The 69,315-nt window shown below is 44.6% G+C and overlaps 3 protein-coding genes and 1 long non-coding RNA gene across 4 annotated transcripts; 2 read left to right on the top strand and 2 right to left on the bottom strand.

The window, feature by feature from the left end:
• The first annotated feature begins 11,723 nt into the window (after positions 1-11,723).
• On the top strand, positions 11,724-14,100 carry LOC121039619 (uncharacterized). The gene is made up of 2 exons (XR_005794885.1): positions 11,724-12,977; positions 13,936-14,100. It is a non-coding gene; the product is annotated as an uncharacterized LOC121039619 (long non-coding RNA).
• Positions 14,101-15,359: 1,259 nt separating this feature from the next.
• On the bottom strand, positions 15,360-22,562 carry LOC121040006 (beta-defensin 107A). Its single transcript, XM_040490417.1, is given in 2 exon segments — positions 15,360-15,553; positions 20,044-22,562. Coding segments are annotated over 2 exon segments (264 nt in total). The 5' UTR covers positions 20,114-22,562.
• A 2,763-nt stretch (positions 22,563-25,325) lies between these two features.
• LOC121039618 (beta-defensin 105) lies at positions 25,326-33,205 on the bottom strand. The gene is made up of 3 exons (XM_040489832.1): positions 29,707-33,205; positions 29,305-29,346; positions 25,326-26,562 (listed from the first exon to the last, which is right to left on the bottom strand). Exons 1-3 carry the CDS (start codon positions 29,774-29,776, stop codon positions 26,435-26,437), a joined length of 240 nt encoding a protein of 79 aa, XP_040345766.1. The 5' UTR covers positions 29,777-33,205; the 3' UTR covers positions 25,326-26,434.
• A 30,537-nt stretch (positions 33,206-63,742) lies between these two features.
• On the top strand, positions 63,743-66,376 carry LOC121039617 (sperm-associated antigen 11-like). The gene is made up of 2 exons (XM_040489831.1): positions 63,743-64,640; positions 66,090-66,376. The coding sequence occupies exons 1-2, from the start codon at positions 64,586-64,588 to the stop codon at positions 66,278-66,280; spliced, it is 246 nt and encodes an 81-aa protein (XP_040345765.1). The 5' UTR covers positions 63,743-64,585; the 3' UTR covers positions 66,281-66,376.
• The last annotated feature ends 2,939 nt before the right edge of the window (positions 66,377-69,315 follow it).

Raw genomic sequence — 69,315 nt, 5'->3', positions numbered from 1 at the left:
TGTGCAAAGTCAACGTCTTGGAAGCAGGTACCTTGTCGAGACAAGTAGGCATTTTCACCATCCAACTGTTCGGGCTTCACCAAGCATTGCAAAGCTTGGCTCACACTCTGAGCTGCCCTGATATCCAGGCTAATGTCCAGGTACGGGTCCAAAGTGCTGGAGACACCCTGGCAGTGGAGACACTGGATTTGAGACCTCCAGTACCCCCCAAAGATTTGCCGGATGAGGGTGACATCCTGAGCCTGAGGCTCTGAAGGCTAGTCCTCACGCAAACACGCTTGCTGCATAGCATCCAGAGTGAACATCAGGAACTCATGGGCATCTTCATGCTGTGTGTGTGGAAGACAGGAATTAAAACCCAAGCGAGGATAGTTTCCTAGGACGTTGGGTATAAAGGCTATATGTGCTGGACTGTCGCTTAAATCACGATAGATTTCTATCTTTATTGTTTCGGTCAATGTCCTCTACTAGCTACTTAAATTACATAGTCGGGTAATTGCCCCTTGTAAAACTTTTCCAGTATTTTTCATGGGTTAAAAACAGGGGTTTCTTGGCCTCCTAAGCAAGGCAAATTTGGTCCGTATGCTGGCATCCATTTGTAGCCAAGGTGCAGTGGGGAAGTGGGGACACATTAGCATCCCTCCGTCACAGACCCTTAGTTGGCTGGTTGGTGATATTAGCGATTTTGTTTGAGGTATGCCTTGGGTCGCTTTGACATGTCAGGAACCTCTGTCATATCCTGCGTGTGGGACACCACTCAGGATTCAGGGGGGGATCTTTGAGGTAATGGAAACATGGGAGGAGCATGGGAGCTTCTCTTTGATCCCCAATGACTCTCCCTTGGGATGCCTTTTAACCCACTGGAAAAAATTTGACTGCAAAATTTAGGAAAGGTCGGATCTTCTGTAACACTGCATGGCCTTAGCAGGATCTAGCAGTTAGATCTCTTCTGCAGGAAACAGGGCAAATGGGCTGAGGTACCATCAGGCACCATCAGTTCATCCTCCCACTCTCACGGTAAGGGAGCAAAGAGCACCCCCTTGGACTGCCTACTTCCTATTTCCCCACCAATGTTCCAGGTAAAAAAATTGACAATGGGGAAAATTTGTCTTCAGTGGACCCAAGGGAAACATATTTTGTATTTAAACTAATTTAAGTTTGTTGGTTTAATTAAGATAGACCTGTCTTTAGAGTTATGAGCATTAAATATGAAACTGTTATTCTACCTAGGTTTCCTGAAGGTCAAATAAGCTCATGTTATCTCTGTTCCAATTTTTTAGCAAAAAGATGACTTAAAGTAATGGTTGGAGTGTCTGGGTCGCTCAGTCAGTCAGGCGTCTGACTTTGGCTTAGGTCATGATCTCACGGTTCGTGGGTTTGAGCCCCATGTCAGGCTCTGTGCTGACAGCTCAGAGCCTGGAGCCTGCTTCAGATTCTGTGTCTCCCTCTCTCTCTGCCCCTCCCCCACTCATGCTCTATCTCTCTCTGTCTCAAAAATAAATAAATAAACATTAAAATAATGGTTAATTTTGTCTGTCTCAAACTTTTCATGGGTAATTGTTAAGATAGCTTTCAAAGTCTTTGGTAACCTGAAACTTTAAAGTTTTGTTTGGTTGATAAATTAGGATTAAATTCATTGGACATGTGGGTCTTTTCCAAACAGAATGGAATGCTAAAACATTAATTACTGAACGTAGGTTTGTGCTGTTGACTTACTGACAAGAAAGTAGGACTATTTGGGTCTGTTAGTAAACATGCTGTGTGCTTAAATGATTCATAAATTTGCCATCTAAAGAATTCTAGTAACAGTTCACAATTGGTTACTACTATGCTTTCACTGGAGACTCAGGTGTCTAAGAGTTAAAATTCTGCTAAACGTAGCTAAGACTGATGGAAATAAGGGAAACAGCTCTGTATGTAAAAAAGTAGGAGATGTGTAAGAAAGATATAAGGAATGGAAGTACATTTTTGTTGAAGGTAAAAGAAAGTAATTTTGTCCTAAATCAGACTGGTTGTTTGAAGAAAAATAGCTTGGGACAAAATCTGAAGGCAAAAGAAAGTTGTAGAAGGTTCATGACTGAAAATCTTTGGAAAGGAGTGTTATGTGTGGTCAGGATGGACAAAGGTTGCAATGAATGGGTTTTAAAAGTACACTGGTGTAAGATCTGCTTTTCTCTCTGTTCAAAATACAAAGTTTTCTTGGACTGTTGATCTGCTCTTGATACGAATAATGGAAACAAAGTTTTTTTTTCTTTTTTGTCTGCCAGGAACACCAAAGCTTTATGTTTCCTTTTTATCAGGTCTTTTATTGCTTCGTTAAAATTCCTCAATGGTAAAGGAACTAAGTTTTGCTAACAACTGTATAACCCTACATATTTGCTTTTGAGATTTTTTTTTTCCATCTTGGTTAAATAAATAATTTAAAGTTTTAAGATGTGTAATGATCTATGATCCTTTTTAGGATGTGTTTTATAACTTTCTAAGGTTTAACAAATTTCCCAGGATTCACAATGTAAATGAAGTCTTTGACCAATTAGGCCTCTTTTGGTATGCTAAGTTATTCTGGAAACACTGTCAAACAAATACTGGTATTGCTTGGGCAAATGCTGTAACTGCTCAGATTTAAATGCAGTTCCTAAAGTTTTAATATGCTTTGGTAACAAGGTCTTCACTTGATATTCTGATTATTGAAGGGTTATGTGTCACAGAAATAACCGAATTTCCTTATCGATTGCAACATAATGAACTCTCATCAGATTGTTAACCATCTCCATTTCTGAGATTTTGTCATTTATAATTATTCTGATGCTCTTACAAAATCACCTTCAAGATTTATAAAAAGGCCTTTTAGGACAAAGACAGGTATTTAACATCTTTAAAATACTAAAACTAAAATGGGTGAGAATTTCCAGAAGTAAACAGTTGCGTTGAAACTGAACAAGAATTAGTAACATGGGACTAAACAAACTGAAGAAGATGGTCTTAGTTTTGCAGCTCTTGTTTTGACGTATTGCTAGTTCTCTAATGTTTGCTCTTCTGGATTAAGGAAACTTTCTCTTAAGATACCCATGGTATACAAAAATAGGATAAAGTATTCATTTGTCAACAAACTAAAGCATCTAACTTTTCTCTCTACCTGAACCCTCTGAAATCCACAAACCCAATGAGTGTTCTTTCTTCCATGGCAATCATACTTATTTGCATAAGTTCAATAAGAATCTGTTCCTCTTGTAACAGGACACCATTAGAAATACTAGTTATTTTACCAAGGCTTTGACTGGAATGCCATGTTTGAAAGCTACATGCCTAGACTCAGATATGACTATACAGCTCTAAAGAACTGATACTGACCTTAGGAAACATGGAGCCATATAGACCCTCAGAAATGTTGGCCTGATAGCTTGTTTACAGAGTTCCCAGCAGCGTTACCGGCTGAGTAAAGAATGTCAATTCCTGGCAAGTGCAGGAACCTCAGCATATCTTGGGGACCTTGAAAAGAGGAATTCGCCCAAATCAAGAGGCATTGCGGGCATGCTTTATGGCAACTACTTGGCTTGGCTTCTGTCCTGGAGAACCTCTAATAGTTCAGTCTAGAGATTCCTTATAAAAAGTTCCAGCAAAGCAAATTTTAAAATATCTATATGACCAATCACTGTTCTTGCTGAACTTATGTAAATAATTAGGCCAAATTTATTAAACTGAACTTGTTTAACAAGCGAATTAGCCTTAATTTGGTTATCTCTGGAGATGAGGGTTCTTAGGTAGAAAAAGACTGCCTCAATAATTGCATCTTTATGGATGTTAAGTTCTAGTTCCAATTGTCTTTAAATGTTGTTTGCCTAAACTAGACAACTTGAGGTAAACTTCAGAAAAATTGTCACAAATAGCATAGGTATAGACAATCTTCTTGCAGGTTATTCTGTGGGGATAGTAACAGGACCCCATGGGTATATTACTTAAACAACTGGAGGGGCACCTGGGTGGTGCAGTCGGTTAAGTGTCCGACTTCAGCCAGGTCACGAGCTTGCGGTCCGTGAGTTCGAGCCTCGCTTCGGGCTCTGGGCTGATGGCTCGGAGCCTGGAGCCTGTTTCCGATTCTGTGTCTCCCTCTCTCTCTGCCCCTCCCCCATTCATGCTCTGTCTCTCTCTGTCCCAAAAATAAATAAAAACGTTGAAAAAAATTTAAACTGGAAAGGGGATGGATTCCCCCAACAATTGTATATAAAAAGACTTTTCTCACTGTAGACCTATCAATAGATAAAGACTATAGTGCTTTATTAAATCATTCACTTGAGGCTAGGTTAATTCATAAATCTCTAAATATGCAAACCATATCCTCCCTAAACCTGAACTGACAGTTCCTAGAACCCCACTCCATAAAAACCCAAAGACTTCGTTTATTTAAAAGAGTGACATTCTAATACAGAAGGGAACTAACTCCAAAATGGAAGGGCCCCTACCGGGTCGTATTAAATACTCCCATTGCGGTAAAGATAGAGGGGCGCTCTTCGGGGGTTCCTATATCTAAAATAAAACCTGTACCCCCTTCACAAAAAATCAATGAGCAGACAAATGTGCCTTCTCATTCTTGTGAGTGTCACACTTCTCTTATGATGGTGGTACCTTTCCTTTTCATTCTCCTTCCTCCAATTTATACTAACAATTCCTTTCTATAATGGACACAGAATTACGCCAAACTATAAAATCAGACAGCTTGCTGGAGATGTGCGGTTTTGCCCATGTCAAGCACATCTGAATTATCCTGGTGCGTTTCCCTTTTACAAGGTACTGATTGGCAACCTCTAGGTACTTATATGTCAAAAATAATATATAAAGATAACATGTTTGGGGATAAGTCTATCACTCATCAAAATGTTTCTTCTTGGCCCGTGATCAATAAGACTTGGCATTTACCAGGACATAACTGGACTTTTTCATACCCTCAAACTGTTAAGATAAGAACTGATTTTACAAATCCACAAGTTAATACCTGCCAGTGAGTGCCTAAGTTACAAAACCCTACTTATCACTGTACTGAGGATGGGATGTATCAAATTGGGGATGCATATTTATGGTTCACACCCACCATTGGTCGGCTCAGTCAAAAAGGCAATTTTAGGCTGGAAACAAAGAAATCATACATATGATACCCGGACATATATATGATACAATATCCAGGGTAGCTATAGAAACGTGCTCCCAAACGGGCATACTTCAGGCTACCGACTGGCTTGCTACTGATTGAATAAAGCAACCTGGAATCAGATGGCTAGCCCCAAACGGAACCCACTGGATATGTGAAACTAACCTATGGCCCTGGCTTTCTCTGGGATAGGTAGGTCACTGCCCCTTAGGATTTGCCTGGATTCATGGGTGCATTATTAAAACAATCACTGCCCCAGCTAACTTCCCAAATGTAAAACAAACATAGACACGATCTGTTTTCCAATGGTATGATCGTTTGGCATCCATTTTTGCTCCATCCGTGGGGTTAAAAAGTGTAATTTGGCATCTGAAAGCCCTTAACAAATACATCATAAGGGCACTCAGTGACTCACAAAATAGCATCTCCTTACTCAACACTGAAGTCGCACAGATGCGCAAAACAGTTCTACAAAATAGAATGGCATTAGATATTTTGGCTGCTGCACAAGGTGGCATTTGTGCTCTCATAAAAACAATGCTGTGCATACATTCCAGATTACCGTGAAAGTATTTCTGGATTTCTAACCGACATGAATACTCAAATTGGTGCTTTAAACAATCCCTCTCTTTCTTTTAGTGATTGGTTAAACTCTTGAGTGGAGGCTTTTGTCAACTACCAAAGACTTTCATTAGGGCTTCTTTCTAGTTATGCTAATTATGCTTTGCTGTTTTCTCCCATGTCTCTCTGCCTGGTGCAAAGACTCTATCACTACGATAACTTCAAGCCAACGGATGATCCTTTCTATTCAAGGAGGATCATGTATGTTGTCCACGTTGGATTCAGCTGCCTCCACTTTTTGTAACGCCCCTATATGTTCCCCAGCTGATCAGTATTGACCCGTAGGTAGGGACAACTCTACAGCCCTAGTCAGCAAGAAGAAGCTACAGAAGATGAGACCTTCCACCTTCAGCAACCTTAAAGATTTAAGGGTCAAAATTGTTCAGGGCGGAGATGATGACGGACCACCAGGCAAGCTGAGGGGGGAGCAAAAGTTAGCAACCCCCCCTAACCCAGGTGGGATGTGTGTGACATTCCTCAGGCACTCCTGGCTGCCCAAGGACAAAGGGAAGGAAAGAAAACAAGTGGCTAACTGAGAGAGATCACAGTCATGCACGACCTGAGTGTCCACCAGTTTACAAATGTCTTGGTAAATTACAACATCACCCCTCCATAGCGATATGGGGAACAAAGGCAAGAAGGAAATGGCAGGTAAAATTAAATTTCCTCATAACCCACAGCCCACTGACAAATACTTGAGACAAATGAAGAGTAGAACATTTCTCCAGGAACACCCTACTGGCCTGATGTTAATGCCTTACTAGAGAGAAGACAACCTTAGCTGGATACTAGCAAGGCCTCTGTTATCCTAGGAGTTCTCGTTAGCACATCAAAGTCTCACTGAAGGCCTCCTTTTGACTTTAACTTCCCAACTTCATAGTACCTAAGGAGCCACTCTTCCTGACCCCAGGGCGGCTCTTTCTGCCCATGGGGACTGTCTCTATGCTTTAATAAAATCACATTTTGCACCAAAGGCTTCTTCATGAGTTCTTTCATTGCCATCAGCTCTGAACCCCACAAACACCCTCCCATCACCCCCAAAACCTCATCACTATTACCTCTTCCATCAGACCCCTGGAGGTCCAGGTAACTTTATTTGCATGTCAAGACTCTGGGCTGTTGGGGGGCGCCTGGGTGGCGCAGTCGGTTAAGCGTCCGACTTCAGCCAGGTCACCATCTCGCGGTCGGTGAGTTCGAGCCCCGCATCAGGCTCTGGGCTGATGGCTCGGAGCCTGGAGCCTGTTTCTGATTCTGTGTCTCCCTCTCTCTCTGCCCCTCCCCCGTTCATGCTCTGTCTCTCTCTGTCCCAAAAATGAAAATAAAAAAACAAAACAAAACAAAACAAAACAAAAAACGTTGAAAGACTCTGGGCTGTTGGAATGCGAGCCTCTGTCAACCGACCAGCAGAGGGTGACAAAGGCCAGCATGGGAGCCTTACACTGCTTTTGGGAGGACCTAGAAAATGCTGAAGTTTCTGGAGTAGGGGGGCAGTCACCAGCCTGTGCCTTCCAGTGCTGCACCAGCCTTTTTCTGGAGCAAATAATGAGGGAGCATGAGGCAGGCTGAGGGGCAAAGTACAAGCTAGCACCCCCCACCCCCACCCCAGGCAGGATCTGTGTAATATTCCTGGGACATTCCCAGCTACCCAAGAACAAAAGGAAAGGGTTTGAGTGTTTGCCATGGTAATGTGGGAAACTAAGGCAAATGAAAAATTTAATTCCCTTACTGCCTACAGCCCATTGACAAGTCCTTGAAACTGGCAGAGTGACCTCCCTCTAGGAGCTCAGCTGCCTTGATGATGGCACTTTGCTGGGGCAAAAGAGAAGCTTAGCTTAACATTATCCCAATCTCAAAGATCCTGTAAGTCTACTTCCTTTATCTCAACTGCTCCAAGATATATGCTGGCAATCAGACTCCAAGCTTATTGCCCCCCCCCCCCCCGTAGACATCTGGAGGGTCTCATGAGTGAGGTTTTATTAAATGGTAGTAAGTGACATTTCCCTAGAACCAGCTAGCCCCTCAAGGCCCTGGAAACTTTGCTTCCAAAATGCCTTACAGACTTACTCTATCCCTGACCCCCTCTCAACCTGAGGATGTATAATGAGTTACCCATCACAACCCCATGCGGCTCTTCCTGCCCATGAGTCTTGTTCCCATGTTTAATAAAATCACCTTTTTGCACCAAAGATGTCTTCAAGAATTCTGTTTTGGCTGTCAGCTCCAGACCCCATGAACCCCCCATCACTCAAAAACTTAAATCAATGAGGGGGCTTCAAACATTTCCAGGGACTCAGGCTGGCTAAGATTGCCCAGTGGTGGTTCCCTGACTCTGAGTTGAGGTAGAAAAGTCTAAGGATACTCAGGCAAGCATCAACTCTTTCTCCAACCTCTCCAGGAAGGCAAGAGCTGTTCCTTGGCCCCCAAGTAGACTTAGAAAACATTTTGATGACTCTGACCATCCAAGAACAAAATCCCTATGTCTTCCAGCTCATCACAAGACTTATCTGGGCCTTTGGGAAATCGGTGGGGGGCGCGGGGGGGGGGGGGGCTCGTAAATTTTATTAGAGACTCCGCCAGGTAATGGGAATGCTGGTTGCATCTCAAGTTTTAGCACTGTCATTTCGCAGGGTCTGAACTGAAGTAGACAATTCTGAGAATACTTCAGCAGTGGGAAACTCTTAATCGTTTTCAGGAAGACAAGAGTCATCCCTGGGCTCCCAAATATTCTTAGAAAACTTTTGGTGGTTCTAGTAGACCAAGGATGCCTGGAAATTGCCCCAGCTTGCTATGTGGAGAGGGTTTCTAGGAAAAGGTTCAGAGGGAACACCAGGCCCAGCCCAATGTGAGAAAATGGAGCAGGAGCCTGGAGTAGATGAAAAGAGAAGATAGAGGTAGGTGGGGAGGAAACCTGAGATCCGTGCACAGGGCCAGTCAGTCCTGACTCTCAGGGTACACAAGGACAGCCCTGACCCTGTCCTTACACCCTCAGAGTTCTGGCACATCAGTAGTCAGTGCTTACTTTATGATGATCGTCACACTGTTCAGAAAGTGCTACGGAATTCCTTTCCTGCCCAACTTTATATTCTCCCCAGGGCTCATTATTTTCTCATTTTTCATGTATCTGATTTTAGATGCACTCCTTTCTAATTCAATCCTAACCTTTCTGCCCATTGCCTGAACCTCGTCTTTAAAAGTTTATTCTGATCAGGTATGTCTATCAATCTCATCATCTTGTAGAACTGTCTCCTGGAGATGTCTGAGGTGTCCCAATCAACGTTGTTGCCAGCTGTGTGTGTTGCTCACTGCCACCTTGAGGGGCCCTTCATTCTCTTCCTGGGACTCCCACAGGAGTGCTCTCCTGAGTCTCCTGTTCCCACGTTGTGTTGGTTCCCTATTGTCGCTGTCACAAATTACCATCAACTTAGTGTCTGAAAACAACAGAAATGTATTTCTTTTTTTACAGGTTTGGAGGCCTGAAGTCCAAAATGAGCCATTTTGATGGTTTCAGAGTGGCATCTCACAGGGGACACCCCTATTAAGGGATCTGTTTCTTACACACTCCTTTGTCTTATCTGATAAAAACACTTCCCTGCAGTGTTCACAGTTGGCCTTAGCCCTTTATAAATCCAATGACTTTGCTGAGTGAAATGATAAATGGAGAAAATAGAGAAGTGATTTGTCAGAGTTGTGTCATTGAAGATCTGGTAGGATCCTTGAGAACAGAGACTGTACCTCATTTGTCCATATGTTCTCAATGCCCGGTACATAATAAACATCACCAGCACCAGCCCCCTCTTCATCCTTATCCTCCCCTCCCCCCCCCCCCCTTTGGGGGTACTGCCCTTAGTAATTAGGCACTATTGTTACCTCTGTGTCCACTCCCTACCCTTCAGCAAATCCTAAGGTTCCTGTTCTTCAAAACAAACAAATATCCTACTTCAAGTGTAGTAATATTGCTTATTTCTCCTTGAATATACTTGGCCAGGAGTTTCAGGTACTGGCTCTTCTCTTTTATGCTTTTGGTCATTTCCTTGGCCAAAAGCTGGCGCAGGCCGCGGTAAGGCATGTCTGGGCAGGATGGTTAAGATCTCTAGTCCCTGTTTCTACCCTGAATGCAGAAGGGCACACTCTGTTTGGGAGTCAGCTGGAATCTCCGTGTGCAGGTTCTGTTCAAAGAGACCAGGGTTGAAAGGGAACAAGGAGAGCCAAGGGTGGAATAAAGCTCTAGGGACAGAGTTGAGCCCGAACGATCAGCAGTATGGAGCTAGTTTTCTTAGACTCAGTTATCCTTACAAGTAGGTCCCTATCACTCCCCTTTGCCTGCATCCAAGAGCTTTATCATGGCTCTGTCATGCCATTATCTTAGAATCCCTAACTCTTGGAGAACATAAGCAGAGGAGGCTTGGAGACAAAAAATGATTAGGAAAATGCCCCATTTTCTGTGACTCAGACCCTGTTCAGTTTCAGTGATGAGGCACAGATGGTTCTAGACACCGGGAAAGCCTTTGACCGCTCTTCATTTCTAAGTCGGTCTTTACACAACCTAGGATGTGGTGCACACAATCAGAAGAGGTTATTCAGAGGTGAGACGACCACGGTCCTCTCAGATATCCACTTTCCCACGGGGCCCCTTTTCGGTGTGCTCTGCATGTAGGTAGTGGGGCTTTTGTCCTGTGTGTAGGATTCTCTCAAGCACTCAGGTTCTCAAACTTATCAGGTCTTACATAAGTTTGTTTGATCCATGGGGAGACTTGGTTGGAAAAAGAAGAGAATGGCATAAGAAAATGACAGTAGTCCTCATGGGTGAAGGTGTCCATACAGACAGTGGAAAATGGCTTCATTTCAGTCAGCAGCTCACTAGGACCAGTAGGACAGATGAGTTTGGATAATGAGGACATTTCAATACCTCCATGAGGATACCTAGGGACATAGGTGGCCCTTGAGAGTAGAATGGCCTTCAGAGGAGGACAGAGGGTCCTTGTTATTTTGGATGCTCAGTTACCCAGAATGATGAAAATGGGAATTATTGAATGGGGGAAAAAAATGTCAAATGGGAACATAAGCTACCAATACATTGGCAACAGAATGGAACAAAAGTCCTTCAGTTCAGTCATAGTGATTTAGGCTAGACTGATGAAGCAATTGGTCTGAATAGTGACGACAGGGTATTTTGCCTGTGAACTTGTTCCAGACTCTACTAACTCAGGTCATACTCAATCATCCTACCCTGAGCTCCCCTCAGGCCTCCCATGAGGCACAGAAACTGCCATGTTGTATGTTACTTTGCTGGACATATATTCATCTTCCCATTAAAGTCTGACCTTCTGTTCCCCTAGTTGAGCAAGGAGGTGAAGATTTTGCTTAGTTCCTCTCAATGTCTCCTTTTCAAAAAGTGCATCACAGTGAAATACCACTGGCCCTGAAGGCAAGGCTTCTGGATTTGAGTTTTGAAGCTCCATCTTGGTTTCTAACTAGAGGTGTGGGACACAGAACAAGGGCCATCTTTGAATCTTGGATGCTCCTCTGGTCGATGATCTGTAGTTGCCAAACTTCACTACATAGCAGACTTGATTGGAAAAGTGATTTTAAAAATTCAAATTCTTAGCTTAAGAGTTCCCAATACGGGGGCACCTGGGTGGCTCAGTCAGTTAAGCGTCCAACTTCAGCTCAGGTCATGATCTCACAGTTTGTGAGTTCGAGCCCTGCATTGGGCTCTGTGCTGACAGCTCAGAGCCTAGAGCCTGCTTTGGATTCTGTGTCTCCCTCTCTGTCCCTTTCTCTCTCTCTCTCTCTCAAAAGTAAGTAAACATTAAAGAAAAAATTAAGAGTTCCCAATATGAAAGCATTAAAGTGAGGACAGACCTCTGAATATTCAAAAATATTCTAGGTAACTAGAATCAGTGTGGTTCTGGAAACATCGCCTTACATTATCTCCAAGGGCACTTCTAGCTGTAATTTTTTCATGCTCTCACAATTCGAGTGTGACGCTTACACTTAGTTTTATGGTTGAATGACACAGCTGGGGCATGCGTGTGCACGTGTCTGCATGCATGCACACATATGCAGCAGGAAACACGGAACTACTCCTCATCCCGTGCAAAACCCAATCCCCAAATTCTAGGTAACTGAGAACAATGTCAGTGAAAAGACAGGGGTGAAGAAACGTCACAACACATTTGCACATATTAGTGAGTAATCTATGTAGATTTACGTAATGAGTAAATTGGGTGATTTGTGAGGGAACCTAAGTGCTCCTGAGGAAGCTGTGTTTAGCCCGAGTGTCTGGGTAAATGGTAGCAATATTTACCAAGACCTAGAATAGTGAATGAAGATCAGTTTGGGGAAGAAAGTGATAAATTGCAACGAAAACAAGTTCCTTTCGGGTGCCTACCAGAAATCCAGTTGGGGAAGACCAATGCCCTAAAAAACTTTAGCAAGATGTTAGAGTTTGAAATATAGTGTAGGATTTTTGTCAGACAAGGCCCATTCGGGACAACAGAAATCATACTGGATATTCAAAACAGGGAATTTAATGCAGGAAATTGGTTACACAGGTGGTGGGTGGCTGAAAAGGCACAGAGATTAACAACTACAGGCCCAGAGGAGCAGAAGGGAAAGGGGTTATAAGGAGCAGGAGCTGGAAACCCTGCGGTAAGCAGCCTACAGCTGGAGACCAGATGTGTGAGTATGGGACACCTACATCTGAGCTGGTGCTCAGACCTCTTAAGTGGGGAGCAGCACGTGGGTGTGGCTTAAGACTTGAGGAAGGAGGGCTCCGCGATTGGGGCTCAGACAAACAGGGTGGAGGCAACCTGTAGCCAGGGTTCACACTTCTGAGAAGGAGACATAGCCAAACAGGGGCGTGGAGAGCCAGGGTACACGGCAAAGCCAGTCGTGGCTCAACTGGTCTTCTTAACTACCAAGGGGACAGCCCCTGGGTGCTGCTGGTCCTTTCAGGAGATCTTGCCGGGCTGCTGAGAAAGCCGAAAGAAGCGGGCACCTGGAGCCAACCATCTGCTGCTGTTGGGGTGCAGGTGGCTGGAGCAGGAAATGGAAGCAGGTGTCTTCACCTTTCGCCTTCATTTCCCGTCTACTGCCAATGCACTGACAGGAAGCCAGCTGGCCACGGGGTCTGGCAGATGCAGCGTGCAGGGTGTCCACACACTGCCCTAGAGTGCAACACAGAAGAGGGGCTTGGAGCCCGGAAATGCCGGTAAGCAGACGGTGCCGTGGCAGTAGGTGAGACCTTGAACCGCGGGAGCATGTGGGGTTATTTAGAGAGAACGTATAACAAGGTGGATGAAACCAGGGAGCGTGCAAGCCCAGCAAAGAGGGAACAAAGGAGAGCCAGGGACGAAGAGAAAGGAAATAGCCGAACGCTTAGGTCCTCATGGGCAGAGGAGACAGAAATGAAGGAGACAGACCTCATTGTGAAATGTTTGTGAAAGAACCCAGATTGAATGAATGCTGGCCGTGGGTCACTGGGGTTGGCCCTGGAATCTTTACTAAGAGGACAGTGGCCAGGACGTGTCTGAGAGGTCACTGGCTCCTTATTATGAGAAATCCCAGCGGCATGAAGATGGCAGAGGACATTCCTGTAAGTTGAGAAGCAAAGAGGGAGACCATATGCACACTACAGTTCATTTTGCAAGGAAAGGGAGCAAAAGGGAAGGAAAGGGGGAAGAGATCTAAGTACATTTAGGTTCCGAAAGGCAGTTAGTTTTGTTTTGTTTTTTTTTTTAATTTTTTTTTTAACGTTTATTTTTTGGGGACAGAGAGAGACAGAGCATGAACGGGGGAGGGGCAGAGAGAGAGGGAGACACAGAATCGGAAACAGGCTCCAGGCTCTGAGCCATCAGCCCAGAGCCCGACGCGGGGCTCGAACTCCCGGACCGCGAGATCGTGACCTGGCTGAAGTCGGACGCTTAACCGACTGCGCCACCCAGGCGCCCCTGAAAGGCAGTTAGTTTTATCTGAGACCGTGGGAAAGAATTTTGGGGAAAAGCCCAGGACCTGAGCAAGTTCCTCTGATTACAACAGACAGCTTTATCTGCCCGCTCGTCTCTTACGTAGCTTTCAGATCAAAAAAAATTCAGCCGATTAACCATAAAGGTATGTAGCAGCACCAGAACACTTTTTTTAAAAACACATTTTTATTTCTTATTTTACAGCTTTTTACAAATTGTCTTGTCCCAGGACATCGTGTTTTATTTTGCTCTCTTATTTGCGTCTCTGCAGGAAGCAGGCCTTCATCGAATAGGTAAGAAAACTCTCCAGAGCAGAGCTGAGGGGATTTGTTTCTTCTCTTCTGGAAGGGTGTGCTGTAAATCTGTGATGAAAACAGCCTGTGAACTGTATCTTTCTCTGCCCGAAAGCGGGGACTCCAAATTTTGGCAAATCAGGGCAGAGGCAAACCTCAGTTTACCATTACCATCAGCCCCAAAAGCAAAGATCTCAGGGTCACAGAAGGAATTTTGCAAAGTGTCTAATTTTTCTGCAGCTGATTTCAGCTGCTTCCTCCACCAGCTGCTCACTGAGCTGCTAAAAGGTGTTCCAGCCGGGGCGCCTGGGTAGCTCAGTGGGTTGAGCGTCCGACTTCAGCTCAGGTCATGATCTCACAGTTGGTGGGTTCGAGCGCCGCGTCAGGCTCTGTACTGACAGCTCAGAGCCTAGAGCCTGCTTCAGATTCTGTGTCTCCCTCTCTCTCTGACCCTCCTCTGCTCATGCATGCACATGTGCTCGCTCTCTCTCTCAAGAATAAACATTTTTAAAAAGTTAAAAAAAAAAAAAGATTTAAAAGCTGTTTCAGCCATAGGCTTCTGTCCTCATCTGGCACACCATTTTGTACACCTGCTAAGAACACAGGACCAAAAAGCCAAAGTCTAGATATGGCTATAACTAACCTAGTACCTGTGGGATCTTCCTGGGCCTTTACCTCCTCATCTGTAATAAGAGCGTTGAATTAGATTATCTCTAGGCACCTGGGACTTGAATAGGCCACGACGGGATCAATTCTCGCGGCAAGTGGCCAGAAGGAAGATGCTACCCAAACTTTGGCCAACCTGAACTTTGACACGGGCCAGTTTCTTTGGGTCACTTCATGTCCCAGATTGGACAGAGTGTGGAGGACATTCTAGCAACTCTTACTGTGAAGGAGACAGAGGGGTACTTGTCAGCAGTGCTGCGAAGGCAGCCATAAGTGGTGTCCAGCAGGTGGTCTATTCACTAGGTGGTTGACTCTTCTTATAGCACGGATCCCAGAGTCTGAACAGCAAAAGCCAGGGTCACACATGTGTCTGAAGCCAGGACTGTCACTTCAGAACCCATCTGAACCATGGTCCCACCTTTCCATTCTATCTGTTTTACCTGTTCATTCACTCCCTCACTGACTTCATCAGTCAATAAAATAGTGAATGGGCCCTATGCCAGCAAGTGGGGGTGCAAAGGTGAACAAGACTCAGTGCCTTCCCTCAGGAAGCTCAGGGCCTAGGGCGGGCATTTCCCTGCAGTGTCAGAAGCAGGACTGATGGCTTCATTCAAAGAATGCAAACTTTAGAGGGCAAGAGAGAAAACCCAGAGCTTTGCCGCACGGAGCTCACAGCCAGAGTATCTTCGCCTCTCTTTTTTTGCAGCTGCGGCTTGGCTTGTACTTGTTCTTCCTTTTTCTTCAACAGAGTGGTGTCAGTTCAGTTCTACAGCCCCCAATCTTAACCTCAAAGGAAAGGCACTCGGCTTCACGGTGACCGTCCGGTTTCAGACAACGTGGCTCTCTGTGCATCCCTCCGCTAGCTAAGTGAAGAAAGCAAGACTTCAGTTATCCAGGAATTTGTGACCAGAAAGCAACATGACATCACCTGGGCCTCACCCACAATTCCCCATTAGTGAATCTCCTGCAGACACAAAGTATAAATCTAGAGGTCAGCAAAAACAGATGCCTCCTGAACGGCTTCATTGGAGTTCAAACTCGCTGCACAATACACACAGGGTCCTTACTTGATATTCACTTCCCTCTGCCACAATCATTTCTAGGATATCTAGAAGCAGAGTATTTCTTCCGGGGAGGGAGACAGTACACTTTATAATCCCAATAAACAGTCCTTTCCAATAAATGATCTTTTTTCATGTCTCCAAAATCAATAGGCTCCGATATACAGTGAAAGGTAAAGACTGTGCTGTTTACACTGTAGGCAGACTGATGAGAGACCAAATGCAGTGTTGTGCGGTTGTGGACAATTTTAGGTGCAAAGTTAAAGAAACATGGTGCTGGTCCACACTGTAAAAAACATCAGTGGAATAATGGATTTAACTCTGGCAGGCAAATTTAGAGTGGCCTCAGCCGTGGCTTTTCCTTCGGAGCAAAGAGTAAGCTGAGGAGAGTAAAAATATTTTGAGAGGAATGAATGAAAAAATTTCTTGTGGTGTGGGTTCTCAGGAGAAGTGATAGAAGGAACTGGCAGTTGCTCTCAAAAGGAACTTATTCTTGGAAAGTACAGCATTGGGAGAGGGGGAACAGACTACACATTAGCTGCCATACAACTGAGATACTGCCATGCGGAAGAGACACTGACACCATGCCCAGTGAGGATGCAGACCAATGGAAAGGAATTGCACGGCCTTAGATTTCTGCTCACAGTTAGAGGAAATTTTTTCAATAGTCCCATGCTGAACCGGGAATAGTCTGAGTTACAGAACAACTGAAATTCATCACGCTTCTGGGCAATCAACTAACATGGAATACGTATCAGGGCAGATCATAAGAACAGGAATGATGATAAGAACAGTGACATCAAGGGGCGCCTGGGTGGCGCAGTCGGTTAAGCGTCCGACTTCAGCCAGGTCATGATCTCGCGGTCCGTGAGTTCGAGCCCTGCGTCAGGCTCTGGGCTGATGGCTCAGAGCCTGGAGCCTGTTTCCGATTCTGTGTCTCCCTCTCTCTCTGCCCCTCCCCCATTCATGCTCTGTCTCTCTCTGTCCCAAAAATAAATAAACGTTGAAAAAAAAATTTTTTTTTTAAATAATAAAAAGAACAGTGACATCAAAACAATAGCAACAGTGAACTTTCTCAGAGAACAGAGGGCGTGCCTGGCTTTGTTTAAGCGGTTTATACGGAGGGACTGTTAAACTTTCCTCAAGCAGTTAGTTTTCTCCTTCAGACAATGAGTAATGGATCCTCTGGTTTTTAGCCGGACACGTGGATACTTAGCATAAGGAGTCAGCTCCTGGCCCTGTGTCCCTGTATGGCCACATGGATGAGTTTGGACCAATGGCTGGTTCTGTGCAATGTCTTTGACCATGCTCTTGACTTGCTTTTCAGCCCTTTCCATTAGAACATCTTTAGAACCAGATAAAACAGTCCCATGTTTAGGATGCAAGGTTGACCTTCCTCTCTGGTCTCAAAATGACTTAATAGAGAAGAACCTTCCTTCTACCCATACTGGTCAACTTACCTATTTTTGGACTTTTACATGAGAAACAAATAAACTATCCTTTTTCATTTACTATCTTTTTAAGTTTCTTTGTTAAAACAAGTTAGCCTCTACTCGAATATAACAAATGTCTTAATATTTTATATATTTAAATATATTTTAAATGTTTATTTATTTATTGGGGGGGGGAGGACAGAGAGCAAGCAGGGAGGGGTTGAGAGAGAGGGAGGGAGAGAATCCCAAGCAGGCTCTGCACTGTCAGCGCAGAGCCTGACATAGGACTTAAACCTAAGAACCATGAGATCATTACCTGAGCCAAGACCAAGAGTTGGACACTCAACCAACTTAGCCACCCAGGTGCCTTGAAAAATGCCTTAATCTTTAAAACCATCCTATTGTTATTACCATTTATAGAAAGAAAATTGAAGCACAAGAGTTCATACAGTTTATAAGGATTGGAACTGAGATCCAACCTCCAATGTCTTGGCGTGATAGTCTGTTGTTACCTCTTGTATTGACCATTGAACTCACATCCAGCTCTAAGATTCTGTGTAGTTGTGATGGTGGTGGTGGTGGTCCCAACTGGAGCCCATCCGGTGCTTATTGTTAGGATTCAAATGTGTCTGAGCTGAATCTGAAGACAGGGAGCCTAACATGTGTTTTTCTACTTGGATCCATTGTCTGACCTCTGAAGAAAGAGAGTGGGGCAGAAGCTAAGTAAGTGATTTGATTGAGACTTTGAAACATGAGGGCATGTTTTTATGCCTGTTTTCAAAGTGCAATGTAAATACCACATCCCAGAAAGCCCCTCCTGTATCTCCAGTTAGAAAACCAAGCTTCTCTTTGTCATCTGTATCTCTTATGGCACTTATGAGAACTGTTTTGTACTATAGCTATTTGTGTATCTTCCTGTCTCATCCATTCACCTATTTACACATTTGAAATTTATCAAATCGCCTATTTATTATTCTGGACAACCTACTTTTGACCAACACAGAAATAATAAAATAATAAACTTCAAGCAAATTAAGGGTGAAGACCATGCTCTATTACATTTTTGATCTCCATTTTACTTACTTTTGATATAATGCCCAAACAATTTCTCATTAAGTGGTAGGAACACCTTTCATATCTATTGGTTTGGTAGGCTTACTGAGGCCTGATTGTGTAATAGTTAAGTGTAGAAATCCAGGAACCATGAAGAATAGTGTTTCACAATACATAGGGAGTCCCCATTAGAAATGACTTCATAACAGGAGGAATGAAAGACAGTTGAGAAAGGATGGATATAAACATTTTTTAGGGAGAGTCTTGGCTGTACGTGAGCAAAAAGAAACTATTTCAAAGGTGTCAAAGATTGAAAAGCAAACTAATCAAGATGCTACTTGTTTAAATGATATAATTTCTCACATCAGTATGTGAGAACTAGAAAGAAATTCTAAATAATCTAAGATTAGGAGATTTGGACCAACTAGTAAGACATAAAAAAACAGACTAAGAACCTTTTGAGTTTAGTTTCATTTAGGTTACAAAAGCTATACTTCTCTAAATTAACAAATGTGTTTGGACTTTGCCTCTGAAATTTCCTCTCATTTTAGAGCAATCACTTTGACATATGCTAAAGCTGTGCTGAATATTACAGAAGAAGGAAAGATCTAAACATAAAGAGAAGTCTGAAACCCCTTGGTGGAGCTTTTAGGGAAATTAACCAGATACTTCTCTGTTTGGAGTTAGTCTGGCTCTGTGTGGTCCCATTGTTTTTTGTCTAAACTCAAGAAAAGATTTCCAGGGGTGCCTGAATGGTTCAGTCAGTTAAGCGTCTGCCTCTAGATTTCGGCTCAGGTCGTAATCCCAGGGTCATATGATCGAGCCCCGCCTCAGGCTCCATGCCGAGCATGTAGCCTGCTTACACTGTTGGTGGGAAAGCAACCTGGTGCAGTCGCTCTGGAAAACAGTGTGGAGGTTCCTCAAAAAATTAAAAATAGACCTACCCTACGACCCAGCAATAGCACTGCTAGGAATTTACCCAAGGGATACAGGAGTACTGATGCATAGGGGCACTTGTACCCCAATGTTTATAGCAGTGCTTTCAACAATAGCCAAACTATGGAAAGAGCCTAAATGTCCATCAACTGATGAATGGATAAAGAAGATGTGGTTTATATACACAAGGGAATACTACTTGGCAATGAGAAAGAATGAAATCCTGTCATTTGCAGCAACGTGGATGGAACTGGAGGGTATTATGCGAAGTGAAATAAGTCAGTCTGAGAAACACAGATAACATATGTTTCCACTCATATGTGGAACTTGAGAAACGTAACAGAAGACCATTGGGGAAGGGAAGGGGAAAAAGTAGTTTCAAACAGAGAGGGAGGCAAACCATAAGAGACTCTTAAATACAGAGAACAAACTGAGGGTTGATGGGGGGGATGGAGGAGGGGGGAAGGGGAAAATGCATGATGGGCATTGAGGAAGGCACTTGTTGGGATGAGCACTGGGTGTTGTATGTAAGTAATGAATCACAGGAATCTACCCCCAAAGCCAAGAGCACACTGTATACATTGTATGCTAGCTAACTTGACAATAAATTATATTTAAAAGAAAAAAAAAAGATTCTCTCTCTCTCTCCCTCTGCCCCTCTCCCCTACACTCTCTCTCTCTCTCAAATAAAATAAAATAAAATAAAATAAAATAAAATAAAAATAAGAAATAAAATGAAAGATTTCCAATAACTGGTTTGTCCCGGGACCTTTTAAGAATACAGGAATGAGTCATACATATTTCTAAACCCTCAGCTTTCTTCTTAAAAGACGGATTGCCACCCTTACATCTATTAGGATTTCCTTTCACCTGAGAAAATGCCAGCAAGGAGAATGAGAGCAGCAAAAATTAAGAAAAAGATTCTCATGGCTCCAGACATCAGTGGAGAGAGGACAAAGGAGGGACAGTTGGTAAAATCCAGCTCTTTTACCAAGAGAAGTTGATTAAACCAGGTTCTACAGCTCCGAAAGGGCTGGAAGTCAACTTTGGTTTGTAATGTTCATTAGGAAGAAACTATTTTTCATGCTCTACTGAATAGCGTGTGGGCCTCTGGGTCAGGTATTACCTAAATGAGGTTTACAGGAGAGTAAAGCAAACAACCTGTCCTCCAGCCCGGATCCCTCCAGCCTATGTCTCTGCCTAGATGTCTCTTTTTTCCCTCAAGCCCCATCTCGGGGACCTTCCCTTCCAGAAGATCTATAGTCCCCATTCCTTTTCTTCTTCTCTAAGATATTACACACAACTTACTCTCTTATAAGAGGACCTAGCCGTTATTAATGGGTGCCTGGTATAATTGCTTTTCCAAAATTATAGTATATGAAAATTTTTTTATCTGGCCAATTCAACTATAAACTCCACAGATGAAAACCACTCTCCCTCCATCCTTTCCTTTCCATTCACTCTTCATGAGAGAGCTTTGTAGCAGTAGATATTCAAAATATATGTTCTTTGACTTATTAATAGCTGCCTAGTTAGAAGAACTCATGAATAGTCAACTAATTAATGTAGATATTATCAAATGTTCAAAGTTTTTCATCTTAAGATGATGATGATGATGATTTTAAGTAGGCCTCATACCCAACATGGAGCCCAACATGGGGCAGAAATCAAGACCTGAACTGAGATCAAGAGTCAGATACTTAACCAACTAAGCCACCCAGGGAACCCTGTAAGATATTATTAAGGATAAGGGCATTATGATTAAATATGACCATATCTCATATGTTATGGGAATAGCTTTCATTCAACAAATACGGGTTGGAGAACTACCAGGTGTATTTATATGTTACTAAAAAATTTGAACTTTATCCTAAAATCAAAGGAAAGTTATTGAAGGATTTTAGGTAGGGGAGTTACTTGAAAGATTAAAACTCGAATGAGTAATTCCATTTTGAATAAAGCAGAGTGAGCTTCTAACAGGTGGACCCTCCCACCGATAACAAGTAAAACTCGGGGGGAACAAAACAAAACGAAATAAACCCACAAAAAAACTACCCAAAGAATATGAAAGTTGAAATAAATACAGGCATATTTTGGATAAAAGTCAAAAGTTGGAAATATGAAACAGCCCAGAGTATGTTCTCTCTGACTGCAGGGTGGCATGGAGAGGCTAAAACAAAACAAACAAGATATCCACCCTCTTTCTAAACTTAGAACACAAAGATAGAGCTAAGGGAGAAGCACCACAGCTTCTGGAAATGAAAACCCAGAAAAGGGAGTTTAGGTTCTATATGTGAACTCTGCCCATAACTCTTGCTAACCCCTGAACCACGCATTCACCTTGTTAAGATAAAATGAAACAAACACGCAAACACCCCTGAGATTTGAGCCGCTGCCCATTACAGATGAGGTGATATTTGCAAATTGAGTTTAATAGAGTCGCTTTCCTGTCAAATCAAAACATCAGCATTCTTCAGAAGATGTACCAGTCTTCAGATCCTTTTCAGCACAACATTCACAGCGTCCTGGACATCAATCTTGTTGAAATAATCAGACAAGACCTTAATATATCCATTTTAACACACTCGAAGTAGTAAAGAAAACACACATGCAATCAATTTGAACTCAGGAAGTCTCATTAGAGAACAGAAAATATATTAAAAAATTTGATACTAAAAAATACAATATCTGAACAAAATTAACTGAATAGATTTGATAGCACCGAAAATATGACAGGATCAAGAGTCACTGAATCAATAAAAACTATGCAATCTGTAGATCAGAGAGAAAAAAAGATTGAGAGAAATAGGCCTTCAAGGGTCTGATGGATAACATCAAAATCTAAAGCAGACAGGTCATTGGAGTCCCAGAATGAGGAGAGAACCATAATGGGGTAAAACGTAGTTCAAGGAAATAATGGCTGAAAATCCCCAAATGCGGTGAAAGACACAAAATGACAAAACCAGGAAGCTCAGCGAATTGCAAGGAACATAAAAACCATGCTTAGGCACAACACAGTCAAACTTCTGAAATCCAAAAAAAGGGAGAGAATCGTGAAAGCATCCAGAGAAAAGTAACACGAGTTCAGGGAAACCGCAATTGAGTTACCATCAGCTTCTCCTCAGAAACGAAAGAGGTAAGTAAGGTGGGGGGGCGGGGGGCACACCCTGCTGTGCTGAAGGAAAACAAGCAGAAGCTGCCTGCCCCAAATTCCACCTGCAGGAAGAACTCCTTTAAAAGGGGAAGATAGAATAAACATATTTTCAGGGCGAAGAAAACTGAAAGTTTTCTCTACCAGAGATTCCCTAAAGGAAGTTCTTCAGGCTGAAGGTAAATGCAAGAAGGAAACTTGATTTCCAAGGAGAATAAAAAACATCAGAAATGATAAATATCAGAGGTGCCTGGGTGGTTCAGTCGGTGAAGCAGCTGACTCTTGATTCAGCTCAGGTCATGATTTCATGGTTTGTGAGTTCGAGCCCCGCGCTGAGCTCTGTGCTGACAGCTCGGAGCCTAGAGCCTGCTTTGGATTCTGTCTTCCTCTCTGTCTGCCCCTCCCCTGCTCACACTCTGTCTCTGTCTCTCTCTCTCTCTCAAAAATAAATAAACATTAAAAATTTTTTTTAATAAAAATAAATTGGAAGTTTATAACAATAACCCATTTAGGAAATTTCCTAATATTTGAAAATAAAAAAAAACATAATTCTAAATTATGTATGCATCAAAGAATAAATTAGAAAACATTTCACATTGCACATAAAGAAATACCAATATATCTGAGTGCCTGGGTGGCTCAGTTGGTTAAGTGTCTGGCTCTTGATTTCAGCTCAAATCATGATCTCATAGTTCGTGAGTTCCCCACCCACATCTGGCTCTGCACTGGCAGTGTGGAGCCTGCTTGGGATTCTCTCTCTCTCCCTCTCTCTCTGCCCTTCCTCCACTCATACACTCTCTCTCTCAAAATAAATAAACTAAAAGAAAAAAACCCAAAAAACAATATGTCAAGTTTTGTGGGACCCAGCAAAAGAATCACAGAAATTTGTGTCCAAATGCTTATTTTAAACAATGAAAAATGTCTACACTTATGACTTAAAATTTCATTTAAAAATTTTTAAAAATGGAGAACAAGGGGAGCCCAAGTACATAGAATGAATGAAAGAGCAAATCCTATAGACATTAAAATGTTTGGAACAGATCCAAGGGAACAGGGTACCCTTCGAGGGACTAGTCAGCTCTTGAAGTTTTAGCTTCCTAAATTGGAAGATTCGTTCACTGATTTGGGATCTTTCCTCTTTTTAAATGGAGACATTTGCAACTATAAATTTTCCTCTAAGCATTCCTTTAGCTGCATCCCCTAAGTCTTGTTTTGCTTTGTTTTCAATTTTCATTCACCTAATATTTTCTAATTTCTCTTTCGATTTCTTCTTTGACCCATTGCTGATCTAGGAGCATGTTGTTCATTTCCACATCTTTGTGACTTTCCCAAGTTTTCTCTTGTTATTCCTTTTTGGTCAGAGAGTATACTTGGTATGATTTCGATCCTTTGAAATCATTGAGGCTGGATTTTTGGCTTACCATATGGCCTATTCTGCAGATATTTTGGGAGAACGTCTACAGAACGTCTCATGGGACCTTGAGAAGAATGTGTATTTTGCTGTTGTTGGGTGGAGTGTGCCATAGATGTCCAACTGGTTCACAGTGTCTTCAGATCTATTTCCTTATTAAATATTAAAGTCCTCCAATATTTTTGTTGAATTATCGGTTTCTCCCTGCGATGTGTCAGTTCTCAGTTCGTGTATTTTGTGACTCCTGTGAGGTTTATATACACTTATAATTGTCATGTTGACTCATGAGGCTTTGACTCATCTACCATTGTACAAAGTTCTCTTGCCTTTGGCTATATCTTTTTCCATCCGTTTTGATCTCTTTAGTTCCTTGAATCTAAACTGTGTCTCTGGCACACAGCATAAAGTTGCATCTTCTTTACATACTCCATTCTGCTAGGTTCTAACTGGAGTGTTTAGCCCATTTGCATTTAATGCCATAATTGATGAGGTAAGATTTACATCTGCCATTTGCTATTTGTTTTCTAAACGTTATGCCTCTTTCCCCCTTCTGTTCCTGCATTACTGACTACTTTTGTGTTAAACAGATATTTCCTGAGGTACCATTTGAATTCCCTGTCATTTATCTTGCAATCCATGTTTGAGTAATCTTATAAATGACTTGGGGGTTGCAATTAATTTTAAACAATCTAGTTTGTTTACAACCACCCACCGCCTGGGTGGTTCAGTTGGTTAAGTGTCTGACTTCAGCTCAGGTCATGATCTCTGGGTTCATGGGTTGGAGTCCCACGTCGGGCTCTCTGCTCAGAGCCTGGAGCCTGCTTGGATTCTGTGTCTCCCTCTCTTCCCCTACCCTGCTCACTCTCTCTCTCTTTTAAACATAAATAAACTTTAAACAATCTAGTTTGGATCAATACTAATTTGATTCCAATGGTGAACAAAAACGTTATTCTGTGAAGCTTGGTTTTCTCCCCCTTTCTTTTGTTCTGATTAGAAAGAAATTGGAATTTTGAAGGATGAGAGCCTCTCACTGGCCTTGAAGGAGAAACTGCTGTTCTATGGGAAGAGCCATTGGGCAGGAAAAAGAAGGCAGCCTCGGCTCACTCAGGACAGCCCGATGCTGACAGCCTGCAAGACAACAGCCACCCACCCCAGGCCTAGGACCCCAAGTGACAGAATTTTCCCAGCAGCCCCAGGAGTGTGCGAGTAGATCTCTTGCCTTGGATTAGATCCAAATCTGGGCCAACACCATGCTGTCAGTCTTGTGAAACCCTGAGCAGGGAGTCTAGCTACCCCGTGCCCAGACTTTGGACCCATGGAAGCCTGAGAGATAACGTGTGCTATTTAAGCTGCTAACTTTTGTGGTGCTTTGTTGTACAGTGAAAGAAACGGATACCGCAATGTTCCAAGATAAATCTCCTTTTGGAAAGCATATTTCTGTGTTCTTTCAAGGCCCCCGTGTGGCCCACGGCATTCTACTGTGTCCTGAATGGTTGATATTGTTTCTGGTCCATCTTATGAACTTATCTTAAATCTAACCTCCCAGGTCTCTATCTTAAACCACTTACTACGGTTCCCTTGCTCTAGCATTCCCTGGGTCTGTGGAAGCCACGCCCCTTTGCCCTCCCTAATCTCGTGAGTGCAGTCCACTCCAGTGCTGACTTTTCTGTCCTGCCATGGTGCACAACTCCAGTCGGAGCTCTTTGCCTGTAGACACTTTGAAGTGTGGGCACCTGGGAGAGGCAGCCACTGCTGGAGAGGTGGGGGAGAGAACCCCTTCCTCCCATCCACCATTCTCCCACCAAGGAGAGACCAAAAGATGTACTGGAGTGCAAAATGACCAATCAAACGATGGTAGCTCAAACATGAAGCAAAATACTGTTCGTCTCACATGTAAAAACTGAGTGATCAAATTTGAGTAGCTGCTCATAAGGATGAATAATTTTGACCTTTATTGTATGAAGCTACAAATTTTATTTCATGAGGCAAAAAGTTATATAGTCAACCATCCATGCTTAGTCTAGGCTGAGCATTGTAAGTCAATCTCCGGCATTTTCATTTATAGGCAAGAAAAGAAGTGAGAAGTTGGTGCCACAGACATTAATTGAGTAAGTATGAGTTGCCTAAAAAATACACCATAAGTTCTAGAAGTAAAGAATGACAATGTATTGATATACCAAGAAATGACGTGGATAATTTCTTGTATTCTATACAATTATAAGTCCACTGACACAAATGCAATGCCCTTTCTGTTTCTCTATTTTGTTAAAATTGGTACACATAGATAGATACACAGAACATGACGGGGGTATACACGTCCGTTTCTGGCTCCCAGGCTATGACCTTGAGGAAGTGACAGCTTCTCTGGGTCTCAATTTCTTCAAATATAAATAGAGATAATAAAATCTACTTCATAAGGTTATATTGAGTTCTCTGAGGAAAGTATGGGGGAAATACTCACAAATGACAAGGTACTCCACAAGTTTGTAGTGGTAGTATCTGATTAGGCTCTTAGGCACCTTCGAATCTTGATTTTAAAATCAATAAAAAATAAGCAAAGAAACAAAACAAGGGGAGAAAGAAACCGGAATGATTCTGAGACTCGCTCACGGTGTTACTTGGGTAAAGCCACCCAATTTCTCTTGCCCTCCTTTGAAAGTCCAGGCCCGCTTCCAAGACTGGAGGAGGGCCCATCGGGTTCAGCTGACCTTCCGTCGGCAACAGAAAAAGTTCAGCCTGCAGTGTCCAACAGGCTTCTCATCCTCAGCACACATCTTCCTGCACTTGCCCCGGCCGAGCCTGCATGGCTCACAAGCAGCAAAGTCACCTACGCCAGAAAGATCTGCTGACACACCTGTCCAGGGACTCCCTGGACGTGGGGAGAACATCAAAGGCCACCCAAATAAGGGAGGGTTTATATGGTCATAAAGAGTGTTTTTAAGAGCCAGCCCTGATTTTTCAAAGAGCTCTGCTTTTCTCAGGATGGAGATGGGGAGACTTAATTTTGAAGCAAGAGGTTGGCACATTCTTTGTTCTTCATGTGTTTATAACCTGGCCTGTGTCACAAGTAAAGACAGTGGGGCCAAGTGTCGTGTATATTACAGAAGCATAAAAATACATACCTGATACTTCTGTAAAGGTTACAGGATAAAGATTAGAGGGTTATCTTGTGGTTTGAAAAGATCCTTGAAGGTAGAGGTGAAGTTCGGTGCGGTTTTTTTTTTGGGGGGGGGGGGTCTGGAAATGGTGTGTGTCCTCTGCAAACTGCCTGATCTCAACTTTCTCATTTGTCAAATGAACATTCTAGAAACACTTGTCTACACTGTAAATTCTTTTAGTGGTCAAATGGAGTAATTCATGTGAGAACATTTTGCCAAACACTATTTAGTCAATTAGCTGTTTTTTGCTGTTGTTACTTTAAGCAAAAGCTGTTTTACATGATCACAAAAAAAATTTTTCAGGATAACTTTCACGGACCAGGGAGGTAGTGCCTTCACCAGCCAAGAGTCCTTTATTTGCTGGTCTGGTTCTCCAGTGGCAACCTTTATGTTGCAACCCCTTATTTTCTTTCCTGTTAACTACCTTCTTGTCAGTAACCCAGAGCTACATGGAACCTTACAGGTTGGTCTCACTACGACAACCACTCACTGGGCTCCTTGACAGCTTATTTCCCCATCCTCAGTGGCTACTTAGGATTTTATGTTCCCTGTCTCATCAAAGAAGACATTTCCTCCCTCTCCTTCCCTCTCACATCATGGCTCAGTGACATGCCCAGAGTTGGTCCATTCCTGGACTGCGTTATATCACCTTGATGCTGGATCTCCTCAGGTTGCCCACCTAACTTCTGAACACCAACCCAAGAGCTGTTTGTGCTCATGCTAATTGCTGCTTGCTTTGTGCTGAAGCTTGCCAGGGGGCATGGGGATGGATGTGATTATCCAGTTGGTTCTACGAAGTCCACCATTAGAGTCAGATCTGTTCCTCAGGCTTCTCTCTAGTAAAGCCCAAGTCCGCATCACATGTCTCTTCTGCCAGACGTAGTGCACTCATCACAACTTGTGATAAGAATTCCTACTGGCTCTGAAACAAAGCCCCCGATGACTTTTATTCCAACCTGCTTTGATTGGGGGCAAGGGCAGACACAAGCTAACATTCTACTGAAGGCTTCCTGAGAACACTGAAAAACCAGTGCCCTGCTTCCTCGCCACACAACAATTCAACTCCTTGTTCATGTCTAGCTGCTGATTTTATCATTTTCTCCTTCTGAGTTCCAATCTTCTTCCTTACCTGGAAACTTCTGGGTGAGCAGCCATCCACCTTGTTTTCCCAGCTTATGTGAGTTCCACCCGTCTTCACTCAGATGATGCCCCAGCCCGTTTTACCTCCTGAGCCTTGCATTACCGAGGCAGGGAGGAATCAGCGTTTTCAGCCCTGGAACCAGGTAGGATATGGACTTATGTTGTGTTTCTAATCTGACCTACGCTTCGGAATGCCAGGGAGAGTCTCTAGATGCCCATTTGCTGCCAAATTAGAACACCCATTCTCCTGCTAACCCGCTCTGGCTGTGTTTATATGCAGCGCTTACGAGCAATGGGCGGAGTGATTATTTATGACAGCATCTGCTCTTTTCAGGCAGGGTGTGGTCTGACCATTCAGTGCCTTGCCGTCTGTTGAGGATTTTGTATGCCACCTCTGCTCAAGGCTATTGCTGGATGCTTTCCTACCTGGTTGGGAATCACAGAATTCAGACTTTGTGACTCTGGCATCCTGAGTTGGAAGCCTAGCTTACCACTTGTCATTCTGTCACCCAGGGACAATTATTTAACGTCTCATCCATGTCCCAGCTTCATCGTCTTGTATAAGACAGCAGTTACAATATCACCCACATCCTAGGGACGTTTTGAAGGTTAAATGACATAATTGACATAAAGTTAATAGACCGCCTGGTGCACGGGAACTGCTCAGTGATGAGTAGAACCTCAATTGTTTCTCACTCCAAAATGCTGTCTAAACACTTTTAAATTCTGTTTGCAATTCTCTGGAGATATTTCTTTCGGTTGTGTTTATAATACGCATTCTTCCTGCAGAAGATAAGTATGCAAAGAGATCAGGGGGTGCTTCAAGGGGCACAGCTCTTCTGTATTGGCGGTGAGATTTCACCACTCCTTTATTTGATCCTTCTGAGACCAGTAGCATAGGCTGGGACACCTCTTACTGGGTTTAGGGGCAGAGCCTGTAAGACGTGGGTGAGCATGTTCTCAGAGCAGTGCTTCTTGGCCGGTACAAGCCTGATCCTGTAACCTTGCTTTCATCAGCACCACAAGCTAATGACAATAGGTCATTACCAGGTGCAAATCTCTGTAGCCAAAATTCCAATTCAGTAACTAAGAGATTTCCCTGCGAGATAAAAAACCCAGATATGATGCTGGCTACAAGAGGCAGAAATCTGGGGTTTCAGGCAACTCGATTCTTCTGATTATTTCTATCACACCTTGCCTCCAGAAGTCAGAGGGAGCTGACAGGTCAGAGGTCTTAAAAGTAGAAATTACACACAGGGGATTCAACTTACCTCCTGGAAGTGGCTTGGAATACTCGAGTCCTGCCTGGCACCCTAAATTCAAAATAGCACATTTTGGATTTTAAAGTCAGTGCAGGACATAACACTGTACAAAACAACATTCCTGGCTCCACACATCTGCTGTCAAAGGTCAGCAGATCACAGAGGCTGTATCTTTATTCTATTTCTGAAGGCTAGCACTCTGGGTAACCAGTAAGAAGTTTAATAAAAAGGTCGGGGGTAGGTGGGAGAGGGAATTGTAGTTTGCTGAGAAAATGCCACTGTAGATTCAAGAAATTCTCGTGAGGACCTCAGTGGGGAGCTGACTGTTAATCTCGATTTTACGGTGGCCCACAGAAGAACCATCAGGCTTTAAGAGCTGCCCCCATCGCGATCCCATCCATTTGCAATTACCTGACGGAAACTGGGCGAAAATGAAGAAAAAGGCGAAGACAGCATAAGACATCTTCCCGGTCAGGGTCATTTCTGGGGAAGACTCTTCGGAGCAGAGGTCTGGGACCTGTGCGAGAGGACAGGAGGCTCACTTATATTTGAAAGTAATGGGGAATACACTTGGTCAATGAAGTGAATCAATAAAGAAAGCACATTGACATGCTCCGTTTCCTAGGATCAAGGACTGGCATGATGGGAGGACCTGGATTCTGGGAATTCTGGCTGGGGCAGTGGAAGGAACACGAGGCCAGGAGCTAGAAAACCAGGAGCCACGCACTGATCCTACTGATGCAGGATGTAGGAGCCTGCTAGCCCCCCTTCTCTCTCCCAGCTCCACTGTCTCTTCCATTGACTAAGGAGCAGCCATAGTGATTGCCAGACGCAACACGCCCAGAGCTGGTCCTTTCCTGAGCTGCGTTCCATCACCTGGAGGCTGGATCTTCACCTTGAGGCTGGATCTTCTCAGGTTGCCCACCTAACTTCTGAGCACCAACCCAAGAACTGTTTGTGTTCATGCTAATTGCTGCTTGCTTTGTGCTGAAGCTTGCTGGGCGGATGGGGATGGCTGTGCCTATCCACTTGGTTCTTTGAAGCCCACAGCTCCTCTGCCAGTCTCTTAGGGTTGTTGTCAAGCTGTAGGGATGAGGATATGGATGTGCTTGGAACATAGGGAAGTGCTTGGAAAGAAGCCTGGTGCCCTGTAAGAAAAGCCCAAGCCATGTGCACTGTTACTGCCCTGGTTTTCATTTGTACTACCTTCACACAAGAAAGGGGGGTGGTTAATCTCAATTTTATGGTGGTCTGGGAGAAAAGGGGGGGGTGGTAGTCATTTTACCAACTTAGCTCTGAATCCCCGAGCCTGTGACAATGTCAACTAGCAGCCCAAAGGCAGAATTTCCACATCCTTTTCATTCATCAAGAACACGGGTATCAAAATTACTACTTATATCCCTGCACCCCCAAATAAGTCCCATCCTGTTGTCCATGCTTCTGCAAGGCTCTGTTCTTCATCTTGGGAATGCAAAATAGGATAACTGAATGAGGAAGGCTGCGGTCAGACAGAGCGGGTTAGCAGATGTATGACCTCGGGCAGGTGGCTTACTTTGTTGAACTTGTCTCTTCATCTTACAATGGGGACGGAATAAAGGTACATACTTCATAGGATATTTAGAAGGACTCACTGAAATGAGTATTAAGTGGCTATCAGTGTGTCTGGCTATTATTACCAGCCTTACATTCACATGTCTGTCTATCCTGCTTTGCGTCCAACTTTTATGTAAATTCTTTTTCAAGTACACGTGTCACTCACAGTGAACTTTTTCTGGCCTGGAAAGTGCAGCCATGCTGATATCTGCACGTTTGTTTCTGTGGCCTTCAAACGAGGCAGCTTCATGAACATAAGGCAATACGTAGGTACTAGGGGATGAGAGCTGAGCCTAACAGCCTCAGCCTTCAGCTTCCAGGCATTTTTAATAACCTGGAGCCAGGCCAAGTATGAGGAGGGCAGCTGCACACCCCTGTTCTTACCTTGGGGTTTAATGCTCAGCACTCACTGTATTGCAATTCTTAATAATTTTATCTTTGAATATGTGCTCTGTAAATCAAATCTGGTCGGAATAGGAGCAAGTCTGGGACCTTAGAGCCTCAGTCCCCATATGATATGCCTTCCTTCCCCTTCTCACCTTCTTGGGGGTTCCTGGCCCCTGGCCCTGGGGGCCCCACCCAACCTCCTCCTTTCCTATCCCTCCCAGAAACACTGCCACCACCGACCCCCAGCTCGTACTGAGTGGAGATGTATCTAGAGATGGGATGGCAGTGTCTTAGGGCCCAGCATGCCATCAAACCCTCCCGTGCCATGACCGTGCCGTGGTGTAGGCGGGCAACCTGGCAGGAGCAGACCTCTCTCCAGCCCCCAATTCAATACGGATTGCTTGCAGAAGATATTGACATATCTTTGAGAGTTGCCCAGCCACCATGGATGGCAGTGGCAGGCTCATGGGGGAAACACCTGGCTTGACTCTCTCTGGAGCAAGACACGCCAGTCCAGCAGTGGCTGATGGTGGACCACACACGTATGCGCAGTGGCAGTGTGGGGATCCCCAGGCAGTGTGAGCATCTGCAAGTGTCCTTCAAGTATCTTTGTGCCTGGGAGATTGTGACATTAAATAGCAAAGAAGCATTACTATGACAGATGGAGAGAACTAGATACCTTTAATGGCGCCTTTTTCCTACTTCTTGAACATGGGCCCTTGCACGTTATGTAGCTGATCTTGACCTGGAGTGGACTTCTAGTCTTAGGAAAACAAGATGACTCTAGAAACTTTCAAATTAAAGGGCTAGTCCTTGTCATGGGGATTGCATGGCCTCCTTGCTCCATCATGAGGCCAGAGATGCCCCTATAGAGTGGTCCCTACCATGCTCACTTCTGTAGCTCAAAGCCTCCTGCTCCAAACTCAAATCCTTCCATATCCAATTGCTTTGAATATGGTACAAATCATCATTTGTTTAGCCATTTAGAGCCTACCTGCTTTGCACATCCCCCACAAAAGTGCCCCCAACATCTGCTAACATAGATAAGACAAATCCCAGAGCTGTAAGACTCCAAATTGCTGACAGCCTTCTAGGGCTTTGATCCTGAGACTTCTCACCTTACTGGTGAGAGGTATCATCTAGACTCATGAGCCCCTGTCTGGCACCCCTCTCCCCTGGGAGTTCCATGGCCCTTTGGGGTGCGCGCCTCATGCTACCTTCTCTGGGAGGCCCATCCCCTCATGCAGCCCTATCCACGTACCACCTGATTAACACCTCTCATGGTTCTACCTCTTCCCTGAGCAGCCCTCAAACCCTGGGACTCACCACACCCCATCCTTGGAATTCGCCCACTCAAAGTTATCTGCCCTCCTCACAGTGAGGTGTGAGTAGGACACATCTTAGCTCTTACAACGTTGCACATCCCTTGGGACAGTTAGTTGGCTATTTGTGAGTGCTCACACAAAATTACATATGCCATGCTCTGAATGTCTGTGTCCCCCTCAACATTCATGTTGAAACCTAATCCTCACGGTGATGATGTTTGGAGATGAGCCTTTGGGATGTGATTAGGTCATGAGAACAGAGCCCTCATGAATGGGATTAACACCTTTATAAAAGGGGCCCCTGAGAGCTCCCTGTCCCCATCCCTCAAAGGAGGACACAGTGAGAAGTTAGCCATCTGCAACCCAGAAGAGGGTCCTCACCAGCACCCGGCCATGCTGGTGCCCGGTCTTGTATTGCAGCTTCCAGAACTGTGATAAATGTTGTTTATAAGCTACTGAGTCTGGGGTGTTTGGCTATAGCAGCTCAAACAGACTGAGACACCATATGCTGAGAGGAAGACAAAGAATCCCAAGCAGGATCCGTGCTGCCAGCCCAGAGCCTGATGCAGGGCTCGATCTCACAAACCATGAGATCATGACCTGAGGAGAAATCAAGAGTCTGACACTTAACCAACTGAGCCACTCAGGCTCTCCTAAATTTTTTTAAGTGAGTATTGGAAGGGAATAGAAAAAAATTTGTATATTCAGCCTATCATTCTTTTTTTTTAATGTTTTATTTATTTTTCAGAGCAAGAGAGAGACAGAGTGTGAGCAGGGAGGGGTAGAGAGAGAGGGAGACACAGAATCCAAAGCAGACTCCAGGCTCTGAGCTGTCAGCACAGAGCCCAACGCGGGGCTCGAATCCACAAACTATGAGACCATGACCTGACCCCAAGTCTGACACTTAACCGACGAGCCACCCAGGTGACCCTCAACCTATCATTCTTCACTGGATTTTTCATATAAGAATATATAATCAACACACACACACACACACACACACACACACACACACGTACACATACATACACACACCTCACAAAAATCTCATGGTGATTGAGGCTAAGGATACATGGAACATTCCCGCATAGTTATTTTACGCAAATTGTTTAATTGAGAATAATTTAGAAAATCTGCACAGTGGAGAGTTCTCACATACCCCTCCCCCAGCTGCCCCTGATGTTAACATTCATGCTAATAATTATTAATAGTATGACCACGATGCGTTTGTCAAAACCAAGAAATTATCATTGGTATGTCATATTCCTACTGACTACCCTACAGATTTTGAGTTTGTCTGAGGTTTTCTCAACCAGACTGGGGTTTGGGGTCTGGGAGAAGAATAACACAGGGTTGAAGCTCCTCACCTTGTCCCTCGTGTCAGGGGAATGTGCTGGGGACATGCCTGGCCACCCCTGATGTTAAACCTGGCCACTCATTTAAGATGCCAGCTTTGTCCGCGCTAAAGGGACGCTCTTGCCTCCCCACATTCTTTGGAATTAATCGCCTTCATTCAAGTTGGAGGACTCAAGCCTCACCTCCTGGAGGGAGGTGTCTACTGGGACCATCTGCAATTCTTCTGTTAAAAATGTGTCCCTTTTATCACAGTTATTTGTGTGTTCAATCATTTATTGACATTACTATGGCAGGAGGAAGTAAATTGATGGTCTTATCCAGGTCACATTCACAAACCGTGTTTTCAGTTACACGGCAAGCATTTGGTTGCTTTTCGGGAGTTTGTGATTATTCTAATAATATTTTAAGATATTTCAATTTTCAGTAGCAATAATAATAGGGAGAATGATGATGAGTGAGGCTCATCTCCCTAATGTCACATTAAAGAGAAGTATTTCCCAACAGGGAAGAATTAGAGTGGGTAATTCAGGCCTTTCTCTCCATCCACTTAGCTGATTTACTTCAGATTAGGAAAAAGAGATAATCAAATTAGTGGCAGCCTGTGGTCAGAGTGTATGGATATTTGATGTATCTATAGTCTTAATCAAATATCAAATATCCCATATGCTCATAACTATCCAGGGAGCTGTTTGCAGATTAAATAAGATGATGTATATAGTATTTAAAGTATCAGCACTTTTTAAAAAATAAACAATAGGGGCGCCTGGGTGGCGCAGTCGGTTGAGCGTCCGACTTCAGCCATGTCACGATATCACGGTCCGTGAGTTCGAGCCCCGCGTCGGGCTCTGGGCTGATGGCTCGGAGCCTGGAGCCTGTTTCCGATGCTGTGTCTCCCTCTCTCTCTGCCCCTCCCCCGTTCATGCTCTGTCTCTCTCTGTCCCAAAAATAAATAAATGTTGAAAAAAAATTAAAAAAAAAATAAAAAATAAACAAAAAAACATATGTTTCAGTAAAGGCACTTGCCAAATGTACACAGCTCACAAATATTGGAGCTGGAATTCAGACTCCACTGACTCCATCATGATATTATGTAATTACTCTGATTTTACATACGAGTGAACCAAAGCTATTAAGGAGCACAGTCAGGATTAGAAATCCAAACTGCCAGATTCCAGATCTTTCTTCCTACTGGTGCATATATCTGCCCCTGATCACCAAGGCACCCTCTACTCTGTCTTCCCTTCTTCCCCATTGTCCTTCTTAGGAACTTTCCAGTATCAGAAAAGCAGTGAGCTGCGGACTGAGTGACACCCACTGAGATGTGGGCTCGGCTTGGCAAAGCATGGAAACGTCCTCATTTCTGGCATGCCTCGCTGATCAAGATGTTCTCTGGTCTAGAGAAATGTATAAATGTGGGTGTTTCCTGCTCTTTTATCATGGACGCTGTGCTGATCTCTCAAGACCCTTCGAGACATGAGGACATTCCTCTTTCTCTTTGCTGTTCTCTTCCTTCTGGCCCCAGGTAAAATGAACGTCTTTGTAGGGAAGGTTCTAGAGGTGGTGGCCCAGAGAAAGAGTCTGCTTCAGTGAGCACCTTGGTGTGGTCAGCCTGGTGGCCCTGCAGGGGAGCATTTACTATGGGAGGTGACCCCCCTAATGTCTCTTCTATAAATCCATTGCATTTTCCCTGATTGTCTAAGATGGGGAATCACGGGGTTGAGGAAATAAGGATATGCCAGGAAAGATGCCCTTTGGTCCCCAGCTCCATGCTCACTAACAAAAACAAAAAATTGGGGGAAAAACGTAAAAGCTAGGGTTGGCATCTGTGGATCTTGTAAAAAATAGTCGTGATAGAGATGAGACAGATAAGAAAGAGAGCCAGAAAAAGGCAAAAAGGGACGAGGAAAGGGACGGAGCTCGGACACCGCGTTCACGCCGGCCATGGCGCAGGTCAAACGTGCGTGTCAAACTGCTGCTCCTTCGTCACAACACCATGAAGCTGGGCACTTGTGACGAACACTTCACACCACAAAATGCATGCGGTTCTCCAATGCCAGGACCTTTAAGAGAACTCTGTCCTACTTCGAATTTAGTGATTTCAGACCAACACTTCAGGCTTGGAAGGTTTGCTTTATAGATATTTTTCAGATGCAGAAACTGAGCCTCAGATGGGCTAGGCGGCTTCTCAAAGTCATACAGATAAGCGGGAATGAAGCCAGGACCTGAGAGTTCACAGCAGGACTCCTGCCACATCCTCTGGCTCCCAGGAACCTCTAGTGGCTCCAGTCAGATCTTCCTCAAAATAAAATCCAAGACTAGACTCATCCCAGTTTCCAGAGAGCTAGAGAAAGGGCTTTTCAGAGCCTGCAACGAGTCCAAATTGTGCCAGATGCTATAGATGTCTCCTTAGGAGGCTCAGAATTCTCACACCAGCTGTATGCGTTGCTGGTCTGTTTTGCAGTGAGCCTGTGTGGTTCGATTCTGTGCCAAGTGCACCGGGATCCAGGACCTACGGTGAGCTGTTCATTCCACTGACCTCGATGTACACATTGGAAACTGACCAAGGCCCCCTTTTCAGATCAGTCAGGTTTATTATATAATTTAGTTAACACAATATAAAATAAGGCAATATAAAATTATATAAGCAAATGGAACTGACCTATTAATATGCATTTGCACGCACGCACACACACACACACACACACACACACACAGAGTTACATTAACCTCTAGATGGGTGTGTGTGATGATCCATCCGAATCCTTGTAGACACAGATGCTCTCTCTTTGCAGAGGCTCTCTCTTTCTGGACCATCACTGTTAACTGGATATAATACAAGGACCCTTGTGAAGAGTGAGGTCCAGTGCCTCCAGCCTGGGATGACCTTACAATATTAGGAGGGGGGATAGAGTACTGTCCCCTGCAGTGGGGGCCAAAGTTCACTGAGCTTTGCAACACCGGAGTATTGATACTTATGAACTTATATGCAGATGCTAGAAATGATTAGTACACATGCTAATACCAATCCGCCTGGTTTTAGTTTTACATATATGTGAATTAGTCACCTTTGTTTGTCGACATTAATTTCAATTTGTGTACATCTGATGCCTGTCCTTAAATATACCTGGATTAGGTAATCGAAAATGTTGATTCCAGTAAGATGTCTGTCTCTCCTTAACTTGAAGCGGGCTGCTCTTAGGACGGCTACTGATAAAGTACTAAGGCCAAATCCACTATATTCTGCACAGAATAGACAAGAGGAGTCCTGGGGAATCACTCCCAACACATGCCCCTACTGGCCCTTGAACACGTTTTATGAAATGTGGCAAAGAAATCTGATGAGCCTTTCTAGGCAATCTTTTCCCTTCCACCCACAAGAGTAAACTTTTCCCTTTCTATATATTTATCCCTGTTTATTACTCCAACCGTGGGCCATGTCCCCAGCCTCAGACCTGCTCAATTCTCAGGGTGTAACACTTGGACAGCGAGTTGGGGAGTTACCTGCCCTGGAGGGGTTTCCAAGGGCAAGGTGGTCATTACGTACCGCTAACAGATTCTGATAAAAGAACAATAGCTTCTGCTTCCCAAAGCCCCCACAGCCTAACCCCAAATGTCAAGACAAACGTATTCTTCCTGGTCGTTAACCCCCTAAAACAAAAAGACAGAAAAATTGGAGAGAAAATATCTCCGTACCATCTCATCTACTGGCGGGATGAGACCACGGCAGCTTGTAAAGAAATCTTTCCTAACTAGTTACAAGACTGTACCTGGTAAGTGGATGGATCTGAGAGGAGAATTAATCCCAGTGGCTCCTTGCCTTCCATAGCCAGGAACGCGTTTTTTGACGAGAAATGCTCCAAGCTTCAAGGGAGGTGCGTGAATTCTTGTCAGAAAAATGAAGAACTCGTTGCTCTCTGCCAGAAGTCTCTGAAATGCTGCCTGACCCTCCAGCCATGTTGGAAGAACACAAATGATTGAATCTGAAGGCTCTGGCATTCCAGAGTGACACACATGACCGCATCTTGTCTTCTTTTTACTCTGGTCTCTTCAGTGAGAAGGCACCTCAATAAAAATAAATGACTATCGGGGCGCCTGGGTGGCGCAGTCGGTTAAGCATCCGACTTCAGCTCAGGTCACGATCTCGCGGTCCATGAGTTCGAGCCCCGCGTCGGGCTCTGCGCTGATGGCTCGGAGCCTGGAGCCTGCTTCCGATTCTGTGTCTCCCTCTCTCTCTGCCCCTCCCCCGTTCATGCTCTGTCTCTCTCTGTCCCAAAAATTAAAAAAATAAAAATTAAAAAAAAAAAACGTTGAAGAAGAAAAAAAAAATAAATGACTATCTTTTATCAATTTGTCAAGTGCTTCACTTAGAAAGGAAATGTGCGTAGTTAACCCTGATGGTCCCTGCCTACTTGCCTTCTTTTTCTATAATTTTTTGGTAAGGGAACTTTCCCCAAATGATCTGATATTTCTTTTTAAAGGGGACTGCTAAAGACTATACATCAACAAACCTCTCACTTGCCCTCAGGCAGTCAGCCCCAACCACCTGTTGAGACAGACGATAGATAAATGGGTAAGTGGAGAAATGAACATATTAAGGATAAGTTGATAGATAAATTTACTTATTAAGGATTCTCATGTGTCATACACATGTATAAGTTAATCATTTTGACTCCATGGCTTTAATTGGAGACAATTACTGGATCCAGGTCTCCGAATGACTTTCTATTATTTGCCAAATCACTTTCTGACTCTAAGCTTTCATATTACCCAGTTCAAGTAAGGATTCCTGGTCATGTTCCCCAGGCCTAAGATCCAGCCTTGGTTCCCTGTTGGGTCAGAAATCTTGCCTTATTTCCCTCTTGATTCCCCAAGGTCAACGCACTTAATCCTGTTGAAGCAACAACCTTTCTTTATGACATTTTTCTGTTTTGAGATAATTACAGAGTCATGCACAGTTGTAAAATATAATACAGATACATCTCTACCGTTTAATGCAGTTTTCCTAATAGCACAACCAGAGGGCAATACAATACGAACACCAGATACTGACACGGATACAAAACAAGTCCATCACCACAGAGATCCCTGCCCCCACCCACGCCGGCCATGTTGCCCTTTCAGGGCCACACCCTCTTCCCTCCTGCGTCGGCCTCCACCTTAATTCCGGGTACTACTTATCTGCTCTCCACTTCTACAACTTGTTCTTCAGGAACGTCATATAAATGGAATCCTACAGGAGTACTTGGGTGGCTCAATCGGTTCAGCGACCAACTTAGTTTCGGCTCAGGTCATGATCTCGCGGTTTGTGAGTTCAAGCCCGGCTTCAGGCTCTGCACTTACAGTGAGGAGCCTGTTTGGGATTCTCTCTCTCCTTCTCTGTCTTCCCCTCCCCTGCTGGCATGCGCTTTCTGTGTCCCTCAAGATAAATGAATTTAAAAATAAAATAAATGGAATCCTACAGTAGGTAACTTCTGGGGGACTTTTCACTCACTGTAGTGGTCTGGAGACTCTCCATGTTTGGTGCGTGTCTCAGTAGGTCTTCCCTTTTTGTCCCTGCATCGTAGTCCACCGGGTGGATGTACCAGGATTCATTGAACCATTCACCTGCTGGAGGACAGCCGGGTTCTTTCCAGTTTGGTACTATGACAAGTAAAGGTGTTGTAAACTTTTACATTTGTAGATGTTTGAGCAAACACAACTTGTCATTACTCTGAGAGGAGTGTCCCAACATGCACTTGCCAAGTCATATGGTTGCAGGTTTAGTTTTTACAAAAGAATGCCAAACTGTTTCCCAGAGTAGCTGTACCGTCTTTACACTCCCACCAGGAATGTAAGCGTGACCTAGCTTATCCACACCCTAGCTAGCATCTGCTGCAAACAGTTGCCACGATTTTTTTGTTTTTGTCATCAACAGCTTATATGTCATTTTAGTTTGACTTTCTCTAAAATCTCATGATGTTTAACACCTTATCCTGTGGTTTTGTTTTTTCGTTTTGTTTCGTTTTTTGTTTTTGCCATCTTTGTACCTTCAGCGAAATGGATGGCTCACACTTATTTTCTAATTGGATTTTTTCTTGTTTTCACTGTTGAGCTTTGAGAGTCCTTGATATATTCTTGATATGGGTCATGTGTTGGATATGCAATTTCCAAATATTTCCCCCCAATATACATTGCATTTTTAACCTCTTAATAGATCTTTTGAGCAGCAATTTTTTTAACTTTGTGAAGTCCAGCTTCTTTCTATGGATCATGGTTTCTTTGGGAGTCAAGTCTCAGATCTTTTTGTGTAGTCTTAGATGATTTTCTCCTATGTGCTTTTCTAAAAGTTTAATGGTTTCACAGTTACACTTAAATCCATGAACCATTTTGAGTTAATTTTTCTAAAAGCTGTTAAGATGGTCAATGTTGTTCTCATTTCTGTTTTTGCTGTGGGTGTTCAGTTGCTCCAGCATTTGTTCAAAAGGCTGTCTTTTCTCCATTGGATTACTGTTGCAACCTTGTCAAACATTAGAAACTTAGGTCCAAACAAACTCCTACCTGGAATGTTTCTAGCACCTTTGTTTATAATCACCCCAAACCGGGAGCAACCAAGATGTCCCTCAGTAGGTGGGCTGAGAACAAACTGTGATTCATCCAACTAATGGAATATTATTCAGGAATAAAAAACAGGTAAACTGTCAAGTCACCAAAAGACACAGAATAACCTTAAGTGCATATTGCTGTGTGAAAGAAGCCAGTCTAAAAAGGTTATAGACGGCATGATTCCATGTATGTGGCATTCTGGAAAGGGGAAAACTAGGGATCGTGAAAAGAAGTGATCTTTTGCCCCGGTTGCCAGGGGGTTGGCCAGGGGTAAAACACAGGGAATGCGCTAGGGCAGAATATCAAACTTCTGCATGATGCTCTGCCTTTGTTAAACCCTGAGAACCATGCAGCCCAAAGGGTGAACTAAAGTTCACTGTGCAAATTAACAGAGTTAATTGGAAGTCAGGGCTACCCCAGGGTGAAATGCAGAACTATCTAATTGTATCATAAATGTATAAAACAACTTTCCTGCAGGCCAGGGGGAAGGGGATGCTGGCCTGGGTAACGTGGGCAGTTACAAAAGAAGTCTATAATCTAGTACAATGCACAAGAGCATGGCACTCTAGCCGATGATGTATTTGTTAGGTAACACAGGCTTAGCAATTCAGATCTTGCTATGCACTTATAGCCGGAACTGAACAATTAAGTACCGGGCTTGCAGATGTGGGAGCCAGGTTTGGAGAGGGAGTTTATAGATAAGCAGGGAAAAGGTAGAATGACCCACTTGGGGATGGATGACAGGTGGAGACCTGGCTTGCATACAGATGGTTACATATACAAATATTTATTGGTGTGTGTGTGTGTGTGTGTGTGTGTGTGTGTGTGTGTGTGTGTGTTATTAAACAAATATGTACGTCCTTGCTCTGTCAGCTTAGAGGTCCTGGAAGCAAGAACATTCCAGCAACTATGAGCACACCTGGCACTCAAATACTGGTTTTTAATTCCATTCACCAATGGAAGGAGTCAGGGATCCTTGGAGAAGTGGGTGATTCTAAGACTGGAGCAGAGAACGTACAAGATAAACCCAGAGCAACTTTGTAGTGCCAGAACATGTGGAAGAACTTCAAACAAACAATGACACAGTGTGCCAAAAGAACACAAAAATTGAATTAATTTAGGGAAAAAGAAATTAAGTAGTGTTGGTATAAAATAGATATCCATGAGTATATAATAAATATTCATGATCAGGACTCCACCATACTGAAAGAAACACCAGTCTGTTCCTGGCTGGTGTCCCTGCAATGTGACCTTCACAAATACGTCCTAGGGTGTCCCATTCATTTGAGCGAGGAAGCTGGGTGGGCTGGTGTAGGGGGCGTGTCCTTCCTCCAAATAAAGCTTTAGTAAAATCATTTTCCTGGGAGAGTCAGCTCTTGTTGTAGAAAACTCTCTGGACACATTTCACATAATTACTTTCCCTTTTCCTTGCCAGGGCCACCGGGGATTACTTCTTGGCTTTTCACCATGATTACCTCATGGGCGTCCTGGAATTAAAACCCAGGAAGCAGTGGGGTCCCTTCCCCTGTGGCCCTCAGTTGTTTGGTTCAGGCTTGCCCTCACTCATCCTCTGGAAATTTGTCAACATGACCACAGTGTTCCTACCCTTTTAAGGCTCCAGAGGCTTCTGCCCCAGGTTAGCCCATCTCCGCTGTGACTCTCTCCAAATTTGGGAGCGGTGGTTTGCCCTGTGACCTAAGTTCTCTGATGGGTCCAAGAAAAATCATCGATTTTCAGTTTGTTCAGAGTTTTTCTTACCTTAAGGGTGGGAGTGGAGACTTTCAGATTTTTCACATGTAGCAGCTGAAATCAAAGTCCCAGGGTTCAGCCCAGTGAGCCCGGTGGGTATCTCCTCTCCTCTGTCTGTTCTGCTCTCCCCTGCTCATGTCGCTTCTGCTTTATGCTCGTCCTCTCTGTCCCAACGTTCACTCAACAGGTGGTTGGTTTTTAAGCACATGTTGGGCACTGGGCGAGCCCGTAATTTGTGAATGGAACATGAACATCGTCTCCCACCTGGGGAACTTAGAATTCAATCAGGAAGACCAAGTCACTGAAAACATCATGTAATTACAACTTGGGAAAGATGTTGTGAAGGAATAAAAAACTTCCAGGGCACTTGGGCACATGGGAAGAACAGGGAGAGATCCCCCAACGTTGTGACATGGAGATTCCAGGAGGTCATTCGTGGGAGGAGGGGGGAGTATTCCAGGGAGAAGAGCGTTGGGCCCTGAACGGAGGCCAGCGCTGCTCGAAGCTCATGGTAAAGGGCTTGCTTGGATTCAACCAAAAAGTGATAGCAGGGATTTTATTGTAGGGATTTTGAGAAGAGATGTGACAAGAGCCAATTAATGTTTAATTTTAATGTTTAAAATTCTCTTCTCATCTGGAAAAGAATCAGATGGTGGGGTCCATCAGCTAGGAGAGCAGAGGGAGGAGGTGGCTTGGGAAGTCTGTTCCACCAGGGTTCCAGAGTATTCTCTCAAGTCAGTTCAGTCACTATCCCCTCGAAACCACTGCCAAAGTCCAGCCTCCTGGTCTTCAGGCATGATAATCGCACTGATTTATTCTGTTCTTTAGTGAGAAATGAATTTGACACAGACAAGATATGCGGCTATGGGACCGCCCGCTGCCGGAGGCGCTGTAAAACAGGGGAGTTCTTCATCGGAACTTGCCCCAACATCTACCCCTGCTGTCTGAAAACGCCGAATGCCAACCAACCCATTCCTCTGACGTTCTGAAACCCGGTGGGGCCGGGTCCTTGCAACAGCCGAAACTCTGAGCCTTCACTTCCTGAGTCCCCTCACGGCTGGAACGTTCCCAGTGGCTGCAGCTGATCCAATTACGCTAAAACCTTGGATTGCGAGTAACTTGTTCCTGAGTGTTCCACAAGATGAGCAAATATTTCTAATAAATTTTAACTTGATAAACGAGTGAGGTCTTGCAATACGAGTAGTACATGACGCCTAATGTCACATGATCACAGCTGAGCCAATGGTCCTTGAAATTCGCTTTGATATGCAAGTGCTTTGGATGACAAGCCTGTTTGTGGAACAAATTATGCTCGCAAACCAAGGTTTTACTGTCACAAGAATTTGCTAAGTGCCTTCACTCAGTGGAGAGCATGTGGGGGAGCCTCAAAATGGCCTTGCATAGTTGGGATAAGGGAGAAAGCAAAGTGGGTTAAGTGAGTGTTTCAACATAACAGCCAAACCAAAAAGTACAGCTAATCAGCCACAAGCCTAAGTGAACTTCTTTTATTTATTTTTTTTCGTTTTTTTTTTAATGTTTATTTATTTTTGAGAGAGAGAGAGACTGCACGAGCAGGGGAGGGACAGAGAGAGAGGGAGTCACGGAATCTGAAGCAGGCTCCAGGCTCCGAGCTGTCAGCACAGAGCCTGATGCCGGGCTCAAACTCACAAACCCTGAGATCATGACCTGAGCCAAAGTCGGACACTTAACCGACTAGCCACCCAGGCGCCCCCTAAGTGAACTTCTTTTATATTTTTGGCCTGAACTGCATCAGCTGAGCTTGCTAGCATGAGTTTTCTCTTCTGATCAGTTTTGCTCAGCAGTTAGTAATGTCTTTTATTAATTAAAACAGGAAAGAAATCAATATTAAGTGCAATTCATTTAGCAAATACTCTAATTCAAGGCATAGACCTCCAGGGAGCAAGACTAAAGAAATGTTATGTGACGACAAGGGACTGGCCCACATGGATGTCTGTGGAGGGTCACATCCTGCAGACACGGCACAGAGCTGATCTGCCCCCCCCACACACACACACAGACCCACTGTCCTGAAATCTGGTAAGGAAAGGGGAGCCCTAAAACATTTGACTTCTCTTTTCCTTCCAAATGTTAGCCCAGCTAATAAATGAATGATAACAAAGAATGATAACATCAAGAGAATATCACTATTTTGCAAACCCCTAGGGAAATAATGACCTAGCCTGTGAATGTCAAGAGCCCCACTCAAATAAACAACAATGGGGCACCTGGGATGCCTGGGTGGCTCAGTTGGTTAAGTGTCTGACGTCAGCTCAGGTCATGATCTCACAGTCCATAAGTTTGAGCCACGTGTTGGGCTCTGTGCTGACAGCTCAGAGCCTGGAGCCTGCTTAGGATTCTGTGTCTCCCTCTCTCTCTGCCCCTCCCCTGCTCATGTTCTGTCTCAAAAATAAATAAAACCATTAAAAAAAATTTTTTTTAATAACAAAAAAAAAAAAAGAATAGGGGCACCTGGGTGGCTCAGTTGGTTAAGCGTCCAACTCTTGGTTTAAGCTCAGGTCATGATCTCACGGTTTGTGAGTTCAAGCCCTGCATCAGGCTCTGTGCTAACAGTGCAGAGCCTGCTTGGGCTTCTCTCTCTCTCCCTCTCTCTGCCCCTCCCCTACTTGCTCTGTCTCTCTCAAAATAAATAAACTTAAAAAAGTTATTACAAGACGAGAAAACTCAGACTCAATCACATTTTTTTTAAAAGCAGAATTGAATTGGACCCAATGGCATCAATAATTTCTGAGGAAAAGACAAGAATGAAAAGAGGAGGGAAAAATGAAGAGTCAGATGAATTAAAATCAAAATGGGGCGGACACAGAGATGAAGGAGAAGCAGAGGAAGCCAAGGAACACGGGGAGAAAAGAACAGAAACGAAATCTGGAATGACTTTGGAACGACCCACACAACTTCAGGAAATGCAGTTGTGAAAAATCAGGCCATCCCTGAAATGCCTGACGTTTTTCTGCCTGATTTTTTACACTGAAATAAATACACCCAGAAGCCAGGGTAGAAGCCGGACGACAGCCATATTTATGTCACCATTTCGATGCGCACCAGCGCTTTAACAGACTCTTGAGGAAGTTGGTTTTTTGTGTTAATGACGTTTGTTCTCTCTCTTTCCTCCTTCCGCTCCTCTTCTCTTTGTTCCGTCCTCTCTTAGTCACCAAACCCACCCAGGGCACTCGGGCATACTTTTCAATTCCTGAGGAAAATGGCTCCCATGTTTGTTCCGCTGCCCGCGGGAAAATAACACACCGACTGTCCTCGGTGCCGGAGACACCGTTCCGGATTTCAGCTCTCCCCACCTACAGGCCCCGCCCTGCAACTCAGGGCTATAAAGGGAGCCCTGCTGCCACCCCCGGGACCTCCTCAGACAGCTGTCCCCTTGGTGACATGAAGCCATCTGTCTCTGTTTTTCCCCAGCTTCCTCCTTGTGGCTCTGCTCTTTCCAGGTAAATGGGAAATGTGACCTCGTCCTGGGGACGGAGTCTCTCTGCAACGGTCACCTCCAGGCGGGGCGTGAGACACTAAGCCCACAGGTGCATTTCCTGGTGGGGTTCTCGGGCAGCAGTCTCTTGATGGGTTTGTCAGTGACCCCTTGAATGTGCTGATGGCCCTGGCTCCCCAGCAGATAGGGTCCTGACCCTGACCACACTTCCTCAGCCTTTTAATATTCACCTGCTCCTTACAGAGAAGGCAGCCTGCGTCATGAATGATCCTAACTGTTAGGGAGTCTCGCTCAACAACTATATCGGGGCACACTCATTGGGGATGCTCATTGGCTCCCAGGTGGCCTCCACTGCCAGCCCTCTTCAGTCCTCACTCACGTCTCCTTCTCCTCTCTCTCTCCCTTTCTCTCTCCCTCTCCTTCTCTCTCTCTTCCTTTCTTTCTCCCTCTCCTTCTCTCTTTCAGTCTATCTCTCATACTCTCTCTCTCCCTCTCTCCCTCCCCCCTACACACACACACACACACACACACACACACACACACAATTTGCCCTGCTTCCAACCCATTCCATGCCATTCTCTATTTGCTCACTCTCTTTCTTTACAGCTTTACTGAGGTACACTTATTATACCAAAAAAACCCACACATAGTTAATGTGAACAGTTTGATGAGTTTGGACATTTGCAAACACTCCTAGTACCATCACTATAGCCAAGGTAAGAGCCACCCGCAACCCCTCCCAAAGTTTTCTTCTGTCCCTTTATGGTGGTGTTTTTTTGTGATGAGAACACTTAAAAGATCTATCCTCTGAACAAACTTTGAAGTGCACAATACCATACTGCTACCTGTAGGCACGGTGCTTCACAGCAGATCTCTGGACTGTGGCCATGTTACAGGACTGAAACTCTGTACCCATTGAGCAGCAGGGACTCCCAGTCTCCCCCCAACCCTCCATTTTACCCACCCCCTAGAGTAAAGGACCTCATCCTCAAGGGTCCTCTCAAAAGAGAGAGAGTTCTAAAAATGCTGCATATTTACTCGGAAACAGGACTATCCGGAGCCGGAAATGAGGACGTTCAAGGCACTGAGGGTCCCAGAGAACCCAGGGAAGAGTCTCCTGGACAAGGAACAAACGGGTCTCATTTGCTACACCACCAAGAGAAACGCCACATCTTACCACGTACTCCCCCTTATGAGGGTAGGTGACTCCAGGAATGTTCAGTGAATGAAGAGATGGGAAGGGGTCTGTGCCTGTGGGGTAGGGGAGGGCTTCACCCAAACCTGAGACCCGGAGGATATGACATTGAGCAAGACACCCTCGTGCCCGCTCCCTTGGCCTTGAGTTCCTTCAATCTAGGCATTTGCTGAATACCTGCGAAGAGGGCGGGGTGACCTGTGAGCTCACAGGGAATGCCCCAGGGTGGGGTGTGCGGAGGATGGGGCACTGGTCTGAGGAACACAGGCATGACAAAGCCAAAGAGCCCTCAGCCCCCTTTCTGGTCGGTCCTCAACCCCCACGTGGAGCCTGATAGCAATCTGGAAGGACCTAGAGAAGACCGTCATTTCTAAGATGCTTCCTTAGTCCCAAACTCTTTCCTGAGGCTGAGTCAGGGAACAAGAGGCTGGACGCTCAGTGGGCAAGAGCAGGGAACACATGAGGGTGTTAGCAGATGGAAGCCAGGAATTCAGATCCTGCGACATTATTCCCTGCATCGTTCTCTCCTCTCTTCAATCCCTTTGGAGGGGGCTCTGGGCTCCCAGGGGACTCACTCCCAGGTTCTCCTCCCAAGGGAAGGTGAAAAGACAAAATGGTGCTTGCACAACAACATAAACAACACGAGGTGTGTGTCACTTATCCTAACTGTATATCTATGACACAGGGTCATTCCCATTTGATTCATGAGGGCGTTGGGGAGATTGGTCCACATTTGTCCAAAATAACGTGTCTAAGATCGTGCGGCTGGCAAATGGCAGTCAAGAGTGGAAACTTCAAGAATATAAGCAAGACTTCCAGGGCTGTTGTCCAGGAAGAGGTCTCAGTCCACTCCCTTTAAGACATACCTGTTTCTTTCTCCCCGATACCCTGCACTCTCTTCCTGCCTACGTTTCTCCATGTGCATCACTCTTGAATTTTTACTTGCCTTCCCCACCTGTGATTTCTGTCCTTAGTGCGCAGCCTCCCTATGTTCAGACTGGCCCTGATGTGCATCTGCTCCATCCCAGTGCCACACACAGAGTGCAACCTTGTGACCGGGCATCACTGACCACTGCCATCTCATTCCCCAATTCAGAGAAGAAGCAATGAAGACAGAGAATTTCCTCCATAATAAGTATTTTTGCAATACAATTTTCCAAAGCATTTTTATTTTCCTACTGTTTTTTCTACTTCCTATTGCATTTGAGTCTACTGGAGAAATACTCTTTATGAAGAAAATTCTCTCCCTAATGGCTTCTCCTCTGAATGGGGGAAGGACTCTCGTTACTTCCTGTATTAACATTATACCTCGATCTGTGTCTAGAAATGCAGTATCTCAAAAGTACACCTGAAAAATAAACAACTAAGAGAATACACCCTAAAATGCTCACCCAGCTGTACAAGTCTGTGCTGGTCTGGCACTACGCTGGGTTAACCCACATTTTCCACCATTACACCGCTGTGGTCCCCAAGCCATGAGGTGACTCCTAGAAAGTGCTCTGCTCTTTCGTGTCCTTGCACAACCCTGTGGAGCACATCTAGCTTTAGTTCAAGACCCCATTTCGACGCTACATTTAACATCCATTTAAATTTGATAATCTCTGTGACCTTATTTGGCTGTTCTCTACGTTCCCAAATCACTCTGTGCAGACTCGACTGTGGATGGATTATACTGAATTTAAATATGTGGTTATATGTTTGTTTCCCGGCTGATTCAGAGAATGTCCCCCTCCCCTGACCCTGTTATGGCACACTAAAATGTCCTACATCATTCAGCCTTGAAGGAATGAGGAAGTGAGTTAATTTACCGAGTGAATAAACATCTGTAGGGCCCCCCATCTGTTCAAATTTTGTCTTTCTCTCTTTCTAAGATTACCCCCTTTCTCTCTCAAAAGTTATTAAATTTCTGTATATAACGGCATGTTTAACAAAGTACAAAAATAGGATTTTCAGCTGGGATTCAAGGTACTAGGGGGTCAGGAGGCAGACCACTCTGCACAGAGGTAACCAAAATGCAGCGACACAAGCCTTAAATCCTAGGGTGACTGGCACATGGAGAGGCCCCTCCTTCTCCAGAGGGCAAGGGCTGGGGGTCTTGCTCCCAAATGGAGCCATGGGTTTCTTTTTTTTTTTTTTTAATGTTTACTTATTTTTTGAGAGAGAGACAGAGAGAGAGCTGGGGAAGGACAGAGAGAGAGAGCGAGAGCGAGAGCGAGAGAGAGAGACACAGAATCTGAAGCAGGCTCCAGGCTCCAAACTGTCAGGCACAGAGCCTGACCCAGGACTCAAATTCACGAGTGTGAGCGGGGGAAGGCTCAGAGAGAGAGAGGGAGAGAGAGAATCCCAAGCAGGCTCCACGCTGTCAGTGCAGAGCCCGATGCAGGGCTCAAACTCACGAACCGTGAGATCATGACCTGAGCCGAAAACCAGAGCCGGGTGCTTATCTGACTGAGGCACCCAGGCGCCCCACTTTCTCTTCCTAACACTTGTCCCTTGCCTTTTCTATCAATCGTCTTCATAATATATAATTTAAGACAAAAATTCATCTTTACTAACCGCAGGGCTTGAACCGTAGAGTGAGGCAGCAAGTTCACATTCCTCAAGTAAACTGGCACATCTCAGAGGCACAAGACAGTCTTCCAGGCACTTCCCCAGAATGAGGCGGAACTAGAAGTCATTTTCACTTTCAAAATCTGCCCTTGGCTACCTCTCATCTCCCTTACAGAGAAGGCTCAGCCGGAACCCACCCTCCTCGCAGGACCATCCCACTGAAGTCTGCACTTGGGAGGGCTGTGTCACTCGTCAGTGAGCCTCACAGAGCCCTTCCGTGTCCCCTTGCATAACATCCTACATTGTTGAAAGTGGAACATTTGTATCATGATACATCTCTTTTTTTTTTTTTTTTTCCAAAACGTTTATTTATTTTTGGGACAGAGAGAGACAGAGCATGAATGGGGGAGGGGCAGAGAGAGAGGGAGACACAGAATCGGAAACAGGCTCCAGGCTCTGAGCCATCAGCCCAGAGCCTGACGCGGGGCTCGAACTCACGGACCGCGAGATCGTGACCTGGCTGAAGTCGGACGCTTAACCGACTGCGCCACCCAGGCGCCCCATGATACATCTCTTACCGTGTCTCTTTGCAACAGCCTCTGACCCGGCAGCTTGTTTCTCAGGGAGAGTAGAGGTGGCTTTCAAGCCAGAATCAAGGATCCGATTTGTACACTCTCAGGCTGACTACAGGGAACTGTGAGCGCTCACATACAAAAGAAACCTGTTTCCTACCTACGGGCAACCTCTGCCGTGTCCCTTTGGACTCAGATGATCCCTGTTCGAGTCTTGAGATGGTCTTAAGAGGCTAAGGTCGGATCTCTCTTTATACAGAACCGAACCGGATTTCAAAGTGGTCAACTGCAAGAAAAGTGAAGGCTACTGTCAAGAATACTGTAATTATATGGAAACACAAGTGGGTTACTGCTTTAAAAAGAAATACGCCTGCTGTTTACATCAGAACTGAACTTGCTGACACAGAAGCCAGAGTTTGGTCCCCTCGCCGGCTCTCTGGGTCCTGTCCCTAACACAGACACAGGGGTTTTTGGAGAAAGGACCGAGCATGGGCTAGCTGAGGTGTTGTCATCTGAGCTGGAGAGTTTCGACATGTTATTCCAACTAAAAGAGAGATGAAAACGTTAAAAAAAAACAAAAAAAACCTAAAAAACGGGCGTCTGGGTGGCGCAGTCGGTTAAGCGTCCGACTTCAGCTCGGGTCACGATCTCGCGGGCGGTGAGTTCGAGCCCCGCGTCGGGCTCTGGGCTGATGGCTCGGAGCCTGGAGCCTTTTTCCGATTCTGTGTCTCCCTCTCTCTCTGCCCCTCCCCCGTTCATGCTCTGTCTCTCTCTGTCCCAAAAATAATAAATAAACGTTAAAAAAAAAAAAAAAAAAAGATGAAAACCCACTACGCCTGCCCTTAGAGAAAGTGACTTAGCCTGACGTGGACAAAATCCTCAAAAATCAACAGTTTTTGCTGGTAGATGTGGATGTAATAAACTTTCACAAGAAAGAATTCAAGTCATTCCTTCTCTTGTTTAAAAAAAACATTTTTTTTTGAGGGGGCGCCCGGGTGGCTCAGTCGGTTAAGCCACGACTTCATCTCAGGTCATGATCTCACGGTTCGTGGGTTCGAGCCCCGCATAGGGCTCTGTGCTGACAGCTCGGAGCCTGGAGCCTGCTTCAGGTTCTGTGTCTCCCTGTCTGTCCCTCCCCTGCTCTCGCTCTGTCTCTCTCTCAAAAATAAACATTAAAAAGAAATTAAAAATAAAATAAAAATAAAAATGTTTTTTGAGGAGCGCCTGCATGGCTCAGTCAGTTAAGCATCTGACTCTTAATTTTGGCTCAGGTCATGATATCATGGTTCATGATTCCAGCCCTGCATCGGGCTCAGCCCTGACAATGCAGAGACTGCTTGGGATTCTCTCTCCCTCTTTCTACCCGTTACCCCCTCTCAAAAAATAAATAAATAAACATTAAAAAAAGAGAGAGAAGGGGCGCCTGGGTGGCTCAGTTGGTTAAGCGTCCAACTCTCGATTTTGGCTCAGGTCATGATCTCATGGTTCCATGAGTTCAAATCCCACATCAGGCTCTGCGCTGACAGCTTGGAGCCTGGAGCCTGCTTCAGATTCTGGGTCTCCCTCTCTCTCTGCCCCTCCCTTGCTCATGATCACTCTCTCTCTCTTTTTCAAAATTAAACATTAAAAATTTTTTTTAAAAAAGAGAAAAATATTTTTGAGTACCTATTTTGTTCCTGGGCACTGAGAAATGTAACAAATTGGAAACATGAATATGTGAGGAGAAACACAGCCAAATAAACTTAAAAAATAAAATGCCACACGTTTTATCATGTGAATATATCCAAGGCAATATGTGGAGCAGATAAATATAAGAGATTTAAGAAAGGATTCCTGGGGAAATTCGAGCAGGGTTTTGGAGGATGAGTAGGAGTTTGTTAAGCAAAAGAGAGAGGCAGAGATTCCCAGGCAAGGGGTACAGTTTGCAGAGAGGCATGAAGATGTGAAAGAATCGTTTGCTAAGCAAATGGTGAGAAGTTCAGCATCACTATGAGATGGATTCATTACAAGTCTCAAATGAGGAGCGTGCAGGAAAATGGTGAGAAGTTGTCAAAGAAAATAAATATGATGCTCCAGATCTCAGCTGCTAAACAAGAGGGGGTTATCAGGTACCTCCAGAGGAGTGACGCCATCATTGTTTCAATTTTAGAATGTTCCTTCTAATGAAAGACTTGGGGGTAGATTAGAAATGCATGAGACCAGAAGCAGGAATACCAGGTAAGGGCTGATGGCAACTGTGAACGTCCAGAACAGCCATTCAGTGACCAAGGTGGAGATAATGGCTAGGAAGGGGAAAGAAATGGGTCCCCGATGACGTGGGGTTCTCAGGTTTGGTGACAGAGAAGAAGGAAGGGCATGGGACAGAAAAGAACGGTTAACTGAGGCAGCTCGCACAGGACAAGAGACAGCAGGAGACATGGACAGGACCAGGTTGGCTCTGGACATGTTGTACTGGATCAGGCATTCAGAACACCCCACAGGGGCTTGAAGGGACCAATGCGGATTCCGGGAGAGGCAGGAAGACAAGAAATCCGAGTGGAAGGCTTGCAAACCTTCGTGAGGGGGCAGCTTTCGGGGCAGCAGAAGGACCTGACTGAGTGATGCTAACAGTTCAGGGAGGCACAGAATGGGGGAACCACCGCAGCACTTGGCGGGGGCTCTGGGAGGGGACGTGAGACAGTGTGGGTCTAGAAGATGAGCACGGGAAAGGGGGTGAATTGTCCTGCAAAGGAAGGTGGGCCCGGACAACAAGCAGGGACCCCGGAACAAAGGCAAGGATGCCTCTGCCTCCACGTTGTCTCCGTTCTGTCCGGTTGAGGGACAGGGGCCGGAGATGGGACTCCACTAGGAACGTAGCCTCGGGTATTTAATGCCAGCATCTCCTAAGCAGTGAGAGCAAAGATTTACTCAAGGAGCCTTTCATTTTTGCCTTTGGTGTAAGAGTCAGAATAGTGATTAAGTATGAAATCGAGAACGAGGGAAGGTGTATGTGTGAGGAGTTTGTAAAGGAAACAGAATGTTGGGGTGGCTGAGAGGGAGATAGAGAGCGTTGGCGCCCTCCCTGCAAATACACGTCTAGCGTGTCACCTTTCTCCTTAAATCTCTCTACTGGGGCCGCTGTTTCCATTCACTCATTCACTCATTCATTCATTCACTTATCCATTCACTCATTCACTCACTCATCCATTCACTTATCCATTCATTCACTCATCCATCCATCCATTCATTCATTTACTCATTCATTCACTCATCCATCCATTAGTTCGTTCACTCATCCATTTGTTCACTCATCCATTCATTAATTCGTTCACTCATCCATTAATTCATTCACTCACTCACTCACTCGTCCATTCAACACATATCTAGTAAGCATCCACAGCAGCCCAGGCATTGTTTTGGGTACCAGAAGTCCAGCGATGAACAAAATCTCTGCCCACACTCTACCAAGAGGGACAGACAATAAGCATGACAGGTGAGTAAAATGTATGATGTATTAAAGTGATAAATGAGGTGGAATAAGAAAAATCCAGGAAGGGATGACACCTTGTCAGGCAGGGGCTTGGGGCTGGGTGCGGGAGGTGGGGGAGCCTCCCTGGGTACAGACAGAGAGTGGCGGGGAGTCGGGGGGCAGGCCCTCCGCATTTGGCGGGTGGAAGGCATCCCAGGGGGAAGAGAGGACAGTGCCAGTGCCCCAGGGAGGCAAGGTGCTGTATGTGTTTGTGGAGCAGCAGGACGAGGCCAGTGTGACTGCAGCAAAGGGAACTAGGGAGCTACAGTCAGCTGTGAGGCCAGAGTGGTAGCATTGTTAGGTAATGAACCCAGGGATCCCAGCAAGATTTGGGCTTTCTCTTTGAGGAAGATAGGAGGCCATCTGCAGTTTGCTTCTTCGTGTTTCTGTACTTATAAGAGCATTTTATTAACACCACTGGGAATAAAGGGTCAGCGTCAGACCTGGGCTTTCCTGGGAAAATGAACTTACAACTCTCTTCAATCTCATGAGATGAAAATGTGCAAACAGTATTTTCTGTCCCCTTCGGTTGAGTGAAAGTCACCCTGCATGAAAACCTACTGTGTCCTGGGAGTCTACTGCCTGTGCCCACTGCTGGTGGCTCAGAAGTACATTTGTTATGACCTTTCCAAATTTTCATTTGTCACGTGGGCATCGGTGGATGGCAGGAGCCCCCACGCCTGGTCCTTTACCCTTGGTCCTCACTGGGATTCTGCTCCGGGGGCTTCTAATCATTCCCCGAATAATGGGAACTTAAAAAAAAATCTCTACTCTCTAGATTCATAGTGAGGCAATAGCAGAATTTGCCATGAAATATGTCTAAGTGGTGATTATTTTTGGGCTCAAGGTGACTATTAGTAAACTGTTTATAACCCATGTTACAAAATTTTGAATCCATCATCTTCTACACCTTTCTTTACCTTTTATGAGTCAAGAGTCCTCTCTGCTCATCACAAGGAAAAACCCATTTTATTCCTTTTCTATCTCCTTTTTTTGGGTGGGGGGGGAGTTGTCTATAGGAGATGATGGATGTTAACTAAACTTGTGGTAATTATTTTATGGCATATGCAAGTCAGATCATTATGCTGTACACCTTAAATTTACACAGTGCTCTGTATCACTTATGTCTCAAAACTAGAAAGAGGGAGAAAAAAAGATCATCATTTCTGATGTCAATGATATCTCAATAAAACATGAAAACAAAGAAAGGAGATGCTATGTCCTCAAAAAAAATCCTTTGGAGCACTTGGGAGGCTCAGTCAGTTGAGTGTCCAACTTCAGCTCAGGTCATGATCTCGGTTCATGAGTTCAAGCCCCCCGTGGGGCTCTGTGCTGACAGCTCAGAGCCCAGAGCCCGCTTTGGATTCCGTGTCTCCTTCTGTCTCTGCCCCTCCCCTGCTCACACTCTGTCTCTCTCTTTCAAAAATAAATAAACATTAAAAAATTAAAAAAAAATCCTTTGCGAGATTGTTGTGTCTGGGTTCCGGCTGGGTTACGATAAAGATTCCACAGCTCATGTAGACCACCGAATTCCCAGCGGTGCATAGAGTGGCACATAGATCTCCTCCCAGAATGCTGCTTTTCCAGACTTCTTTCCGGATAAATGTATTTCATACTTAATTCACACACAGACACACTCACACGAGGCTGATACTCAGGGACAGGGCATGTATGGTGAAAACTAGTACTTACATACAAACCCGGAAGCATTGCCATTGACTCAGTGACTCAGTTATTCTGCTTCTCAGAAACAACTGACTCTTCAATGGGTGCAAAGTTATAGTTATGCAAAATAAGTAAGTCCTAAAGATCTGCTGTACAACATTGTGCCTGTGGTTAAAATACTGTATTGTGCGCTTAAACATTTCTTTTTTTTTTTTTTTATTTTTTAAAAAAAAATTTTTTTTTTCAACGTTTATTTATTTTTGGGACAGAGAGAGACAGAGCATGAACAGGGAAGGGGCAGAGAGAGAGGGAGACACAGAATCGGAAACAGGCTCCAGGCTCTGAGCCATCAGCCCAGAGCCCGACGCGGGGCTCGAACTCACGGACCGCGAGATCGTGACCTGGCTGAAGTCGGAAGCTTAACCGACTGCGCCACCCAGGCGCCCCAACATTTCTTAATAGGAGTAAGTCTCATGGTGAGTGTTCTTATCTCAGTTGAGAAAAGGTAATTGTTCTCAAGAAATAACAAAAATCTTTTGAGAAATTTTTTAAATAAATCTAAATTTCAAACTAGAGCACTTATCAAACTACGGTATATCTACTTAAGGGATGTTATATATCCCTTAGGTATAATAAACATAAAAGCAAATAAAAAACATAAAATGCATAAGATAAAGATTTCAAGGCAATTTTCTATCTTGGAAAATACAAGATACAAATTTTCATATATCTGATGTAAAATTAATTAGCCAAAGTATGTCTGAAAGAAAAAAAAAAAAGATTTTAGGTTCCAATGTGAAGATTATTGGAGATTTTTAATTACTTTATCTTTGAAAATACCCCGTCAAGGGGCGCCTGGGTGGCTCAGTTGGTTAAGCGTCCGACTTCAGCCAGGTCACGATCTCGCGGTCCGTGGGTTCGAGCCCCGCGTCGGGCTCTGGGCTGATGGCTCAGAGCCTGGAGCCTGCTTCCGATTCTGTGTCTCCCTCTCTCTCTGCCCCTCCCCCGTTCATGCTCTGTCTCTCTCTGTCCCAAAAATAAATAAACGTTAAAAAAAATTTTTTTTAATAAAAAAAATTAAAAAAATAAAATGAAATACCCCATCAAGTTACTGCATAATTCTTAAATTTTAAATATGCATTCAAAAAGACAAATAAATATGCCTAAGGATAAATATGTATGTATATAAACAAAGGCATACTTTGATTGTAGGCAAAGACGTTGCATCAAGAAAGTCCTAAATCTAACATAAGAAACAACTTCTGGGTATTAAGACTATAAAACATTCAAGCATGTTACCCAAAGAGATCTTGGGATTCAGAAGAATAAGGTCACAACTGATATTTTTCTACCAAGTGCAGTAATTTTTACAGTCCCCCTTGGAGACAACGAATGAGCCCCGTGGCCCCTCAAGGCAAGTTCCAGTCAGCAGCTCTGTCAGTTACGCTTGCTTTGTTCTTTTCGCAGAAGTCTGCTTAATGCAGGACCCTGAGGATGGGAGGCTTTATGGACACCAGCTGTACCCCTGGTGGGAAGAGACCCGTTAGCCAGAAATTGCTTTAGGTCCTTACAGGGCCAGTCATACCACGCCTGGCTGCCTCCATGTCTGCCCTCCACGCCCACCTTCCACACACAGTGTCCTGCCTCCCACTGCACCTCCGGACCTTCCGAGAGCTTTGATCCCTGTGACCCATCCATCCCCCCCGGGGTGACCCTTCGGTGGAGGAATCTATTTTCTCCTCCATACACCTGGTCTGCTGGGGTGGGGGCCACTACACCTTGCAGGTTTGGACTGACTCAGTTTATCTCTTGGGTTACAGGAAAGTACCTTACTGGACCCAGGGAGTCCCCTTGTTGTAAAAACAAAAATTAAAATTAGTATGTCCAAATGAAGGGAAACTGAGATCATTAACACCGTGTCTGCCTCTTTCTTGATAGATCAAAACAATTCCCGGAGGTCAGATGACTAACATTAGCATTACCTACGAGGACAGCAGGGATAGGGCTGTATCCTGGCGGCGGGGAAATGACATCAAGCCCAGGTGGGAGGCAGAGGGGTCTGAAAAAATGTCTCTGTTAGGTCTAAATGCATCTCTCGTGCTCTACCGACTGAGCCAGCCAGGCAGTGGACGCTGCAGTTAGGCATGAGGCTTTCAGGAGAGCAGGGAAGTGTCAGCCTGTTTTCCCCCTTCTGTCTGCTTCCTATGGACCCCCTCTGTGATTTGCCTCCACTCTGCTCTTCTTTTCTCTGGGGGCTCTGAGAACATCCTTCGAGAAGTCACTGCTACCTCCTACCTATCTATCCAAGGCACCTGTAACGGGCACGTTATGATTCCTATTTCATTTAAGACAAAATAAGCATAGAAAGTTAAGTGATCCAGCCCAAATGGCGATCAGACAACATATCCAGGTTGCTAACCGAGTTCGCTTCAAGCCAGAAAAGTCCAAGTGTGGGCTTTTTTTTTTTTTGTCTTACACGACACTGACATTTCTAAGAGAACACACCTTTGTTTCTCAGAATGTCTTCTTGGCCACAACCTCAGAAAGATGGACACTGGCCAGGACAGGGGCTCAAGCTCTGGGGAAAGGCACTTTCCTTACAAAGGCATGTGACTCTGTGAGTCCCAGATGCCAACAGACATGGGTGTGCGAGCAGAGGAAGTCACACTCACCAGGAATGCTGATACTTGGATTCTAGTCCCGACTCTAGTCAATAATTGTGTTGACGTTTTGTGCAACTCCTGATGAGTACAGGGGGCAAACGTGTCCTTCTAAACCCAAGCTCTTTGTGACAATCAATGAACTGTATTTTTAAGAACAAAGGTTAAAATTAGAATGTTCACATGAAGGGAAACCGAGAGCTATTTCTGTAAGTTACTCAAGTACAGTACCTCAGTAGACAAAGACGTGATTGCAGGAGGTTGGTCTCTCTCCTGTGATGAATTTATGATGGGCCTGGAAAAGAAAAAAAGACCTATGAAGTCAACAAGAGGAGAGTTTGGTGTAGGACTCTGGGAAAATGACGAATGTTCTCCCTGTCTTAGCCAAGGATCTGAGATTGTTAGCTGCACAGAGGGCTCTAATATAGAGGATCATAGGAAGTAAGTAAATAATTGATTTAGGACAATGGAAATAAATCCCCAAAGGGGTTGCTAGTGCCAGAAGGAAAGGAGGCTGGTGATGCTGATCAATCATCTTTTCTCTTTATTTGAAGCTACAGGAATAAAGACAAAAGGAAGACTCGTGAGGAAGAGCCCATGAGGATTCTTGGATAAGAGGAAGTCAGTGGGTAGATCACTTCAAGGGGACACTGTGGTAAGAATCATTAACCAAAGAATAAGAACAACTACCCCAGACCAAATCGGGTGGTGGAGACCCCACTTATTTTTTCCCTTGGTCTAAACCCAAGGGCTGGGTTGACATTCAAGTGGTTGGAAACCAGGCACTTGGTGAGGCCTCTGATGAACAGTGATCCCAAATCGGACAATCAAGACACTCCCCTATTGCTTTTAGGGGAGCATGAGATGATCCCACTGGGATAGTGGAGGCTGAAAATTCTGTTTTATATCTCCAGGAATAAAAAGGAGGACATGAATTACAGTACATGATTAAACAGACACATGGAGAGGAAGAAATGCTTCTATAAAGGTAAGGAGCCTGTCTGGTCCAAGGAAACAATAAGTATGAACATAAGTACAACTTTGAGAGGGGAAGGTGAATCAGCCAACTGCTATCTGCTCTTTGCTAGGGGATGGAACTTCTGGAATCCACAGAATTGCAAAGACATAGAGTCTTGACCTTTAAAGGGCACAGCCATGCTTTGGCCCCCAGGACATATGAACGTGGGTCTGAACACAGCAAATTGAAAGGAAGAAACTGACATCTGCCATTCTTCTTGGGGAAAAAAAAAGGCAAAGTAGTATGGAAACAAACGTAAATTTTATCACCTTTTCAGGACCAGCATTTGGATGAAGTATTTTCTGACTCCCTGAATATTTCAGGGTGATTTTCTCCTTTTCCCACGCAAGATTATCAGCCATGAAACCAAATCCTTTCAACACAATTTTTCCCTTAAAATCTCAAAGGTGTCTTTCCCCGTCTGACATCTAGTGTGGACTAAAATACACGAGGCAGGTCTGTTTTTGTTCTTTTGTAGGATGCCTGCTTTTTTGTAGTTTTTTTTTCCTTTATTCCTCAAACATTTTATTTAAATACTGCAATTCTCATTTCATCTGAAAAATTTGTAAGCCCTACTAACTGGCTTATTCTGATAATTTTCTAATTCATAAACAATTTTAAAATTGTATTTTAACATTAGTTCTTAAAAGAAGGGGAAGGTGGGTGGGGGGATGGGACAAATAGGCAAAGGAATTAAGAGTTCACTTATCACGATGAACATATGGAATTGCTGAATCACTTATACACGAAACTATTATAACACTATATGTTAACTATACCCGAATTAAAATATTTTTAAATAAAAATATCAATAAATTTTTTTTTAATTTTAAAAATAAAGCTATGAAAAGTGGTGAACCATATGGTCAAAATCAATTGTAAATGTACTGAGGCAGGAAAGAACTTGACAATGAGACACTAACAATTGTTAGGGAATAAAACATTGAGTCCAGGGCTAAGCAAGCATGCAATAATAATTCAGTAAGGGTCACTTCATTCTGCTGGTTTCCCCCATACATTTCTCACTAAAAATTAATTTGCCTTTAAAAATCTTTTAATCAGGGGTGCCTGTGGCTCAATCGGTTAGGCGTCTGACTCTTGGTTTTGGCTCAGGTCATGATCTCATGGTTCATGAGTTTGAACCCCATGTAGGCTCCATGCTGACAGAACAGATCCTGCTTGGGATTCTCTCTCTCTCTCTCTCTCTCTCTCTGCCCCTCTCCTGCTTGCGTGCTCTGTCTCTCGCAAAAATAAACATTAAAAACATAAGTTAAAAAAAATTTTAATTATATTGTCATAAGAACACTTCACATGCCTCTCAACAAATTTTAAGAGTACATTAATGTTGACTCTAGGTATAACGTTGTACAGCAGATCTCTAGAGTTGATTTATCATGCTTAACTAAAACTTCATACCTATTGATCATTAATTAACCCCCATTTCTCCCTCCCTCCAACCTCCCATAGTTACCATTCCACATAATTTCTTCTTTGAAAAATTTCTGTTTTCCTTTCAGGGATCACATAGCCATGAGGTCGGCCCATTTGCCTTTCTGTGGTGCCTCATCTCCTCTGATAGCTTTCCTGCCTGTGTCTTTTTTCCCCCTCTGCCTGGAAAGCCAACTCACATTTGACTCTCACACCATTAATTCAACTTCCAAAGTATCAACTTTGCGTCACCACCATAAACTATTCTTACTCTTCCAATTCATTTTTTTTTTTTTTCATCTTAGCCTGCCATTCTATTTCACCTTGTTTGGTCCCTAGAGACCCTTGCTTCTAATTAGTAGATGCTAAGGCTTTTTGTTTTTTTTTTTTCAATATATGAGACAGAAATGTCATCTGATTCCTGCAGTGAATCTTTTCCTGAAACGGCTGTCTTGCTTAGTCTTCCCAATAATATTCCCATATCTTTATTTTGTAGTTTTTTTTCTTACACTTTGTGTTGACTTCAATTCTCTCTCTCCTGGGAAACGTGTGAATTCATTCAACAGCAATTCACTGAGCTTCTATTGTATGACAACGCCATTCTAGGTCCTAAAAATAAAGAACCAACCGCACAAAACCTTGCCTGAATGAAGCTTACACTCTCATGGGATAAATAAGTCAGTGCAAAGAGTAAACAGCGTCACTCACTATTCGAGAGCAGTGGAACCCTATTTCAGAGTCACCTGGATGGCAGGTGGGAGGGATTCCTGGCCGGATTCTATCTAGTACTTTGTTTCGTGAAATAGACTGAAATGGTAAATCAAAACTCTACGACTCATCAGGAAGCAACACCACTTTGCCATGGTTATCATTATTATTATTATTATTATTATTATTATTGTTATTATTATTTTCAGTGGCCATCCTAGTGCATGGGAAGTAGTGTCTCTGTGGTTCAGATTGCGTTTCCCTAATGATTAATGACAGTGAGCATCTTCCATGTGTTTGTTGGACATTCGCACTTTCCTCTCTGGAGAAATGTTTATTCGAGTTCTCTGCCCATTTTTACATTTGATGGTTTGTCTAATCATTGTGCAATTGTATCAAGGTTTTTTTTTTTAATAGGTAAAAATGTTTTACCACTTTCAAATGTTTTCAAACCCATGAGCAACTTTCATCTGTCCTTAAGGCCATCTTCTACAATGTGGGTACCATGCACGCCAGAATAATTATCTTCTGTATGGGGACAAACTGACCTTCACTTCCTTTCAACCCTGTGATTATAAGAACCAATGAGCCTATGACCAGATTAATGAGATTGTTCAATGAGCTTGATTTTCTAGTTGGTCTTCTGTTGGAATGGCATGCCTGATTCTCCAACGCTATTCACGAAATTCTTCCTTAGAGGTTGCATCCGAGTCTGTGACTTGGAAAAAACAGATCTACATATAAAGGAAAAGGTGGGTAATAAACTCTGATACCATTCATTTATTTCTCTCCGAAATGAGCTAACTGTCCAACATAGCTCATAAAAGTTCCGAACTATACAGAAAACAATTTCCAAACTATAATTTCACGGCAATTTGAAAGCTGGCCGGGCTGCTAGAAAAAATATACCATACACGTACCTTAAATCTTTTCTAAATCAGGTAAACCTCAACAGCAAAAAGAAAACATACTTTTCATGGTTTCACCTACCAAGGTGACTTTTAAAAAATGACCCATACATTTGGATATATACATGATAGAATCTGTATTAAACAGTAATTCTTGTATCTTGTAGCTACACTTTGTCCATCCACAGAGGTGGATTCAGAATTACAATCATTCATTGGAAGTCTTCAACTTAGCCTGTGTTCTTAGTGTGGAAGCCAGTCTTCTCAAGGGTCGAATTGAGATGCTTGTGCTTTTTTTACAATGGGAAAATCCAGAGATGTGTTCAGAACAAATGCTCCAGAGAAAAAGTATTACAGATTTTGACAGATTTCTTATTTATGTTTGACCCTCACACATACCCATCTTGGTATCTCTTTCATGATTGCTTCATTCAGTCAGCTATAGGGTGACCCTTTTGTTGGCAAAGAGAGAAAAGGACCTTTTAGTTCCCAAATAATTCCTCCTTAACTCCTATTTTCATAGGTGTTTTTACAAGGTACAGAAAGGCCAGTGAATCAGGGTATCCTTTGTCAGGACCCACTATACTGTCTTTGCTTAATCTTTCCAGTTCTGGAATGTCCAAAGTGACCTCCGGGTCCTCACCTCTTCTGTGCACCTGCATGGCTCACTGGTACCCTTGCTCATGTCCAGAAGTCCCAGGCCACCACCTGACTTCTCGTCAAAATCCATTTTCTGAGTAAGATGCATGTTCAGATATTGTGGTGAATGGCTTAAGTCAGGTGGGAGGCCACCTAAAAGAAATCATACATGCAGCTGTTATAAAAAAATCAGGAAACTCTCCACACACCTAGTTAAAAAAAATCTCCAAGGTACATCATATAGAAAAGGCAAGTGCAGAGTAAAAAGTATAGTCTGTCACGATGTTTATCCAAGAAGGGGCATATAGACGCATCTCTGTTTATGCATACATGCAACATCTCTGGAAGGGTGGAGAAGAAACTGGTAACGGCTGTCATGAAAGCCTGGGAGGGGGGAGAAGATGGGAAGACTTCATTTTCATTTCTTGGTAAGTGAATTTTAAGGGAAATAAACCCAAGTGATACTGGGACCTAAGTCAAGTAGGTGCAGAATGAGTGGTTGCAGGGATGCCTGGGGTGGGGGTGGGGGGGTCGGCGCGGGGCTCAGTCAGTTAAGCGTCCGACTTCAGTTCAGGTCATGGTCTTGTAGTTGGTGAGTTCAAGCCCCGCGTCAGGCTCTGTGCCGACAGCTCAGAGCCTGGAGCCTGCTTCGGATTCTGTGACTCCCTCTCTCTCTGCCCCTCCCCCATTCACACTGTATCTTTCTCTCTCTCTTTCAAAAATCAATAAACATTAAAAAAAAGCTTTTTTTTTAATGTTGAGGATTCCAAAAAGCATTAAAAAGAAAAAAAGAATTAGTAGCTGCGGTAACTGGACATTTTAGCATCATCAGTTACAAAAAGCTGTGTGGAGAGCTGCCCTTCAGGGCCGCCTCTAATGCCATCCTCCTTATAAATAGACTCCCCTCAGGTGAGGCACAGCCTCCCCGCACAGGCCAGTACAGCCATCTGCAGCGGGGGGAGTCCCTGTGTCTCCTGCTAGGCTGCCCCCTCTTTTTTTTAAGTTTATTTGTTTGAGAGAGAGAGAGAGAGAGAGAGAGAGAGAGAATCCCAGGCAGGCCCCGTGCTGTTGGCGCACAGCCACAGCCCAATGCGGGGCTGGAACTCACGAACCTTGAGATCATGACCGGAGCCTGTATCAAGAGTCGGATGCTTAACCGACTGAGCCCCCCGGGTGCCCCTAGGCTGCTTGCTCTTCAAGTCAAGACAACTTCACGGAATGAGAAAAGAGTCTACCCTCTTTACCCAGGGTAGACAACTTCCCGACTTTTAATACATCAGTTAGACTTGCCCCATTTAAAACAATACCGTACGTGGTATCTGGCTTAATTTTTTTTCATTCAGCACGTTTGTGAGGCACATCCATGTTGTAATCATCTGTGGCTGTTGTATGCTCGTCGCTGTGAGGGAATGCAGTATTTGCTTTATTCCTGCGCTGTAATACACTATTTGGGTTGTCTTCTGTCGACAGTTGCAATGACGAGGCTACACCGAACCCTCTCGTACGTGTCTCTCGGTGCACACGGGGCTGTGCCTGTTGGGGATACGCCTGGGAGTGCATTCGTGTGTCCAACTCACGCGTCCATACCGCCCAGACAAAAGCTTCTCAAAGGCAGGAAACGTGTTCGCACATCCCTACCTCTGTCACCCCGCGCAGCACCTGCTGCCTAGTAACCGCTCGCCACTCGTGATTCTCTTTCCAGGGCACCCTCGGTGTACCAGGTCATTGGTCAAGCCCCGCTTCTCCCAATACCAAGAAGCCTGTCTATTTTTAGGCAGAAAGGAAGAGTATCCAGTACCCTCTGCCCACAGCTTTACTCAGTAGACCCGATAAATGTGCTCATTCCTGATAAGCATTGTTCCCCCAAACCTATAAATGTCCCAGTTTTGTGTCCTCTCCCCTCCACTCCGCTGTTTCATCGGCTTTGCTTTCCTGCACAGGAGAGGTGGGAGAGCCGAGGGAACCTCAGAACATGAAGATCCTCTTTCTTTTTGCTGTTCTCTTCTATCTGGTCCAAGTTAACTCAGGTAAACGTCTCCTGGCCAGTGCAGAAGGCTGCTCCAGGCTAGTAGAGGGGACCAGGGAAGGTAGGGCAGGAATCCCATGGATGAGTGTCCGTGTGGAGGGCTGGTGCGTCGGTGGGTTGTTAATGGGTGCAGGTGCGCCCCCTGGGGCTCAGCTCTGGATGTTTGGATCCTCCCTGCACAATACGGGTCCTATCACACAAGACAAAGGGGCACCTTTGCTCTGATACGAACTGGAAGCATTCACTGCAGTCTGGGGAAGGTTTCCAGAAGGAAATGACAGCCACATGAATTCACAGCTGGAAGGGACTGTGGATCTTCCGTGGCAGGACTGCACTCCACAGGGAGGGGAAAGCGAGCACCCAGGAAAGCCACAGTGTGTGGCTGTGCCCTCACCAGCTACGGTCTGGGCCGTCACTCACACCCATGCCAGTGTCCCTCCTGCTTCCCCGGGGGCCTGTTCTCCATGACGACACTGACACAGAGCTGGTCAAGCACACACTCCTGGGAGAAATAATCAGTTACTGGAGCAGGTGAGACTAGAATGCACGTCTTCAGCTTCCTAGGCCCATGGTTCTTCTAACCTTCACTGATGTGGGGCCCCTCTCTTCGCCACGACAGAGCTGAGGCGACACAGGGTCGTGGGGTGGGCCCCCATTGTTGCTGAGATATTGCACCAGGCTGATTTGTAAATCATGCAACACTGTGGGCATGTTGTGGGTTTTGTTTGTTTTTTTTAGTCATGACAAGTAGTATCTAATAAGAACTTTCCTTCAACCACTCGTTCCCAAATAAGAAGTGCTTCCTTTTTTTTTTTTTATTGAGATACAATTGATACGTGATGTGATACGAGTTTCGGGTGTACAGTACAATGAATCCTTGTTTATATATGTTGTGAAATGACCACCGCCAGAAGCCTAGTTAACACCCCTCACCGCACACACAATTTGTTTTTCTTGTGACAAAGAGAAAAAACTTTCCATACGGGGTGGTGGTGCTGGATGCACAAGTTCACAAGTCGTGGTGAAGAAAAAGGCTTTTTTTCCTTTTTTCCATTGGAAAATACAAAACTAAAAACGGGGCCACAAGCTGAGCATCAGAACTATTCTGCTCTTCCGAGAGGCCAAGACCCATGCCTCCATTATTCCACTCTGTTTTCTGAAGCTTCCTTTCCTTTCTCCGAATGTGCTACTCCTATCTGTCATCAGGAAGCTTGAGAGCCCTTTTATAAGAATAGAGGATAAAACACACACCCTCCTGGAAACATTGCGAGGTGTAGGTAGACTGTTCCTGTTTTAAAGCTAAGAAACCAAAACTCCATTAAACTGGCATTTGTCCAAAGACACTTCACTTTGGAAAAATACAGTAAATATTCAGGGTTGGGCTGTGGGCTGGGGTATTCTTTTATTCTCTGGCTTATATGAATTCCATGTCTATTCCATTTATCACTAGGGGATATTCCACCTGGAATTAGAGATGTTATCTGCCTTACACAACACGGAACCTGCAGACTTTTTTTCTGCCATTTTGGTGAGAAAAAGGCTGAGATCTGCTCCAATCCCTGGAACAGGTGCTGTGTACCAAGTACAGAGGCAGAAATAAGTAATAAACCGGAGATGGTTGGCAAAAAAAGAGAACCCTGAGACATCATGTGTCAGCTTCTGGAAGGCAGGAGGGCTCTTGAAGTATCTCAAGGGCTCAGAAGAATGTGTGGCTTGTCGAAGGTGCTCAATAAAAGTTTGTTGGGGGCGCCTGGGTGGCGCAGTCGGTTAAGCGTCCGACTTCAGCCAGGTCACGATCTCGCGCTCCGTGAGTTCGAGCCCCGCGTCGGGCTCTGGGCTGATGGCTCGGAGCCTAGAGCCTGTTTCCGATTCTGTGTCTCCCTCTCTCTCTGCCCCTCCCCCGTTCATGCTCTGTCTCTCTCTGTCCCAAAAATAAATAAACGTTGAAAAAAAAAATTTAAAAAAAATAAAAGTTTGTTGAATGAATCCAGCAGCAAGGGTGAAGGTCTGATAAAAGAACTTTCCTAAAATCTTGTCCACTTTACCTTCTCTTGTTTTTTTCTTAAAGAGTCTCAGAAATTTGTCCTAGCATACCTCCTGCTTCTCTTCCTGGGAGTGTCTCTCACTGACCCACAGACAAGGGTGAACCAGAAACCATGCTCCAAACTGATCTCATCCTCAGAGGGACAGGAATGCAGTCAACCTACTGGCCTCTTTCCCACCAAAGGCCATGTGCCTTCTCATCAAACCCAGCACCTGCCTCAACTTACATATTCCCAGGCCCTGACAAGCCTCATCCCCTTCTCCTAATCTCAAGTAATAATCACAACAGGTGATATGTAAATAGGAGTTTAGTTTGCAAGAACTAAACTCAACACTTACCCTTAGGTTATCCCACTTGATTAACCAACAACCTTACGGAGTTACGTATGAGCAGCTCCATTTGGGGGATGGAAGGCAAATGAAAGCCAGAAGGTTAAGCAGATTGCCCAGGTCGGCATTTCCTAAGAGGGATTCTGACATGCCCAGCCCAGCAAACGCTCACTGCGCCGTGTTACTTCTAAAGAACCTATTTCTGAGCACCTGCGGCAAGGTAGAGCTTCTGTCCGCGAAGATTCCTACAACTCACAGCCCTTCGCTCTTCTCTGGATCCTGCTCACACGCGTTGTCTATACCACATCTCTGAGCCAGCCATCCCGAGAGTAGTGACTATTAATTACAGGCAGGAAATGTCAGAAGATAATAAAGACAAATGTGCTGGTGTAGGAGACCTGTGCCAAGCTTTTCCAGACTAATAGCTTAACAAGTTCCCTTGTTTGGGATTTCCTGCTCACAGCCCGAATCCAGTCTGCTCATGAATACACAGAACTTGAAGAGTCGCCTGGAAAATAAACTTAGGGGTTCCTGTCTCGATTCCCCAGTCAAGTTCCCATGAACATTTCATGTAATGCCTCGGGCCTCTCCCCAGGCTCTTCTAAACTCACCAGACAGACTTGTAGGAACCTCTCTTGACTACAGGCATCTCTTGACTCAGGGGGGACTGCAGCCCATTTCTCCCCAGGGGGCTGAGGACCTTTTCCAGGCCTGGCGTCAATGCCTGCCTAGGAAGGATATGGACTCCACAGTTAGATTTTGCTCCCGTGAAACACAGCAAAGCTTCATGCTTCAGAAGACGCACTCTGATGGGGCGCCTGGGTGGCGCAGTGGGTTAAGCGTCCGACTTCAGCCAGGTCACGATCTCGCGCTCCGTGAGTTCGAGCCCCGCGTCGGGCTCTGGGCTGATGGCTCAGAGCCTGGAGCCTGTTTCCGATTCTGTGTCTCCCTCTCTCTCTCTGCCCCTCCCCCGTTCATGCTCTGTCTCTCTCTGTCCGAAAAATAAATAAAAACGTTATAAAAAAAAAATTAAAAAAAAAAAAGAAGACGCACTCTGCCAAGAGCACCATCACTCTGTGCCCAAAACTTGTCCACCAGAGAGCACCCAAATAATAAATACATAAATGAAGGAACGGGCCAGTGCCCAGAACGCTGGGGAACTGGGGTCTGGTTCCACCCCACGCACTGAGCAAGTACCATTAGCCAGCTAGTTTCTTTTCTTGGTCTCCTTTCCCTCAAAAACAAAATAAGGGAGCTGCCATAGACCACTGAGACCCCATCACATCTCACCCGTGTCTGAGGGTAGAATTGTTACTTCACCCATGATCCTGGGGTGGGGGGTCTCCATCAAGTGAAGCAAGGACAGAGGACCCACCTCCCCTAACTTCCTCTGCAGTATTGTCACCGCAGAGCCTGATGGGAACCCACAGACGAGTCCAGGACTGGCTAGCAGGGGGATTGCCCAAAGCCCTAAACCGGGCTGTTAACATTTTCCTAATGGAAACATTTTCTAGTGGACATTGGGCCTGGTCTGGCCTTCGGTGTGAAAAATGTTATCTTTGTTTTTTTTTTTTTTTTAATTTATTTATTTTGAGAGAGAGAGAGAGAGAGAGAGAGAGAGAGAGAGAGAGAGAAAGCCCCAGAAGGGGAGGAGCACAGAGAGGGGGAGAGAGAATCCCAAGCAGGCTCTGCATCCTCAGCGTGGAGCCCCAGGTGGGCCTCTGAAATGTTGAACAAACTGCCTCATCTCCATGGTACTTTCTGAAATTGCCCAGTTGTACACGCTCCTAAAGAGCTCTGGAATCGTTCTAAGATGATGTGAACCCCCACCAAACGCTATTTCGCAAAGCCAGAACCCGCCTTGGCAAGGCAGGCAACCTGTCGATACCAGGACTGACCGCTAGAGGGCGCGCCGCCGCCGCCCTCAAGGCGAGAGCAAACCCGGTTTTGATCAGGGGTCTGAGCTGCTCCAACAAAGCAGCAGGTGGGAATCCAACCCCGGCTGAGAACAAAGGGAGCCTGGATTACCAACACTTCTAGCCTGCATTTCTTGGCATTAAGTAATTATAGTGCCTCATGCATTTCTGCCCTAGAGTGCCACTGCAGGTCTGTGGGAGGCCTGCTCCGAGACTGCCTCCCCCAGGGTTTATAGGAGCCACTCAGGTAGGACTGTAAGTGCACATACAAATAGAAAGGGGTGCTGGACTTCACTGCATCCTGCCTCTGGGTCCCAGATCGATTGCAACCTGGGGATTCACCTGCCCCGGCCTTGCTCTGAGGCACCTGCATCACAGAGCCAGGGG

Source organism: Herpailurus yagouaroundi, unplaced genomic scaffold, assembly GCF_014898765.1.
Source record: "Herpailurus yagouaroundi ecotype Mexico unplaced genomic scaffold, PumYag 181, whole genome shotgun sequence".
In the NCBI taxonomy this organism is placed as follows: domain Eukaryota; kingdom Metazoa; phylum Chordata; class Mammalia; order Carnivora; family Felidae; genus Herpailurus; species Herpailurus yagouaroundi.
Note: the sequence above shows the minus strand (reverse complement) of the source record. Positions and strands in the feature narration are given on the sequence as shown.

What these genes read in the sequence shown, in the direction of transcription:
- LOC121039617 (XM_040489831.1), top strand. Translation starts at nt 64,586, where the DNA reads ATGAAGATCCTCTTTCTTTTTGCTGTTCTCTTCTATCTGGTCCAAGTT. An exon ending in TCTGGTCCAAGTTAACTCAG is followed by an intron (nt 64,641 to 66,089) that starts GTAAACGTCTCC and finishes ATTTATCACTAG; the next exon opens with GGGATATTCCACCTGGAATT.
- LOC121039618 (XM_040489832.1), bottom strand. Translation starts at nt 29,776, where the DNA reads ATGACCCTGACCGGGAAGATGTCTTATGCTGTCTTCGCCTTTTTCTTC. An exon ending in TTTCGCCCAGTTTCCGTCAG is followed by an intron (nt 29,347 to 29,706) that starts GTAATTGCAAAT and finishes TTTTGAATTTAG; the next exon opens with GGTGCCAGGCAGGACTCGAG. An exon ending in TTCCAAGCCACTTCCAGGAG is followed by an intron (nt 26,563 to 29,304) that starts GTAAGTTGAATC and finishes TTTCTGGCGTAG; the next exon opens with GTGACTTTGCTGCTTGTGAG.